The 59283-nt window shown below is 43.9% G+C and overlaps 1 protein-coding gene across 1 annotated transcript; it reads left to right on the top strand.

The window, feature by feature from the left end:
* Positions 1–18099: 18099 nt before the first annotated feature.
* Positions 18100–28704, top strand: LOC132832956 (zinc-binding protein A33-like). Its single transcript, XM_060851204.1, is given in 7 exon segments — positions 18100–18905; positions 18993–19088; positions 19182–19415; positions 19938–19960; positions 20522–20637; positions 27589–27923; positions 27925–28704. Coding segments are annotated over 7 exon segments (1425 nt in total). The 5' UTR covers positions 18100–18500; the 3' UTR covers positions 28141–28704.
* The last annotated feature ends 30579 nt before the right edge of the window (positions 28705–59283 follow it).

Here is a 59283-nt window from a genome sequence, read left to right as displayed (position 1 = left end):
TTCCAATTTTATAACAATCATTATTATAACACTGTATGCATGGATACAATTTAGATTGTATCAATATTTATGTACTTTTAATTTGCACCTTACATTCCAATGTCATCTGGATTATTTTAAAATTCTTGTTTTGAGTCAAGAGAGTAGTAGGTACTTGGGGGATGTGATGCCACATTTACTCTGGAACTTCAGTCATTGCCATCTAAGGTTGGGACATTAGGTGACAGTGGGAACATTCACCTGTTTTAGACCTTCAGGTGGTAAAGATGCATGAATAGAGTATTCAGCTGGTCCAAGTCATGTTCCTTTACACCTGCTGGCCTGCAATATTGTTTTTACAGTCAAGAATTCAAATTTAGTTAGGTATGAGAAGTTTGTAATATTGTTAAGTTGTAATATTGTAAATGTTTCAGTTTCTTTTATAAAAAAGTGTCAACATAAATCCAGCTGCAACATGACAGTGAGATTACCCTCTGGTGGGAAATTTCAACAATAAGCTTCAACATAGTTAAACAAATCTGGATAATTGCGGAAAGCCTGTGTGGGGTTTTTTAATGAGTAAGTCACACTTAACTGAAGTGTTTGAGCTTTCTAATGAAAGTTTGGATTCAAATGGAATTTGATTCTGGAAATGAGAAGGCTTTTCAGAAATTGTTACATGAAATAATTAAAAGTAAAATTTAAGCCCATGGAATGAAATGACAATGGCAACATAAAAATAAAATCGGCAGTGAGTGAGTATTTTTGAGATGAGGTGAGTTTTACTGATCTTTTCCATGTAGGTCTGTTCCAGGAACACTGAAACTCAGCAGGTCTGGCAGTATCTACGCAGAGAAAGCAGAGTCAATATCTCAGGCCCAGTGATGCTTTGTCAGTTTCTCCACCAATTTCTGTTTGTTTCAGATTTCCAAATAGCAAGGGATACTTGGTAAATTCTCTAAGTAAAACCCTGAGATCACAATACCCACGTATCAGACACAGTGCAAACATCCTAGCCAGGTGCTAATGATATTAGCATAATATAAAAGAAAAGTCTTGTCATCTTAAAGGACCAAATAAGATTAGACAAATATGTTTAATACTAAAGGTTATTGTAACTTTATTCCTATGAAGTTAGGACTATCTTGTATTGGTACTGGCTTGTGTTTATATTGATTTGATGGCTGGGCCAATGCATTCACAACATTCTGGTCAGAGTCATCTAAATTGTTTTACGGAGAGACAAGGCAACATTTGGCTTCCCTATTGAAGGGCTTCAAAAAGAACTGATTGTCAGGTCATAGAACATAGAACATAGAAGGATACAGCGCAGTACAGGCCCTTCGGCCCTCGATGTTGCGCCGACCAAGTCCTACCTAACCTATACTAGCCCAATAACTTCCAAATGCCTATCCAATGCCCGCTTAAATGAACATAAAGAAGGAGAGTTCACCACTGATACGGGCAGGGCATTCCATGAACTCACAACCCGCTGTGTGAAGAATCTACCCCTAACATCTGTCCTATACCTACCACCCCTTAATTTAAAGCTATGTCCCCTAGTAACACCTGACTCCATCATCGGTAAAAGGTTCTTAGTATCTACCCTATCTAAACCCCTAATCATCTTACACACTTCTATCAGATCTCCCCTAAACCTTCTCTTCTCCAATGAGAACAGCCCCAAGTGCCTCAGCCTTTCCTCATAAGATTTTCCTACCATTCCAGGCAACATCCTGGTAAACCTCCTCTGCACTCGTTCTAAAGCTTCCACATCCTTCCTATAGTATGGCGACCAAAACTGCACACAATACTCCAGATGAGGCCTCACCAGAGTCTTATACAACTGCAACATGACCTCAGGACTCCGGAACTCAATTCCTCTGCCAATAAAGCCCAGAAGTTGAACCCACTAGTCTGGTATCCTCAGCCTGAGGTATACTTAAGAGGGTAAGTACACCACGTGAAGGCCAGGATTCAAGTGAGCAGCTGAGGATACAGGCTCATCAGCCAAACATAAAGAATACTGAAAGGCCTGGACACAGTAGTCATTGGAAAGATATTTTGGAAGTTGTTGTTGGAAAGATGGTAGGAGAGACTAGGACCCGATGGCACAGCCCTGGAGTAAAGGAAGACCTTTCAGAATGGAGGTAAGGAGAGACTTCTCAGCCAGTGAGTGGTGAATTTATGGAATTCATTGCCACAGAAGGCTATGGAGGCCAGATCATTGAGTATATTTAAGATGGAGAGAGATAGGTTCTTGAGTGTCAAGGGGATCAAGTGTTTTGGGGAGAATGGGGTAAAGAAACTTATCTGCCATGAATGAATTGTAGGGCTGACTCATTGAGCTGAATGGCCTAATTTCTGCTCTATGTCTACAGCCAGAGCGAGCAAATCACATGCTGGGAAAGGGTAGTGGCATTATAGAGGGACTGTGAGGGAGTCAGTCTAGAACAGAACAGATTAACACCAGAGTGGGACAGATAGAGAGAGAAGGCAGAGATTTGCAAGGAGCGAGTTTGCCTTGGTCTATTTTTCTAACATCAGCTGAACATCAAAAAAGTCTCAGAATTCCCTCTTTCCCTTGCTTTAGGAGGATTTATTTTACAGTGGATGATGGAAATATGGAATTCGTTGCCACATTGAGGAGACAATGTGGAGCATACACCGAATTTCAAGTGCCGACTATTTTGAGAACTTTGGAATTGAGGGTAAGTTACTGACCTGGCTGGGAAATTTTCTGAGAGACAGGAGACAGAGAGTGTGGAGAATGTGCAGGTATCCTTTGTCTGTATGTTCATTTCCCTTCTCCTGGTGCCAATTCCTGCAAAGGCCCCTGTCTGTCTGTCTTGGAGATAGTGAGGACAACAAGTCAGAGTCGATATGGTACATGGCTGCCACCTGCTAACAGAGTCTCACTGCAGCAGAGGAAAGAATCTGCATAAAAGACAGAAGTGAGGAAAGTGAATGATGGTTAACTGTCACAATGGGCTGAAAGGTCTCCTTTCTTAGGTCAGGCAGCTTCTGTGGAGAGAGTCAGAGGAACACTTTAGATCACCATCTGTATTTTCACTTTAAATCCATTTCAAAGAAAATAATTATCAGAATAATGAAGTTGCACTGGGATTTTACAGACCTTTTTCATAAACTTTCTGGATGGTTTGGTGAATATCTGCTGGAAACTGTGTGATGACGAGAGATTGAGAAGACATGGTATATAACAGCTACAGCTTAGAGAACAGAAAAATAAACTTACTGAAACATTTGTAATTCCGAATGTGGCTTCACAGGATAGATACTGGGAGGATATTTTCTCTGGGGAGAAAGTGAGGTCTACAGATGCTGGAGATCAGAGCTGAAAATGTGTTGCTGGAAAAGTGCAGCAGGTCAGGCAGCATCCAAGGAACAGGAGATTCGAGGTTTTGGGCATAAGCCCTTCTTCAGGAATGAAGATTCCTGAAGAAGGGCTTATGCCCGAAACGTCGAATCTCCTGTTCCTTGGATGCTGCCTGACCTGCTGCACTTTTCCAGCAGGATATTTTCCCTGTCTGGAGTGTTTGTGAATAGTGAGTTAGGTCTGTCAAGCTGGAGAATTTAAGGCAGAAATTGAGAGAGGAGGAAGTGAAGCGTGAGGATCTCCAGGATCACCTGAAGCTGTTTGCTGAAATTGAGGAGATGGGACTTGTTGAGAATGAACATTTCCAGTATTTGAGCTATAAGGAGAGGCTGAACAGGCTGGGACTATTTTCCCTGGAGCATCGGAGGCTGAGGGGTGAGCTTATAGAGGTTTACAAAATTATGAGGGGCATGGAGAGGGTAAATAGGCAAAGTCTTTTCCCTGGGGTTGGGGAGTCCAGAACTAGAGGGCATAGGTTTAGGGTGAGAGGGGAAAGATATAAAAGAGACCTAAGGGGCAACTTTTTCACACAGAGGGTGGCACGTGTATGGAATGAGCTGCCAGAGGGAGTGGTGGAGGCTGGTACAATTGCAACATTTAAGAGGCATTTGGATGGGTATATGAAAAGGAAGGGTTTGGAGGGATATGGGCCGGGTGCTGGCAGGTGGGACTAGATTGGGTTGGGATATCTGGTCGGCGTGGACGGGTTGGACCGAAGGGTCTGTTTCCATGATGTATATCTCTACGACTCTATGACTCTCTGTGCCGTTTCTTACAAAGTCTGAGTTAACTTTGAGTTTCTCTCTCCACAGATGGTACCAGACCTGTTGAGATTCTCCAGCAATTTCTGATTTTGTTTCCGACAGCAGATTCAGAGTTTCCTGCTGATCAGTGAAGCTGTTGAGATTCACAAGGGCAATAAACTAAAGACGTGCTTGATCTAGTCTTCCCCCGCTCGTGGTAATTCAGGTAATCCCTTTCCTTCTGTGATTGACTCTCCCAATCCAAGGATCATTTGGAATCTTTGAAATCTTTCACAAAAAAGAAATGACTGTTTTGTAAACTGCAAACAAAAGAAGGAAAACAGAAGATTTAGAGCATTCCCTGTGCTGATTTTCTGGGATCTGGCTCAGTTTAGTTCCCTTTATCATGGGACATTAATGAGGTTTCACATTTCATTTGGTAGGAACAGGCGAGCAGTCTGCAGACCCACATCACATCCAAGTTCACTAAAATGCACTAACTAGATTCACACCGAGAAAGAGCAGCGTTTACTCAGAGATCTCAAGGAAGAAGAGGAGAGGATTGTAGAAACAATGGAGAAAAACCTTCGAGAGATTCAGGAGAATTTAAATTCTATTGAGGAGAAACTCTCAAAGTTGCAGAAACAGATGGAGCAAACAGACGAGCTGATGTTTCTGAAGGTGAGGGATTATACTGCGGATTAGTTCTGTGTACATTCACTGCTACCTTGGAGGAGGTGCAGCCCAGGTTCACAGGATAGAACAGTTTAGCTCTGAAGAGAAGCTGATAGACTTGGGTTGCATTCTTTAGAACAGACAAGGATGAGAGGGGATCTGATTGAGGAGTATCCGAATAAAAGGGGCACGGAGAGGCTGGTATGGAAGGTGCTAGTTATGAAGAGAGATTGAGTAGGTTAGGATTGCTTTCATTTGAAAAAAAGGAGATTGAGAGGGGATCTGATTAAGGTCTACAAAATCATGAAGAGTATAGACAGGTAGATAGAGATAAGCTTTTTCCCAAAGTGAAGGATTCAATAACGAGAGGTCACGCTTTCAAGGTGAGTGGTGAAAAGTTCAAGGGGGATACACGCGGCAGGTACTTTACACAGAGGGTGGCAGATGACTGGAACACGTTCCCAGCAGAGGTAGTAGAGGCAGGCACGGTAGATTCATTTAAGGTGCACCTGGACAGATGCATGAGCAGTTGGGGAGAAGAAGAATACAGATGCTTGCGAATTGGACGACAGGTTTAGACAATGGATTTGGATCAACTCAGGCTTTGAGGGCCGAAGGGCCTGTTCCTGGGCTGTAAGTTTTCTTTGTTCTTTGCTCTTCGTTAGAGGGGATTTCAGGAAGATGTTTTTCCCTCAGTGCGATGGGACTCTGAAATGCATTGCTTAGGATGGAGTTGAGGCAGGAAACGTCATGAGCTGTAAAAGATCCTTGGAAAAACTCTTCTGCTCCCAAAATATTCACAATTAAGGATCAATTGCTGAAAACTGAACGAGTGAAGATGGGTCAGTGCAGGCTCGGTGGGCCAGGGGTTTCAGATCCCACTGTGATGAGGAGCAGGGCAGTTCTCCCGGTGTCGATGCGAGAAGAACAATTTTCACACAACCAAACCTTCCAAGCGATATTAACCAACAAAGCATTTTACGTTCTGATTGTGCTATTCAAGACCGTACTTTGTATGTAAGCAAATTTTACTGCGGATGCTGGCATCTGATTTAAAAGAGAAAATGCTGGAAAATCTCAGCAGGTCTGGCAGCACCTGATTTTAAAGAGAAAAATGGTCAGTTAGACTCGAAACATCAGCTCTTTTCTCTCCTTACAGATGCTTTTGGTTTCAGATTCCAGTATCCTCAGTAATTCGCTTTTATCCCGTACTTTGTATATATTGGTTGCTCCATTTCCCTAATTCACTGAGGCTGGGATGGGTTGAGGTTTTGGACTCTCTTTGTTACACGGTGCACGGCTGCCACCTGCTGACATACTCTCAGAACTGCAGGAAGACACTGTTCACTGAAAAGAGCACGCAAAAGAGAACTGCGGATGCTGTACATCAGAAACAAGAAAAGCTCAGCAGGTCTGGCAGCATCTGTGGAGAGAAATCGGAGTTTACGTTTCGGATCTGGTGACCTTTCCTCAGACCCACAAAGAGTGAGCAATGCTTTTGATGGTTAATAGCCCGAATGGCCACGGACTCTCTGAGTGAATTGCATGGCTGTATTTTTACTGGAAAGCAGGAACAAATTAAACGATTTTGTGCTTTTTGGGGGAGGCTGTGTGTTTTGTTTTCATCGAATTCTCACACTCGCCCACTATCTGTGAAATCCCAGAAATAGCGGTATCGTTCCGGGAATAAACTGTTATGAGCTTTACACTTGGGTTCTCATTCTTTCCGTGATTCCCAAGTTAAGTTTTCTCTTAACATATTGGGTCAGAGAAGAATTTATTGTAGCACAGAGGGGAACCATTCGGTCTATCGAGTCAACATCAGCCCAGCGCAGAACATGCCTTTTTAAAAAAAAATCCTCAATCTCGACAGTTCCAACCCATTCCGGACAGGTCTCCCACATCCCACCCGCTGTCAACCTGCTGTCAAACTCACCCGTGTCCTGTACACACAGCACCAACCCCCTCCCCTCCCCGTACTCAGTGAGCTCCCTGGACTCCTGGAGAAAGAGGATCTGGGTTTTAATATTCTCCACCTTACTTTGAAATCCATGACCTCTCTGCTCTCTCTATCTTTACCAGATCAGCTCCAGTGTAAACCCTTCTGAAATATCTGCATTCCTGTAACTCTGTCCAATGGGAGCGCCCTTGATTTGAGTCGCTCGCAGGTGGCTCTGTCTTCCGGTTGCCTGGGCCCCAATCTCTGGGTTGCTCTCCTTCTCCCTCGCCCCTCGGTATCCGAACTTCACTTTCACCTTTCTCCCTTCAAACATCCCTCTTTGGCCAGGCTGTTGGTCACATGACCTTCCAGCTCCAAACGGGCCTGGCTGCCGGGTTTTGGTTTATAATACAGGGCCGTGTCCTGGGATAGTCTGAGTCAGTTAAAGGTGATCCATAAAAGTCAGTGGTTGTTGCCTACAATGTACGAGGCTTCTTCTGGAGTACTGTGAGCAATTCTGGTCGCCCTGCCTGATATTATGAAATTGGAGAGGGTTCAGAAAAGATTTACCAGGATGTTGCCAGGAAAGTAGGGTTTGAGTTACTGAAATAAGTTGGGATTTTCTTCACTGGAATGTAGGAGGCTAAGGGGTGACGTTACCGAGGTTTATAAAATCAAGAGGGCCATAGATAAGGAGAATAGCTTTTTTCCCTGGGATGGGGAGTTTAAAAGTATTTTTAAGGGCAGAGGAGAAAGATTTAGGGTAATAGGGTAGTGGTGATGGGAGATTTTAATTTTTCCAACATTGACTGGGATTCACTTAACATCAGAGGTCTGTGTGGGCTAGAATTTGTAAGAAGCGTCCAGGAGAGTTTTCTAGACCAGTATGTCAATAGTCCAACAAGGGAAGAGGCCGTATTGGACCTGGTACTGGGGAATGAGCCAGGACAGGTGGTAGAAGTTGCGGTGGGGAATTTCTTTGGAAACAGTGACCACAATTCTGTAAGTTTTAGAATATTCGTAGATGAAGATGAGAGTGGTCCTAAGTGAAGAGTACTAAACTGGGCCAAAGCCAATTATATAAAAATTAGGCAGGAGCTGGGAAATGTGGATTGGACATAGCTATTTGAAGGGAATTTCACTTTTTAGATGTGGGAGGCTTTCAAAGATAGGTTAAAGATAGTGCAGAATAGGCATGTCTCGTTGAAGGTAAAGGATAGGACGGTCAAGATTCGTGAACCATGGATGACAGGAGAAATTGTACAACTAGCCATGAAGAGAAGGGAAGCATACATTAGGTCTAGGCAGCTAAGAACAGAACGAGTCCTGGAAGAATATTGGAAGAGTAGGACAAGTCTTAAATGAGGTATCAAGTGGACTAAAAGGGGATAAAAAAGCTTTAGCAAGCAGAATTAAGGAGAATCCCAAAGCACTTTGTTCTTATATAAGAAGCAAGTGGGTAACTAAAGGTAAACGAAGAAAGGCTATGTGTCGAACCTGAGAGAATGGGTGAGATTCTGAATGATCACTTTGCATCAGTGTTCACTGAGGAAAGGAACATGATGCATGTTGAGATTAGAGATAGAAGTTTGACTAGTCTGGATCACGTTGGCATAAGTAGGGAAGATATGTTGGGTAGGCTAGAGGTTATTAAGGTGAACAAATCCCCAGGACCGAATGGGATCTATCCCAGGTTGCTGAGGGAGGTGAGAGAGGAAATAGCTGGGGCCCTGACAGATATCTTTGTGGCATCCTTAAATACAGGTGAGGTGTCAGAGGACTGGAGGGTTGTTCATGTTGTCCCCCTGTACCAGAAGGGTAGTAGAGATATTCCATGTTACTACAGACCAGTGAACCTGACGTCAATGGTGGGAAAGTTGCTGGAGTAGATACTGAGGGATAGGATCTATTTATATTTAGAAAAGAATGGGCTTATAAGTGATATGCAACATGGTTTTATGCGGGGGAGATCGTGCCTTACCAACTTAATAGAGCTCTTCGAGAAAGTGACCAAGTTGATAGATGAAGGAAGGGCTGTTGATGTCATAGATATGGACTTTAGTAAGGCATTTGATAAGGTTTCCCACGGTAGACTAACGGAGAAAGTGAAGTCATATGGTGTGCAGGGTGTTCTAGCTAGGTGGATAAAAAACTGGTTGAGCAACAGGAGACAGGAGTAGTAGTTGAAGGGAGTTTCTCGAAATGGAGAAAGGTGACCAGTGGTGTTCAACAGGGGTCAGTATTGGGGTCACTGTTAGATTAGATTAGATTACTTACAGTGTGGAAACAGGCCCTTCGGCCCAACAAGTCCACACCGACCCGCCGAAGCGCAACCCACCCATACCCCTACATTTACCCCTTACCTAACACTACGGGCAATTTAGCATGGCCAATTCACCTGACCCGCACATCTTTGGACTGTGGGAGGAAACCGGAGCACCCGGAGGAAACCCACGCAGACACGGGGAGAACGTGCAAACTCCACACAGTCAGTCGCCTGAGTCGAGAATTGAACCCGGGTCTCAGGCGCTGTGAGGCAGCAGTGCTAACCACTGTGCCACCGTGCCGCCCACCACGGTTTGTAATATACCTAAATGACCAGCAAGTTTGCAGATGACACAAAGATTGATGGAGTAGCAGAAAGCATAAAGGACTGCCAGAGAATACAGGAGGATATAGATAGATTGGAGAGTTGGGCAGAAAAGTGGCAGATGCTTTCAGTCCAGACAAATGTGAGGTGATGCATTTAGGCAAGTCTAATTCTAGAGCAAATAATACAATGAATGGAAGAGACTTGGGAAAAGTTGATGGGCAGAGAGATGTGGGAGTGCAGGTTGCTGAAGGTTGCTGCACAGGTGGATAGAGTGGTCAAGAAAGCATATAGTATGCTTGTCTTCATTGGACGGGGTATTGAGTGTAAGAGTTGGCAAGTCATGTTAAAATTGCACAAGGCCATGGTTCGGCCGCATTTAGAATACTGTGTACAGTTCTGGTTGCCACATTACCAAAAGGATGTGGACACTTTGGAGAGGGTGCAGAGAAGGTTTACGAGGATGTTGCCTGGTATAGAAGGTGCTAGCTATGAAGAGAGGTTAAGTAGGTTAGGTTTATTTTCGTTAGAAAAAAGGACATTGAGGGGGGACCTGATTGAGGTTTACAAAATCATGAAGTGTGTAGACAGGATGGATAGAAGTAAGCTTTTTCCCAGGGTGAAGGATTCAATAACGAGAGGTCATGCTTTCAAGGTGAAAGGTGGAAAGTTTAAGGGGGATACACGTGGCAAATACTTCACACAGAGGGTGGTGGGCATCTGGAACATGTTGCCAGCAGAGGTGGTAGAGGCAGGCATTACATTCATTTAAGATGCATCTGGATAAATGCATGAGTAGGTGGGGAGTAGAGGGATACAGATGCTTAGGAATCGACCAATAGGTTTAGGCAGTACATTTTGATCGGCTCAGGCTTGGAGGGCCGAAGGGCCTGTTCCTGGGCTGTACATTGTCTTTGTTCTTTGTATTTAGAAAGGACATGAGGGACGACTTTTTTTTACACAGAGAGAGGTTCATGTGTGGAATGAATTGCGAGGGAATGTGGTGGATGCAAGTACAGTAAAAACATTTAAAAGACATTTGGATACACAATTTTGGAGGGATGTGGGCCAAATGCAGGCAAGTGGAACTAGTTTAGTTTGGGAATATGATTGGCATGGACTGGTTGGACTGAAGGGGCTGTTTCCATGCTGTGTCACCCTGTGAATTTATAATCCGATGTGTGTTTGAAATTCTCATAACAACCCAATGTGCATATAATATTCTCACATAGCCCATCTGAGCATGACACTGTAAAAGCTACAGAGTTTGCACCATCCTATATTAATTAACATTTACTGCTCTGACGCCTATAATCCGCAAGGGTTGACTTTTTTTTTTGCATCCTTACCGTTCCTTTGGTCAGTTAGGAGCAGGAACACCCATTCGTATCCAGTCACAGCTCCGTGTTGTGAATGTCTGTGTGTCCCTGATACAGTGGGTGTGTGGCAGTTGTTACCAACGTGACCGGGGACTCGTGTTAAGTTTCAGTTTCTATTGGCAATCCTGAACCTTCCTTCCAAAATGTATACATTTCTACCCCCCCCCCCCCCCCCGACCCCCACCCCCTCACCCGTTCATTCCCATCTGTCCTGTCTCCGCTCATTTCACCACATCTTCCCGCGGGTCTGTTACTGTCAAGCTCACTGTTTCAGTTTGGAATGAGTTCAGGAGGAAGTTTGTGGAAAGCGAACGATACGCTCTTTACTGAAAAGCAGTTCACTGAAATTGTTGATGAGGATTTATTTCCTGGTTAATGCCGAGTCTATCGGGAATGATAATGCTGGGATAGTGAGCACTGAAATCAATTCTTAAATATTCGAGCAAAGACAAATTCATTGTATCCACTGTTCAATAATTACAGACTGAGTGACAATGATCTCAGTAGCTGATAGTGCCCTATCTGTCAGAAAGTTTAAAGGCACTAACATAGTGTGGAGAGCAATTATAGATGTTAATAACTCCAGTAAAGCTCTGATAATAATTCTGCTGATAAATCCTGTCTGAAAGGACTAAGAGGGCCCAAGGCCTCGTATTAAATACCTGTTCCTACTTTTTCAAATTTGTTTTCTGTGGGTTCTTTTGAGTAAGTAACTGAAGTTCCCAGCATTTTATTTACTCACTGAATAAAGTGAGGGACATGTGAATACGGGTTTATCCAGGTGGTCGGACACCTGAGCAAGATTAGATTACATTACTTACAGCGTGGAAACTGTCCACACCGACCCTCCGAAGAGCAACCCACCCAGACCCATTCTCCTACATTGACCCCTTCACCTAACGCTATTGGCAATTTAAGCATGGCCAATTCACCTAACCGGCACATTTTTGGAATGGGGCCATGGGGAGAATGTGCAAACTCCACACAACAGGAATTGACAGGCGGGAATTGAACCCAGGTCTCTGTGGCGCAGTGAGGCAGCTATACCTGCTGATCAGTGTGTTAGGGGGTAGACACAGAATTTGGAGAGCGTGTGTGAACAGGCAGCTAACCAGTTCAGTGGATCCAGGCTCCTCAGTAAAGAGGATTGACAGCAGAAAATGCAAGTCTCCTCTGGATAGTGGAGATTGCGTTGTGTACCGATGATGCAGACAGGCTAAATGGTGGCAAATGGAATTTAATCTCGAAAATTAAGAAGTGATGCATTGTGGGATGACCAACAAGGCCAGTGATTACATGGTGAACAGTAGGACCCAGTAAGTCCAGAGGATCAGAGGGATCTTGATGTGCTCTTTGAAAGCAGCAGGGCAATTAGGAGGTGATTAAGATGGTCGATGAGCTATTTGTTTCTATTACTCAGGGCACTGACTACAAGGACAAGAAGGTTTGGATTTGCCTGGAACGCATGCAAAACAGTACTTTTCACTGTATCTTCGTACACGTAACAATTTTAAATCAAATCAAGGCTATGATGGAGCTGTATATAACATGCAACACAAACATCTTGTTGCTTTTGTTTAGCGTGAACTCTTTCAGTATAAAACAGTTATTAGGGTTGATCTTTCTCTGCACCTCTTTTGTAGCTATAAGATTATATTCTGCATTATTTTCTAATTCCCTGTCATACTTATGTAAAGTATGATTTGCCTGGACAGCACACACAACAATATTTTCGCAGCATGTTGATAAACTTGGCAATAATGAATCAGATCAAATTGAAATTTCATACCTTAATCGGCAAGAAGTTCATCGTTAAGATGGGTATAAGCCACTAAAAATATCTGCCTTAAACTGGTAATGTGTGCAGTGCCATGTTTGCAGTGGATATTTGTTGTGGTGTGTGAATATAACTTATAAGTTGGATGCGAGCCAGGTACCAAGGTGATTATACATGATGTACTCTGCAGACTATGCAATCCATACAAAAACCAAGATATTGTATGTGTGGATGTTCTGGTTTTTGAGATGGAAGATTTTCTCAAGGTAGATCTGTTACAAAGAACAAAGAGAGGTACAGTACAGGAACAGGCCTCTGGCCCTCCAAGCCTGTGATGACCATCTTGCTTGAACAAATCTAAAAAAAACAAACCTTCTGCCCTTATTCTGTCTATATTCCTCTATTCCCTCCCTATTCATGTAACCATCCAGATGCCTCACCTACGTGCCTGCTTCCACCACCTATTCTGGCCATGTATTCCAGGATCCTACCACTATCTGCATGCAAAACAAGCCTCGCATATCTCCCTTAAATTTATTCCCTCTCATCTTGAATCTGATCCCCATTGTAATTGAAAGTTTAACCACGGGATAATGCCCATGACTGTACACCCTATCTGTGCCTCTCATAAATTTGCAGCCCTCTGTCAGTCTCCTGTCAGCTGTCATCTTTCCAGGGAAAGCAATCCTAGTCTTTTTAATCTTTCCTGATAGCCAATGCTCTTGGGACCAGGCAACATCCTAGTGAACCTTCTCTGCACTCATTCCAAAGTTTCCACATCTTTCTGGTAAAGTGGCAACCAAGACTGCATGTAATCCTCCAAATGCGGTGTAACAGGGATGTTGGCTGGAACCACTGCCTACACCATGAAGAGTTGCCAAAGGCAACCAAGGGTGGCCTGGCAGTATTAAGGAAGTTTCGAAGAACATTTGCTCATTTTGACAGACAGAGCTAATGAACTTGGCATTTCACATCAATTAATTTCCAAGGGCAAGAAAGTGCTAATATTAAAAGCATTATACCAAGATATTATGACCACATTACACCAAGAATACATGGGTACTGAACATACAGAAGGTCAGCACATGAATCTTTAACCTGGCTAGGGATGAATGGGGATATCCGATAACTCATTAGTGCATGTGTTGCATGTCAAATGATTGACCTCCCTTCCCTTCACCGATTTCTTTCCAGTCCCCCCTCCTCCTTTCCATTCTTCTGTGTGACCCTTCCCTCCCGCTACCAACTGGATTCATTCCTCCCATCAACCAACCAGGTCATACACTCTACCTGTATTCACCTGTCACTACCTCACCACTCCACCCCTCTCAACACCCAAAACCCTCCCCCATCCCTTTATCTGCTGTTCACCTTACCCCCACCTCATCCTAAAGAAGGCTTATACCTGAGACATTGACTTCTCCAAATCCTGATGCGGCCTGGCTTATTGTGGCTGTCTATAAATGATTAACTTTAGCAGTGTAATGTGTTTTCGCATCCATACAATGTTCTTTCCAGTCTTTCAGAAAAAAATGTAGTAACAGATTAATTCATAGAGCATGGGGGGCATTACATCCTCGTGACATAACATTTGCAAATTTCCCATAGTTCAGTGGATCAAGCAACAAACTGGGTGCAGCCATCACTGAAGCAATGACTTCAATTTTCAGGTTATTCACCATGCCAGAGCAATAGTATCTAACAGAAACACATTTCACTGGCAAACCATATCAAGACATATGCGAACTGGGGAGTTACTCACATCATATTATTATCGAACTATCAACAGTTTAGCACAACTTATGGTACATATATCAAATTCTTATGCTTCAAGTGTTGACCAACAACACAGGATTTTCACATAACATTGCTAAATGTTTGTTCAACACTTATTGGAAAGGACGATCATCCTCAGCACAACTTAGAATTAGAAGGACAACCACAATTAAGCACCAGACACAGAGAATGGATCAAAAATTCAGTTACAAGTATTTGGATACCAGGGCAGGTTTCTAAGATATGAAAACAACCCAGGTTGTATGAGGTCATGATTGATCACCGTGCAACATTGCAAAGCAACTGAAGGCAACTCCAGATCTATGTAGGGCATGCAGAGAGTAAGGAATAAAACTCTTAAGGTTATTAAGATACTTAAGATTGTATGATGACGCTGAGTGATAGCAGACAGCAGCAAGATGACCAAGAGGAACTGTGACTAACTCATATCTCTCCAAATGGGTATATAATTATCAGATACTGTCAAAAATATTACCTCAAAATTCAAGTTGTTAATCTTGTTAACTTTGTTCATACATATCAATAGAAGTACAGAATTAGCATTGTGTGTTTATGTACAATATTGTGTACCGATATGTTGGATATCATTTTGGAAACATTGAGACATTGTGCTACGTCTCACAGCAGAAGTGTAATATATCTTTAATGGGTATACTCATATCATCACCATATCATAGCATGTGACTTGAAGCCCTCAATCTCAATCTTATTGAACTCAGTGGTTTTGCAGCATAACATGCTGAGTGAAGTATGCTGTAGTGCATATGAATTGTTCAGCTTGATTCTGGTCATACAAATAGGTTTAATGGTGGTGTCCTTTTGTAGATACCAAGTACTGGCCTAAAGATTAATTGAATTCTTCAGTACTACACAACCCACATTTCGTGTTATGGAAACAAGGCAAGTATCATTGCATGATAGTATAGACCATCAACATTCACATGTCATCTCTCTACACAGATGCTACCAGTCCTGCTGAATTTCACCAGCAATTTCTGTTTTTATTTTATATCAGGAACATCTGCAGAACTTTTTTGTTCATATAAGTAGGAATGTTATAGTTCAATTATTCAGGGAATTGATGTCACCACGTAGAGTCACAGAAGGCAAGTGGACCAAAAAGTAACAGACGGAGTTTGTTTTAGGTAAATGTAAAGTGCTGAGGTATGACCTTATGGGCATTTATAATATCAGGAGGGGCATCAATATGGTAAATCAACAAGGTCTTTTCTCTGAGTTGGGTGAATCGAAAACTAGACAGCATAGGATTAGGGTGAGGGGGAAAGATTTAAAAGGAACCCAAGGTGCAACTTTTTTTTACACAGAGGGTGGTGCATGTATGGAATGATGAATCGGAAGGGGTCAGAGGGATATAGGCCAAGCAGTGGCAAATGGGACTAGATTTATTTAGGACATCTGGTCAGCATGGACAGGTTGGACTGAAGGGTCTGTTTCCATGTTGTATATCTCAATACGTCTGTCTTTTTGTCTAAACTAAAATGAGATCGTTCAGTTATCGGACCTTCCTGGGACCTCCAGTAACAGCATAATTAACATGTAAGAAACTCCATGGTTTGTTTGTTGCAACTGTTGGGAAAGTCTTTGTCCTCCAAAGACTGGATAGACCTGAACGGCTTAAGTGACTGCGCGTGCATATTTTTTATGTCACATGTATATTTTTGAAATTTTAAAAACCTGGAGTGGGAAACATGAGACAGATTCATAAATCTAAACCCTGCAGCCCTTTGTGTGTTTAGTGAATGTTTCGAGCTCGAGCAGTGAGTTCTGAGAAAGGATTGTTCCCAGAGAGGAGACACACAGTGAGTGCCCCTTTGGTAAGGAACCATGAGGTCACTGCTTGAAGCGGAGACCAGGTAGGCGTGACTGGAGCAGAAAAGGGTGAACTGGAAGATCATTTTCTGGTTGGAGCCCTTTCATGAGTGATTGGTAGGTTACTACGAGGAGACTACTGCGAGGAAGGAACCAACCCAACTCAATCACTCTTTCAAATGCTTATGCTCTGTCATCACCAAGCAGTGGCAGAGCTGCTCAGAGGGGTTCTGCACACTTGGAGGTTGGAATAGTTAGCCTAAGATTCAAATACTCTGAGGCCAGCCACGTAGCTGACCTTCGTTCTATACTCAACCGAAGATCTAACCTCCACTTCTAACTTTTTCTCTTGTCTTTCAGGTTTAAATTTAGACCTGACGGGGACAGGATGGATTTTTGGGTAATAGTCTGAGTAGTTAGTGCTGGTGCTTTTCACAGCTTGTATCATTGCCACTCATAGAATTTTATCAAGTACTTTCCGTCAGTAATGAGTAGTTCTTCCTGTTTTACATTTTTAGAAATGGCCTCAGAGGTTTCGTGATAGGTATAGTTGGGAGACAGTAAATGGAGAGACCGGTGAATTGGGAGACAATGTGGTAACTTTACAACCCTTTCTTCAAGAGTTAGATCTGAGCTCTCCACTTTGTGCTTGTCCATGCGGTTCGCTCAGGGTCTGTGTCAGAATCCAACCTCTGGGAGAAAAATGTGCAAAAATAAGAAGCAACACATTTAATATCTTCTTCTTAGATCAACTAATTAACTAATTTCAGTCTTAAAAAACACCCTACTTCCACTTCCCAGGCTCTCAGACTGGGGTTTGTGATGAAAACCTGTTCAGGTCTCCAGGGCTTCAGCACTGAAACCAAGGCTGGGAGTTCACTGCAGTGCTGAGGGAACGCTGCACTGTCGGAGCTGCCGTCCTTCCAACGAAATGTTAACATGTTCTCTCTTTAATGTGGACAAAGTTAAAAATCACACAACATCAGGTTATAGACCAACAGGTTTATTTGGAAGCACTAGCTTTCGAAGCGCTGCTCCTTCATCAGGTGCTTGTGGAGCAGAATCACACGACGTAGAATTTACAACAGGATTGTAGTATCATTGGAATGGAATATAATAATTAATGAGCTCATTCCTGATGAAGGGCTTATGCCGAAACGCCTATTCTCCTGCTCCTCGGATGCTGCCTGAACGGCTGTGCTTTTTCAGCACCACACTCTTCGACTCTGGTCTCCAGCATCTGCAGTCCTCACTTTCTCCACAGAAAATATCTGACCGACAAAAGCAGGCCATTCAGCCCATTGTGGGCATTAACAATCAAAACATTCACGTTTCGAGCTTTTTTTACTAGTGGCTGTTTTTTGTTTCACTGCAGCGTTGTGGTTCTGCCGACAGGTGGCAGCCCTGCAACGCGTAACAATGTCAGGAGGTCTGAGTGTTGCACTGAGGTGGACAAAATCTGCAGTCACACGACACCGGATAACAAGTTTGTTTAAGATCACAAGCTTTCTGAGTTTGTCATGTGAACGAAGGAGCAGAGTTCATAAAGTTTGTGATCTTTATCAAGCCTGTTAGACAATAAGGTGTAACAATGAGAAAGCTGCGTTCATACAACGCCTCAATACATCCCAGACAATAACTCCACCCGAAATGATCTAAGGAAATGGAGCGGAAAATGTGTACAAAGTACAATCTGAAAATGAAATGAGTAATCGGTCTATCCTTTTCAGTGCGAGGACTGTTGGATGACCAGACTGTTGGATGCTCAGTGGTTCGCACCGCTGCCTCACAGCGCCTGAGATCCAGCCTCGGGCGACTCTCTGTGTGGAGTTTGTAGCTGTGCTATGAGTTATGGCCTATTGTTGCGAAAGGCGCTACATAAATGCAAGAATCTCGGAGTCCCATTTCTGCGTCTGTTATCGCAAAACCATCTGATCATTTTATAGTTCTTTGTGTTTGAGATTGAGTGCCAGCCATCATGCACACAATTCAGGTTACGGATCCGGGTCTGACCCTGGCTATCACCAGAGGGTCTGTGATCGGCAGTGAGTTCAGGGACTACTGGCTCCCCGCCCATCTCCACCTCTTTCTCTCACCTGCGCTCTCTCTCTCTCTCTCCCTCAGACACACACAGTCCCCTCCCCCAAAAGCAATTTTCTCGGCACCTTCCCGGGCCAGGGTCAAAGCATTCGCGGCGTTCTAACCCTGTATCTCCTTCAAAATATTGTTTTTCACTGTTTTCCCTGTCAAAGTCTTGATAAAACATAGTTACTAGTGATTCTTCGCTGACAATTCCAGTGAAATCTGTCAGTCAGTGATTGAACTGAACGTGTTTACCAGCGCAGTCACATTGTAACTGAAAGTCGTTTGAATCAGGAAGTCCTGAAGGTGGACATGGCTTCCAGACAGCGGCTCCTGAGACTGACCGAGGAGACTATTTGTCCCATTTGTCTGGATTTCTTCACCGATCCGGTTACACTGGAATGTGGACACAACTTCTGCCGCTCCTGTATCACCCAGAGTTGGAAAAACATGAGGGTAAACTCCTGCCCGCAATGTCGAGAGAGGTTTCCAGAAAGAAACCTCAGGGTAAATCGGGCCTTAGCGAATCTGACCGAGGAGACTCGAAATTTAAAACTGGATCCGAAAGAGAAGGAACCTCACTGTGAGAAACATCAGGAAGAACTGAAGCTGTTTTGTGAAACTGACAGGAAATTGATCTGTCTGATTTGTAGAGATTCGCGGGAACACAGAGAGCACCGCTTCCTGCCGATCGATGAGGCTGTTGAGTCTTACAAGGTCAAAGGGGATATTTTTTAAATTAAGGGTTTTATTATGCGTTTATGTTCTGACACTTTAATTCTGTAATTTCTCTCCCAATCCCAGGATCAGCTGAAATCTTCCTTAGATTCTCTCACAGAGAAGAAATCGGCGGTTCTCCAAACTGAACTGACCCAGAAACGGAAGATTTCCGAAGTGAGGGTGAGGTCTCCCTGTGCTGATTTTCTGGGATCTCGGTTAGTTTTGTTCCCTTTACCGCGGGACATTAATGAGGTTTCACATTTCATTTGGTAGGAACAGGCGAGCAGTCTGCAGACCCACATCACATCCGAGTTCACTAAAATGCACCGGATTCTCATTGAGAAAGAGCAGCGTTTACTCAGAGATCTCAGGGAAGAAGAGGAGAGGATTGTAGAACCAATGGAGAAAAACCTTCGAGAGATTCAGGAGAATTTAAATTCTATTGAGGAGGAACTCTCAAAGTTACAGAACCAGATGGAGCAAACAGACGAGCTGATATTTCTGAAGGTGAGGGAATATATTCCAGGTTAGGTAATGGAAATTTCACCCAGGTACAAAAAAAACTGGTGATAATTGTTACGTTGATGTAATAATTACAGAAAAAAGGAATTACATTGAATTTCTTCCTGGACGGTTCTGATGTTGTCACAGAACTAACTGCCCCCACACTGTTTGCAGAATCTCAGGAAAACCGACGCCTCCCGGGAATGTGTTGTGATCTTGGTCGTTGCTTAATTATTATGTCCGTGTTCCCCAAGTTTAATTATCTCCTGGAACTCCTATTGGAATCCAGTTCCAGTTCCATGTGGAGAGTGTGTGGGTGTGCCTGGTACAGTGGGAGTGTGAGAGTCACTGTGTCGGTGAGGGGGACTGATATTCACTTCCAATTTATTTTACCCTCTCCTCAATCTTCCTCCCAAAATGTATCACTTTCCACTTTCATGTTGTGTCGGTTCATTTAGCAGCCTGTCTGTCTCCTCCTGAAATCTGTTACTGCCATCCTCACTGTTTGTGATTCATTTCTTTCAGGAGGAAGCTTGTCGGAAGAGAAGGTAGGACATGCTCTTTACTGAAACTCTGCACAGTTTGCCCAATAACTCAGGGGCGGGTTATTATAGTTTATTGCCTGATTATTGTCGCCGCTTTAAAGGGTCATTTATCGGACGACAATAACTCTGGTTATGATTCAAAGACAAGTGTTTTTCTAAGAAGAAGCTTATTTCAGATTGAAACAGTATTAGATTTGATAAAACTGTTTGACAGTATTGTAAATAATGACAAGATGTCTGTAAATAATCCAACCTGTTTCTCAGGCTGGAAGTGATTACTGCCCTGATTTGGGCTTTTTGTGTGACTGTGACCTTCCCCCTGACCCTGGGCCCATGTTTCCAGGGAATGGCCATCCCTGTCCCTGCATGGCTCCTGGCCGACCCGAGACAGTCAGAGTTTAAAGGGCGATTCTGTTTGGATCAGTTACAAAAATAAGATGAACATTTCACTTTCTGGCCTATTCACTCAAACACAAACAATGCCTGGAAGCTTGAATGTTTAAATAATTTCATGAATGTTCAAACAAAGCAGAATTTATTACAACAACTGTTTAATGTTTACAGGGTTAGTGGTGAGCGGAATAATCTCTCAGCTACTGGTGCCTCTCTGTCTCTCAGGCAGTTCACTGGCCCTTTACAGTACATAGTCTGGAAAGAAATGGTACACACCATTCACCCAGGTAAACACATGTGTTCATTTTCATGATGATAGATCCAGTTGTGCAGAGGCTGTAAGGCCCCAGTTTACAGTCTCACATCACTAGTTGTTAATTCTGGGAGACTCTCCCTGGAAACATTGTACTTTCTGTGGGTCCATTTGGATAAGTGTCTGAAGCCATCAGCGTGTGTCAGAGCAGTGAAGGGTTCTGTCTAACCAGAGGAATAGAGCACAGATAAAGGATTTTGAGAGGAGAGTGGGCTGGCTCCATCTGGAGTGAATTTGGAGGAACAGTTTTTATCATAATATCAGGAAGACACTGATATTAAAGCGCCAGTGTTAACAATGGTATAATGGCTGCAGAAAGGCAGTTTGAGGGGGATATGAAGTATGGGCTGAAGTCAGAAATAGGAAAGGTGCAGTCACCTTGTTGGGTGTTTACTATAGGCCCCCCAGCAGAGATGTGGAGAAACAGATTGGGAAACAGATTTTGGAAAGGTGCAGAAGCCACAGGGTTGTAGTCATGGGCGATTTCAACTTCCCAAATATTGACTGGAAGCTCTTTAGATTAAGTAGATTGGACGGGGCTGTGTTTGTGCAGTGTGTCCAGGAAGCTTTTCTAACTCAGTATGTAGATTGTCCGACCAGAGGGGAGGCCATATTGGATTTGGTACTCGGTAACGAACCGGGAAAAGTGATGGGCTTGTTACTGGGTGAGCATTTTGGTGATGGTGATCACAATCCTGTGACTTTCACCTTGGTTATAGAGAGAGCTAGGTGCGTGCAACAGGGTAGGTTTTACAATTGGGGAAATGGTAAATATGATGCTGCAAGACAGGATCTGAGGAGCATAAATTGGGAGCATAGGCTGTAAGGGAAGGATGTCATTGAAATGTGGAACTTTTTCAAGGAACAGATATGACGTGTCCTTGATATGCATGAACCTATCAGGCAGGAAAGAGATGGTCGTGTGAGGGAACCTTGGTTGACGAGGGAGGTTGAATGTCTAGTAAAGAGGAAAAAGGAGGCTTACATAAGGTTGAGGAAATAAGGTTCAGACAGAACGTTGGAGGGATACAGGATAGCCCGGATGGAGCTAAAGAAAGGGATTAGGAGAGCTAAGAGAGGGCATGAAAAATCTTTGCAGGATAGGATCAAGATAACCCCAGGCCTTTTATGCATATGTGAGAAACATGAGAATGTCGAGAACGAGGGTAGATCCGATCAAGGACAGTAGTGGGAAACTGTGTATTGAGTCAGAAGAGATAGGAGAGGTTTTGAATGAGTACTTTTCTTCAGTATTTACAAATGAGAAGGACCTATCCTCCCAAGAACTGAGTGGTCTCAGATCCAACCTTGTCTTTATTATGAAGCCTGTTGATCAGGGTGGGGCTGTTGTTGTCTCGCAGACTGATCTCTACAATGCAGAAGCTGAGTGCCAGCTCTTTCATAACTCCTCATCGCTTCCTGGACTATGAAGCCAGAATGGAACATCAGGCTATTGTGCCAAGTATGGTCGCTGACCTAATTTCATCTGGTGATCACCCTCCCCACTGCCTCCCAGCTATAGTCCCCCAGTCCTCCACAGCTTGGTTCTCCCTCTTTCCCAAATTACACAAACAGGACTGCCCAGGCAGACCCATTGTTTCTTCCTGCTCCTGCCCCATAGAATGCATCACATCCTACCATGACTCAGTCTTTTCTCCCGTGGTCCAGTTCCTGTCCTTTTACATCTGTGATTCATCAGACGCTTTATGCCAGTTTCAGAATTCCCAGTTTGTGGGCTCCAGCTGCCTCCTCTTTACCATGGATGTGCAATCCCTTTACACCTTCATCTTCCATCAGGATGATCCCAAAGCTCTGCGCTTCTTCCTGGAACTAAGGCCTGAACTATTTCTCCTCACTCCCCTCCCCATCCCCAACTCACCCTACCACCACCACCACTACCATCATCAAGCAGCCTCGTGGTATCCCCTGAGCTACCATCAGTTCTGTGTAAAGATCACTCGACCCAAAACGCTAACTTTAATTTCTCTCCACAGATGTTGCCAGACCTGCTGAGCCTGACAAATAGCCATAGATTTAATATAGTCAACTGTTCAACAAGGTGGAAATATTTGTAAATTTCCATAATGAAGGATGAAAAGACAGTTTTCAGATAGTGAGGCTGATAGAATCACAAAATCCCAGCAGTGTTGAAGCAGGTAATTCAGCCCATTGAGACCATTCCCACCCAGACTCAAGCCCCCACCATTATCTCTGTAACTCTACATTTCACATGGATAATCCACCTAGCCTGCACAATCCTCAACAAAAACTGCACATTTTAGGACTGTGGGAAAAAAAACCCACGCAGACACAGACATTTGCCTGAGGCTGGAATCAAAACAAGCTCCCTGGTGCTGTGAGGCAACAGCACTAACCATTGAGCTACTGAGACAATACTTTGAATAATATCTTGATCAAGCAGTGAACCTATTGGCAGTTGAAAGCATTTGATCAGAGGCCCAATCCAGTTTGAGGGCTGTGATTCAGTGCAATGCTCCTGGTCAGTTTTCCAAGGGTTTGGAATGTGAGAAGGGTTAAGTTCATCATGCAGGAGAGGTCAGGTGACGTGAACAATGCCATTATTTCCAGGTGAGGGAACAGAGCGATTGAGGATGTTGGGAACATGGAAGGAAATGGACAATAAAGAAACAATGAGTAGCCATGTGAATAATTAACTCACCTCCTAGTCGCAAAGAAATCATTACAGAGGAGAATATGATAAATCAAATTGTATTTAAATATTGCCCATGTGCCCACATCGTAGCCCAAAGAGCTTCTGAACCATTGAAGTGTTTTTGTGGAATATTCACTGTTGTAATGTAGGAAATGAGAGAATCAATCTGGGAACAGTGAGATCACAGACACAGCATTGTGACAATGAGGAAGTCTTCAGTTTGATGATATTTTTTATAGTAGAAAAGTTCACTGACACCAAGCGAGCTTAAACATAGTATTATTTCTAACTGATGCAAGAGACTAAAAAATAGGTCCTCCAGGGTAATTATATCTGTGCTGGTGACAATAGAAATAGGAGGGTAAAGCAGAATGTATGGCTGAGGAGCCTGTGTAAGGAATAAGGATTCATATTTTTGGACTAATGGGATCTCTTCTGGGGTAGAAGTGACATGTATAAGATGGACTGGCTGCAACTGGATTGGAAAGGGACCAATATCCTGGCGGGGGGATTTGCTAGCCCTACACAGGAGGCTGAAAGGTGGATCTGATGAAGGCTTAGAAAAACATGATGATCATAGATTGGGTAAATTTCAGGGTATTTTTCCCCTTAATGGAATGGTCAATAACTGGGGGCATAGGTTGAAGGGAAGGCACAGGTGTTTTGGAGAGGAATTACTCACCCAGACGACTGTGAGCATCAAGAACTCACTGCCTAAAAGAAGACAGAAACCATTGCAATATTTAGGAAGTTATTTAGCGGGAGTGACAGATGTCACATAGCACGGAAACAGACTCTTCCATCCAAATCATCCGCACTGACCAGAAACCCCAAACTGACCCAGACCCATTTGGCAGCATTTGGCCCATAGCCCTCTAAACCCTTCCAATCATTCACTCATCCAGATGCTTTTTGACTGTTGCAATTGTAGCAGCCTCCAAGACTTCTTCTGGCAGCTCATTCCATACAAGCACTACCCGCTGCATGAAAAAAAAACCCTTTGGTCCGTATTAAATCCTACTCCTCTCAACTTAAACTTATACCCTCTACTTTAGGACTGCCCTACAGGGGAAAAAAAGATCCTAACTATTCACTCTCTCCATGTCTCTGATAATTTAAAAAAATTCTAGAAGATCACTCCTCAGCTTCCCATCTGGTCACCTCCCCTCAATCTCATTCTCCTCTTGGTTTGTACCTGCCATTAACTGTCCCTTAGCCCAACAGGAGAAAGTGAGGACTGCAGATGCTGGACACCAGAGCTGAAAATGTGTTGCTGGAAAAGTGCAGCAGCAGGAAGGGCTTTCCTCATTTCCTCACTTTACTCATTCCTGAAGAAGGGCTCATGCCCGAAACGTCGATTCTCCTGTTCCTTGGATGCTGCCTGACCTGCTGCGCCTTTCCAGCAACACATTTTCAGCCCTTAGCCCACTGCATTATCCACCATCCACCCAACTCAGCTCCATATTCCCCACATCCATTCATTCCTCTCAATTGTTCACCATTCAGTCCTCCCCCATCCTCCCTTCATTGTCCAACCTTGACAATTCCCTCCCCCCTCCACCTCACTCTCCAATCCTCACTCTCCTTGTCACTCCACCACCCCTGACACTCTGATTGCCTACACTCTCCAATTGCCCCTTCCCATCAATGCTCCCTCAATCCCACCTGCTGTGCCCTTCCCCCTTAATCTCACAGCCTCCTCCTGATCACTCCTTCCACTCTGTCAGCTCACTCTTCCCTCACCCTCACTATCCTCTTGAGCACAGCTTCCCAATCCAGAAGGAGATTGGGAAGGCCACTCTCCCCTCAACCTTGTTCTGCTCCCACCCTCTGCCTCACACTGCCCCTCAATCCTATCTCACATTTGTCTTCCCCCTCCACTGCATTCCTCTATAATTACTCTGCCATGATTTTCCCATTCCTGATTCTCCCATCCCTTTTAATCTTGCCTCCTCACACTCTCCTTCCCCATCACTCTTGTCTCCACTTCGCTCAATCTCCACATCATCCTTGGATCCAGTCGCATCCCACATGTTCCACAGACTTCCTCAATTCTCAAGAACCAACTCTCTCCTCTCATCCTTACACTCCCCTCATCTTTACTTTCCTCTCCTCCTCACACAAACCTCACTTCATCCTCCAATTCAGTCACCTCCACAATCTGTACAAGACCGTATTTTGTTACTTTCTCACTTCCGCAAATCACTTTGTTCCCCTTATTCTTAACCCACCCCTCCCCCTTATATACCCTTCACTCACCCCACTCACTCATCTCTCCCATGCCCAAAACTAACTTGTCTTTCTCGCCTCCAACTCTGCCATTCCTTCCTCATCACTCTTAGTGGTCAGCACTGCTGCCTCACAGCACCATGGTCCCAGGTTTGATTCTAACCTCGGGCAACTGTCTGTGTGGAGCTTGCATATTCTCCCCATGTCTGTGTGGGTTTCCTCCGGATGCTCCGGATTCCTCCCACAGTCCAAAGATGTGCAAGTCAGGTGAATTGACCATGCTAAATTGTCCAAAGTGTTAGGTGCATTAGTCAGAGGGGAAATGGGTTGGGGTGGGTTACTTTTCGGAGGATCAGTGTGGACTCGTTGGGTCAAAGGGCCTGTTTCCACACTGTAGGGAATCTAGTCTAATCATCCCTCTTTCACTCATCCCCTCAGTCACCACATTTCATCACTCAACTCTCCACTCACTCTCCCAATCTCCAAACCTCAACTGTCCACTTATTTTTGTTGTCCTTATGTCCTCACCCTCCCATTCTATGCTGTCAGTCACTCTCCCTTACCCTATTCCAAACAGTCCCCTCCCCTCACAAAACCCCCACACCCTCTCCCACATCCCTATTCAGCTTCTACTCATTCTCTCTTCCATCACCTCCCCCAAGACTTGACTCTGCCATTCCCTGCCTCTTATTTCTTCCCATTGTTCATCATGCTCCCATCCTCCTTCCTTAAATCCTTCCTTACAAATGTAACCCCGCTGTACTCCCTCGCTCAGTCTCTACACTCACTTGCTGCCCATCACTCCTGCTTCCCCTTGCTATCTCCATTCCCATCCACTCACATCATCTCACTCTCCCCTTCCCCTTGAATTCACCCACCCTTCACTTCTTCTCCCCTCCCCCACTCTCCCTACCCCTCACCCTTGCTTCATCTTGTTATTGCGGTCTGTGGTCTCTCTCCCCCATTATTCTCCCCTCCTCTTATGATACGTTTCATTTTCCTCTCATGTCCACCTTCCATTACCCTCACGCTCCCACCCACTCTTCCCTCCCAATACATGTCATCCCCCTGGACTCAGCCATCTCCCCTTCCTGTCCACGCCCCCTCTCTGTCAGTCTGTCCTCTCCCTCACTATGCCCTCTCATCTTGTTCACAGTTTTCCCTCTTACAAACCCTTTCATTCCCCCCCACCTCTCCCCACGCCCCTCACTCTGCCCATTAGACCCCACTCCTGACCGCCACCATCTGACATTCCCCTATGCTGTCCCATACACCCTTGCTCTCTCCTCACTTTCACTCCATCCACATCTGCCACACTCTCTGCCCCTCGGTCTCTCCTTATATTCTGCTTCAGTTTAACCAATCCAGCACATTCCCCTTACCAATACACTCACACATCCTATCCCGTCAACTACCCCTTCTTATCCTCAATCCTCCCAGCTTGCCAAATGATGCTATATTCCCCAGCCTGCTTTCTACCCCCTCCTAAGTTTGTCCTTTCTCATTGCCCTCACCCAAGCACTCACCCTCGCATTGCTCAACCCCTTCTGAGCTTCCCCTCATTCTCCAAAACTGTCTCTCATACTGCCCCTTTGCACTCCCCTCCTCTCTCTCACCTAACCCTCCTCACTCTCAATTCTCATTCCTTACTCCCCAACCCTCCTCTCTATCCCACATCTCCGCACTCTCTCCCACCTCTAACTGCTCTTCATGTGCATTCCAATTCCCCACCCACACCCTACAACTGATCTCTCTCACTTTCCCTCCCTCAATTCTCCCTACCCAGCCCTCTGCCTTCTTCCTCATGATCATACTCTTTTCACTCACTGTACTTTTCCTCAATCACCTCTCTTTCCCTGTCCCTCCCCACTTTCAAACTTCCCTTTTATGCACTTGTCCTATCTCTTCTCGACACCCATTTTCCCTCTATCGCTCAACCCTTCACTGTCGTTCAAACCCTCACTCTCCCTGGCCTTTCTCACCCTATTGCCCTCTGATGGTGTTATTTGATCTCTCCCCTAGCTCCAGCCTCTCTGACTCTGGATCCAATCACAGCAAATCCTTGGCTCATCCTGTCTGAGGACCGGACCAGTGTGACAGTCGGAGACAAACGGCAGTCGCTCCATGACGCCCCAGAGAGATTTGATTCCTGGCATTGTGTCCTGGCATCAGAGGGATTCACATCAGGGAGACATTACTGGGAGGTGGAGGTGGGGGAGAAGAGCTCATGGATTCTGGGAATGGCGCGAGAGTCTGTGAAGAGGAAAGGGTGGATCAAACTGAACACAGAGACTGGATTCTGGATTGTGAGGCTATATCCTGGAAGAGGTTATTTTGCTGCCACCTCCCCCTCACTGACCCCCCCTCTCCCTGAATGTGAATCCCCAGAAGATTGGGGTTTTCCTGGACTATGAGGGTGGACAGGTGTCATTTTACAATGCGGACACCATGTCCCATTTCCACACTTTCACCCACACTTTCACTGAGAGGCTGTTTCCTTTCTTCCATCCAGGACGGGATGATGACGGGAAAAACTCCGCCCCGCTGACAATCTGCGCGATTAAAGAGCACTGACAGATCCATCCCATAATTTCATCCCGTCCCCCTGCCTCCTGCCAGCTGTAAACTGATGGGGGTCGGTCTCAGTCACAGGTGGAGAGAGAAGCCAGGTTAACATTCCAGGAATAAACCCTGTATCGAACCTGGAACTGAAAGGTCAGTAAGGAGCTGTGTAGGACTGGGTGAAAGAAGGAGGAGGAGAGCAGAAACAAATAGAAGCTCAATTGTAGAGAGGGACTGACTGGGTAGAATGAGCTGTGAGCTGCAGGAACCGGGGACCTTCCTGCCTGTAATGTTGTTCCACAGGCGGGAGGTGGCGCTACATGACGGTGATGGAGATGAATCAGTCAGTGGGTCTCAGACTGGGCTCAGGGGAATCTTTCCAGAGAGACACCAAATCATTTCACTACATGGTCAATGGAGTCTTCCCAGGGGGACTGGGCTCAATTAAAATTAAAATATCAGACTGGATGTCTTTGGACTCTCACCATGTGTCAGTAATATAAATCCCACACATGATGTAATAACTTTGAGAAACTGGTCTTGTTTTGCTCAGGTTTGTAACTATTGCCCAGAATGTTGCTGCTCTTTCATAAAATTGTAAAATTTGAAAACCTCAGATTTGAAACTGATGGGTGAATTGATCATTTATGTCATGATCGTATAATATTTAACTAGGAGAAAGTGAGGACTGCAGATGCTGGGGATCAGAGCTTAAAAATGTGTTGCTGGAAAAGCGCAGCAGGTCAGGCAGCATCAAAGGAGAAGCAGAATCGACGTTTCAGGCATAAGCCCTTCTTCAGGAATGAGGAAGGTGTGCCAAGCAGGCTAAGGTAAAAGATAGGGAGGAGGGACTTGGGGAAGGGGTGTTGGGAATGCGATAGGTGGAAGGAGGTTAAGGTGAAGGTGATAGGCCGGAGAGAGGGTGGGGGCGGAGAGGTTGGGAAGAAGATTGCAGGTCAAGAAGGTGGTGCTTAGTCTGAGGTTGGGACTGAGAAAAGGTGGGGGGAGGGGATATGAGGAAGCTGAAGAAATCTGTATTCATCCCTTGTGGTTGGAGAGCAACTCATCTTCTGCCTAGGAACTCTCCATTCTGCTGCGCTTTTCCAGCAACATTTTTAAGCTCATATAATATTTAACTATGTTTGAAACCATTCGTTTGGTGCAAACTGCAATGTAGGTGGAGTTGTGGTTCTCACTTATCCCTGAGTTATTGCTCTCTCATCATTATCTGCAGCGAAATAATCCTTAAATCACCCTAACGAAAATGTCTGTTTGATAGGAATGATTATTCTAGCACTCTGTGCACAGAACCTATTCAGATTTTGTCAACGTTATGGTTGCGTAATTATAATTTAGAACTTAGAACATAGAAAAGAACAGCACAGAACAGACACTTTGGCCCACGATGTTGAGCCGAGGTTTAATCCTAATGTAAAATATAATAACTTAACCTACACACCCCTCAATTCACTGCTTTCTATGTGCATGTCCAGCAGTCGCTTAAATGACACCAATGATTCTGCTTCCACCACCACCGCTAGCAATGCATTCCATGCATTCACAACTCTCTGCGTGAAGAACCTCTGGGTCCTCTGTATCTTTCTCCTAATATCTTAAAACTATGATCCCTCGTATCAGTCAATCCTGCCCTGGGTAAAAGTCTCTGATTATTGACTCTATCTATTCCTATCAGTATCTTGTATATCTCGATCAGGTCTCATCTCTTCCTCCTCCTCTCCAGAGAGAAAAGTTCAAGCTGATTCAGCCTTTCTTCATAAGGCAAGCCCTCCAGTCCAGGCAGCATTTCGGTAAACCTTCTTTGAACCCTCTCTAGAGCCTCTGTATCTTTCCTGCAGTAGGGCGACCAGAGCTGGACACAATATTCCAAGTGTTGTCTCACCAGGGACTTGTAGAGCTGTAGCAAAACCTTGTGGCTCTTAAACTTGATACCCCTGTTAATGAGGGCCAAAACACCATATGCTTTCTTAACAACGCTATCCACTTGGGTGGCAACTTTGAGGGATCTATGTATCTGCACACTCAGATCCCTCTGTTTCTCCATACTGCCAAGAATCCTGTCTTTAATCCTATATTCAGCATTTGAGTTCGACCTTCCAAAATGCATCACTTCAAATTCATCCAGATTGAACTCCATCTGCCATTTCTTAGCCCAGCTCTGCATCCTGTCTATGTTGCGCTGCAGATAGCCAAATATCCCTGTATCCCATATTCCTGACTTTATAAATGAGCCCAGTTAGATTGTAGTGCAGTATCAAATTTGAAATTAGTTTCTTCAATCAAATCAACATCTGCGATTCATTTGAGTGAAAGCAAGGTTCCTAAAAAAACATAAAGTTACGATATCTCATACCATTGGTGAGAACTGCTGCCAGAGAATCACTATAGAGGACCCCCCACCACTGAATATAAACCTCCCCCAAATCAAATCATTCAAGGGTATAAAACAGACATGGCCACTTGACCCAATCTAATGCCTTTTCTGCAACCAAAGAGATAACTAGTCCCTGAACCGAAGGCTGCTGACACACTTGAATCAAATTCAGTAACATTCTGATATTATTGGTGGATTGTGGGCTTTTAAAAATGTTCTCTAACAATGGAGAGCAGCACAGTTTCCAATCTTAATGCAAGATCCTTGGACAAAGTTTAAAATCAGCATTTAAATGTGAGATGGGCCTAAAGGAGGCACATTCCTCTGAGGTCTTCCCTTTCTTAAGGATAAGAAAAATATTAGCCTCTCTTCAGGATGGCAGGAGGCAATCTTGGCTGTACAAGTAATTATATATGTCTAACATCTATTTATAAATTCTTTGTAAAACTTGCTAGGAAGGCCATCAGGGCCAGGCGCCTTCCCACGTTGCATCTGCTTCACAGCCTCCTATAACTCTTGCTCTGTTAAAGGGGCATTAAGGAAAGACGCCTGTTCAGAGGTAACACCTGGAAGATCCAGGTTCTTAAATAAGGACTCCATCTGAGCCCTCACAATGTTCAGATTGGTACAGTTTAAAATAAAATTTCCAAAATGCAGCATTGATCTTTTTAGAATCACAAGTAACCATCCAGGTCCCGTCCCTAATTGAGGCAATCGATTGGGGGGCATTATGTTTCCTGGCAAGATATGCTAGATACCTGCCTGGCTTTGACATCGTGCTCAGACAGTCTTTGTTTCACAAAACAAAGTTTCTTCCTTGCTGTTTGCGTGAGCGTGGAGTTCAAGGTGGACCAAAGAGCTGTAACCCACTGCAGCTTAGCCACTGATGGTCTGTTAAAAATATGCCTTCTCTGCTGTCTTTAGCCATGCCTCAAGCAGGCATTGCTGCTCCCCCTTCTGTCATTTCTGGCACTAACATTACCCTTATCCTCAGTCTCTAAGTATTCTGTAGCATAATCAGAAATAGTAATGTTTCCAATTGTATAAGATGTTACCAAATCCAAGCATTACACAAAAATTATGAAAGATCAATCCTAATATGACGCTTGTGCAGAGTAGAAAAGAAAAACATAATGTCCCTACCTGTGGAGTGGAGATGCCTCCAGACATCTACCAATCCCAATTATGCACAAAAGTCTGCTAGCTGCTCAGATTGTAAAGAAAGTGTTGAGGGACCTCCAGGCATTCTATCCAACATGGGCTCCATTAGACACTTAAAGTCTTCCCCTCCAATAATCTGCTGTGGTGCAAGAGCCATCAGTTTGAGAATACATCAATCAAAAGTTCAAAGGGATGCGGCGGTGGACAATAACCATTCAAAATACCATACTCTTCTCCATGTATTGAGGCTTTAAGAATGCTGAACTGTTCATACTCATTTCAATCTAATCTAGAAACTTAAATGGAAGATTATTCTGAATAAGTATGGCCTTTCCCATAACTCCTAGTATTAAAGGAGGAGAAATATGCCCAATCAAACCCACTCTGCTGCAATTCAAGATATCCCTTATCACCAAGGCGAGTCTCCTGCAAAAGGACAATGCCCACCCTCTACTTTCTAAGACTAGAAAGCATCATTTTTCTCTTAACTGGCAATTACCTCCCTCTTATATTCCACGTACACCATTTAAGGACATAATTAGCCATGACTCTCTATAACAGCATTTGAATTCCAAAACGGAAGAATTTGACTTACCAATTGCTGAGCATAATCAAAAAACGACACATGAAGCCTAAATGCATAAACTAAAACTATTACAACTAACATACTAGTAACTGCATGTACAAAAGAAACAACAACCCAAACCTAATATAAGGCAGTAAGTGAGAAGCTGTACCCCCTGCCCACAGTGGGCACTTACGTATACCAAAAACACCTTCATAACTCCTTCCAGCTTGAGACAAATCCCAGTTTAAAGCCAAGAAAGGAAAGAAAGAAAAATAATATTAACAACAAACTTAAAAGTAGGTACTCTACCCACCCCCCAAATATATACTAACATCCATTGATATCAGAAAAGAATTCAACAGCAATTTATTTTAGAAAAGGAGACAGAAAAGAAAAAAAAGAGATGCTATTGTCCACATCCAGTCATCCAGTCTATTTTAAAACATCCAAAAAGCTTTTCACTTTGTCTGGAGTCAAATGAGCACACAGACCCATCATAAGTGAAACAAATGACACCTCAAGGAATACTGTGTACCAACGTCTCTCAGTCTTCTCTTGGCGAATCATAGCCGCAGAAAAGTCCTGGAAGAATGTTGCTCTGGAACCTTTGTGAGTTAAGGCCTGTGGATCCTTCTCCTTCATTCTGGAAGCCTCCATCACTTTAACTTCATCCCTGTAACTGTGGGGTCACACTCGGACCACATGATGGTTGTGGTCCAAACTGGAACGATGCTCTGTGACCTGATGGACCCTCTCAGCTTTCAACCAGCCTGACCTTTCCTCCAAGCCAAGAAATTGCAGAAACCAGCTCTCAAAGGAGCTCACTGGCTAATCGCCTTCCTTTTGGCAGCCCCACGATGCGGAGGTTGTTCCGCCTACCTCTATCCTTGAGGGCGTCGACTTCTTCAAATAAGATCAGGACCAGCTTCTTTTGAGATTTTGAATTTGTTCCTTTGAAAAGTTGATTGTGGTCTCTGAAGCTGCGGTTCTTCATTCAACCTCCTCCGTTCAGTGTCCAAGGCCTGTCAACTGCTTGTGGAACATGGCCAAGATCAGGTCCAGCCTACTGCAGAGCTTCTCTGCAATTGACACCTCGATCTTTTCCCACAGTTTTGCAAACTCCGCAGCCAGGACCTGATGGGTGAGCGACTCCATCAGACTAATGGATGGGGCTGCAGATGTAACTGCAGCTGCTGGTGTGTTTGACATCTCCTGTGAGTACCCTATGTGACATATTCCAACCGTGACCTTTTGTCATATTTCTTTAATAGAACAGACTTTGTAAAAATTGGTATCAGTTCTGTAGCTCTTTAAATGCTGATTTTCACAAAAATAACTTATGTGGGGATGGTGAATGTGTAACTTTGCCTGAGTTGAGATGCAGAGTTGAGCAAAGCAGACCTTTCTGATTGTCGTCATTTAGATCATCCTCAGTCCCTTTTCACTCTTACTCCTCTCACCTTAAAGCTATGCCCTCTAATTTTGGATGCCTCTACCCTGGAAAAAAGACCTTGACAATACTCTCTATCTGTGCTCTGCATGATTTTAAAGCTTCTATAAAGTCACTCTCAGACTCCAGCGCTCCCCGGAAAATAGCCACAGCCTATTCAGCCTTTCCCTACCATTCAAAGTTTCCAAGCCTGGCAAAATCCTTGTGTAATTTTTCTGAACATTTTCATATTTCACAACATCTTTCTATAGCTGTGAATCCAGAATTGAATGTGATTCCCTTTTTTTTTTAAAAAAAGAAGTAACGAATAGGATTGATGAAGGCCAAACGATGGATGTGATCTGTATGGACTTTAGTAAGATGTTTGACAAGTTTCCTCATGGTAGACTGGGTAGCATGGTTAGATCACATAGAATGCCAGGATCACTCGCCATTTGGATACAGAACTGGCTTGAAGGTAGAAGACAGAGGGCAGTGGTGGAGAATGATTTGAGTGTGAACATCGGTGATAAAATTAGTAAGTTTGCAGATGACACCAAAATTGGAGGTATAGTGGACAGTGAAGAAGGTTACCTCAGAGTACAATGGGATCTTGATCAGATGAGCCAATGGGCTGAGGAGTGGCTGATGGAGTTTAATTTAGATAAATGTGATGTGCTGCATTTTGGAAAGGCAAATCAGGGCAGGACCATACACTTAATGGTAAGGTGCTGGGCAGTGTTGATGAACAAAGAGAACTTAGAGTGCAGGTCTGTAGTTCCTGAAAGTGGTGACACAGATAGAAAGGATAGTGAAGCAGGTGTTTTGTATATTTTCCTTTATTGGTCAGAGCATTAAGTAGAGGAGTTGGGAGGTCATGTTGCAGCTGCACAGGACATTGGTTAGACCGCTTTTGGAATACTGTTTGCCTCCAATTGGAAGGTTGATGAGAAACATGAAAACATTCAGAAAAGATTGAAAAGGATGTTGCCAGGTTTGGCATTTTTGAGCAATCGGGAGAGGCTGAATAGAGTGGGGCTGGTTTTCCTGCAGTGTTAGAGTTTGGGCGATGACCTTATCCAGGTTTATAAGATCATAAGGGGCATGGATAGGGCAAATAGACAAGGTCTTTTACCAGGGGTGGGGAAGTCAAGAACGAAATGTGAATGATCTCATTTTGAGGGAGGTTAGGGAGGAAGGGATGAGTGAAGGGACAGCAGATGAAGGGGTGAGAGAGAGAGAGAGAGAGAGATGGAGGAGGGTGATGGAGTTTTGTCGGAGTGAGGAGACTGAGGGTGTGTGGAGTGTTACGGGTAGAGGAAAGGGAGGGATAGACGTGATGTGGACATAGGGGAGTGATGTGGAAGGAGTGGGAGTAGGGGAGCAAAATGAGGGGAGTGGGGAGAGAAGATTGGGAGGAGAGGATGGGAGACAGGAGAAGGTGGGAATGGGAAAGTGGATGGTCATGGGATGGGTAAATTATTGTCAGGGCAAGAAATCGGTGTTGGGGAGAAGAGTGCCAGGGAGAGGAGGAAAGGCCAGAGGAGAATGGCAGAGGGAGAGCAGGAGGTGGAAAATTTCCCAGTGTTGTGTTGGCCCCAACAACTCAGAAGATAGGGGACAAACAGTCCCCTTACCTTGAAATCCACCACAAACTCTGTAGCAATAGGAACAGAGAGAGAATAAAATCTGTCAGTCTTCACAAAGGTTTGTTTCAGTCATGCTAATAGAAACAGAAAGGGAGGGCAACAGAGAGAGTCTGACAGAGAGAAACAAAGGGACAGAGAGGGACATACAGATGATAGAGAAGTCAGAAAGCGATTGATATTTCTCTCAGTACAAACCTGTGACAGTGGAGTACTCTCAGAGTACAAGCTCTCCTCTCTATGCAGAACTCCCTCAGTAGAGATTCTGACACTGCACTCTCCCACTCTGATATTGTGGCATTCCCTCAGTTCTAAATTCTGACAATATGGGACTCCCTCAATGCTGACCTGTTGACTCTCCTTAGTACAGAGCATCCGACAGTATGTACACTGTCTGTAATCACCCTTCAGAAGTGTAGTACTATCTGATAGTTGAGCATTCAATGGCTAGCCCAGGTTGCTTACTCAAATCTCTGGTCCAGGAATTGCCTGGATGTGTGGTGCTCCAATAACACTTCCAGAAGCTTGACATTATCCAGGAGAAAGCAGCCTAATGGCTAATCACACCTTCCACCATATTTAACATTCACTGCATCCACTGCACCTAAGTCTGAATGTATATCTTCTACAATATGCAGTGCAGTAATTTACCAACGCAACTTTGCAACCTCCTTCCAAACCTTGAACCTAAGTAACCGCAGCAGGGCAAGAGCAACAGACTTGTGGGCACACCATTACTTGCAAGTTCCCCTCCAAACTCCAGAATTGGAAATATACCATTGTTCGTTCAGTCTTGTTAGATCAAAATCCTGAAACTCCTTCCATAATATTGCTACAGTTTCCTACATCTGGGCAGAAGACAGCTCAGTACCACCTTTTTTGGGTAATTAAGGATAGCCAAGAAAACACACATTCATCAATGAATAAAAAATGCCTTGCTCCTCTCAGTCAGTGTTTGATGAACAACCAATTCCACAAGAGTAATGGCAAAATTGAAACAAGTAATTTTTTGTGGAATTTCTTTGTCCAATCTTGGAAGATCCAAACAGGAAAGTGAAGCTGGAGTAACATTCCAGAATTTCATAAAACCAATGTCAGCATATTCAGAAAATGATGGGTTGCAATTGCCTGAAATGCTATCAATAGTTTACTTCACAAACCAAGTTCAAGGGAAATAATTGAAGCAAGCATTCTGACCTCAGTAATTGAATATTCATGAATGTGCTTCCAGATACATTGACTAAAATATAGATTTCCCTGAACTTACATTGTCGAATTTCCAAAAAAAAGTTAGATTCCTTGTTCTGTTTCTGCAACATTTTACAAATGTATACATATCACAGCAACACATTTCAATGAGGAAGAAAAATACCAAAAGATGGTTCAACGACGTGTGGTTAACTCAAAATGTTAAAGGTGGTATCCAACATAAAGAAAAAGCAAGTAATTATGTCAAGACAGATGATAGGTGAGAAGACTGGTCAAAATATTTTTTTAAAATCAAAAAATGATGAAAAGATGAATGAGAATGGGAAAATTATTCTATGGGAGAATGCTAACCAGAAATATAAAAAAGCAGAGATTTTGTAAATATTTAGAACAGAAAAGTTCAAGTGAGTGTTGGTTCTAAAGAAAATGAGGATGAAGAAGTAATAATGGAAAATAAGGAAATGACAAAAAAACCAGATATTTTCCATTTGGCTTCACAATCTGAAATATTAGTAACATTCCAGAAGCAGCGAAAAATCAGAGAATGGAGGAGAAGGAGGAACTCAGGACAGTCACAATCACTCAAGGGGGAAGAATGATGGGGAGGGGGGGGAGGGGGTGGAGATGAGACTGAGGAGAAGAGTGAGGATGGGACAGAGAGATAGGAAGAGTGGGCCACTTATTAGGGAAGGGTCACAGCCATCTTTACCTGATCTGACCTACACATGACTCAGAGCCACAGCAAAGTGGTTGAATTTTAACTGTCCTCTAAAACACCACCACAAGTCACTCGGTTCAAGGGCAATTAGGGATGGGCAACAAATGCTGGCTTTGTCAATGATGCCAACAACCCATGAAAGAATAAGTAAATGTAAGAAAGAACTATTAAGCACCATCAATGATCGTTCCAATGTTGGGCCAAGGAAAAGGTGAACTGATGTAGTGAGAAGCATAGTCCTGACATACTGAACTGTGAGACACAAGGTTAGTATTTTATCCATGTGGTTAAAATGTGAAGCACTCAGAATCAAGGAGCGAACAGGATTCATGAAGATAGGAGAATAAATGTTTACACAGCCTTCACAAAGAAGTAAACATTTGGGCCAAGGCAAACAAGGGAATAAATACTGTTCTTGTTGCATTCCACTAATCAATGGATTCCCCAGAAGTTCAGACTTTGGAGCACTTGCCAGTCACAACCCAGTCAAATGAAGGAAACATGGGATATTTTTGTGACCTTTTACATTACTCCTGTGAAGATGCATTCCGTGCACACCATTGTTGTTATATCAGAGCACAATATTTCAGTGAGAGCAGGCCTGTAAATGAACATGTACTTGGAGAATCCCCTCCCCCACTTCCTGTAATGTAGACATAGGTCTCAGTGAACGCTCAAGATCTGACATTACAGAACCACCAACACAAAAGACAATGCAAGGAGAAAGTGAGGACTGCAGATTCCCAGATCAAAGACAAAAAGTGTGGTGCTGGAAAAGCGCAGCTGGTGAGCAAGCATCCGAGGATCAGGATAGTCGACATTTTGAACATAAGCTGAAATGTGAGAGTGGAAGGCAGCTGAAGAATAAATAGGACAGAGCTGGGGGCTGGGGGAAGGCAGCTAGGAATATTCAGATGAAATTGGAGGAGATGATGATCGGTCAAAGTGGAGGGTGGTTAGGAGGGAAGGGAGATGGACAGGTAGGACAGTTTAAGAGGGCAGTGCCAAATTGAAGAGTTGTGTCTGGGATAAGGTCAGGGGGAGAGAAGATGAGGAAACCGGTAAAACCGACATTGATCCTGTGTGGTTGGAGGGTCCCAAGGCAGAAGATGATGTTTTCTTCCTCCAGGGGTTGGGTGGCTAGAATTTTGCCAAGGAAGAGGTCCAGGACTTGCCTGTCCTTGACAGAGTGGGAGGGGCAGTTGAAGTGTTCAGCTACAGGATGATAGGGTTGCTCTCAATGTGGTCTCCTCTACACTGGGCAGACAGCATGCCAACTTGCGGAATGTTTCAGAGTACATCTCTGGGACACACATACCAATCTACCCCATCACCACATGTACTCCACCAACCCACCCTCCTCACCCTGCACTTTCTCTTGCCACTGCAACAAGTACGAAACCTGCACTCACACCTTCCCTCTCACCTCAGTCCAAGGCTGCAAAGGATCCTTCCACATCTGACAGAGATTGTACTGACCTGTACATCCACATATGTTATCTACTGTGTCCGTTGCTCTTGGTGTGGTCTCCTCTACATTGGGGTTTCAGGACGTTGACTTGCTTAATATTTCAGAAAACATCTCTGGGAAACACACATGAAAGAACCCCACTGCGCTGTGGCTGAACACTTTAACTCCTCCTCCCACTCTGCCAAGGGCATGCAAGTCCTGGTGCTCCTCCATCGCCAAACTCTAACTGCCTGATGCCTGGAGGAGGAAAGCCTCACCTTCTGCCTTGGGAACCTTCAACCACATGGGATTAATGTAAATTTCACCAATATTTTTCACTTCCCCTCCCATCACCTTTTCCCAGATCCAGCCTTCCAACCATGCAACGCCCTTTTGAACTGTTCTAACTGTCCATCTTCTTTCCTACCTGTCTGCACCCCCTTCCATTACAAACTATCACCACCAACCCCCAACCTCCATCTACCTATCTAGCTTCCCCCCAGCCTCACCCATATCCCAGATATGTCTCAGCTGCATGCCCTCATTTCCTGATGAAGACTTATTATCTAAACCAATGCTGCCTTACTGGCTGTGCTTTTCTAGCACCACACTTTTTGACTCTGAACTCCATCATCTGCAACCTCACTTTCTGCTATAAACCATCTTTGCCTAAACTCTCCACCATTATGTCTCTCCCAGACACCATTTCCCCCTTGTTAGCCCTCCATACCTTTTGAGCACTTGTCTCATCATTTGTCACACCTTCACTGTTGTCTCTCTACTCCACAACTGCTATTCCTCTTAATGCTGTCAACTTGCATCCTCCTGTCCTCTTCCACCTCTTCTATCCACCAGTATCTCTTTTGTCTGAGCTCTGATTGTACTATTCATCACACTCTCCAGTTCCCCAAATATTGTGGGTTGTCTCCCTCATAGCCTCTCAGACCAGCATCTCTTCATATCGCTTGTTAACTTTATTACCACTTATATGCTCCACAATCTTGCCATAACAATTGTATCTCCACAACCCCACAAGATGGCTTTCCCTCCTTCCCACACTGTTTTTGTTAATCCCAAGATTGCAGGCAATAAAACCCTGATTCATTGTCATGATCGGTCAAGATAACTCCTCTGCACTGTTTCAGCCCTGTTGTGGTAGCAAATTTCACATATCACACAAAACATAATGAGGCATTTTCAAAAATAATTATTTAAATAAATGATACCATGAATATAAATAACTATGTCACTTAAATTACTACAGCTCCAGCTAATCTGACTCTGGATCCAAGTACAGCGAATTCTTGGCTCATCATTTCCAGACCAGTGTAAGACTTGTAAATAAACCACAATAGCTAACTAACATCCCGGAGAAATTTGTCAACTGGCCCTTTGTCCTGGGATCAGACAGATTGATATCAGAGAGACATTACAAGCAGGTGGAGGGAGCAAGCAAGACTGAATGGATTCTGGAAGTGGTCTGAAGGTCTGTGGAGAGGAAAAAGGAAATTAGTCTCAATGCTGACACTGGCTATTGAATTATGTGGCTTTTCTCTGGAAAAGGTTATTTGGCCAACACCAATGTCTTCGTGATTCTTCATATCCCAAACGCTAAACCCTGGAATATTGGCATTTCCCTGGACTATGAGAATTGAAAAGTGTCATTTTACAATGCAGACAACATGGTCCAATTTCCACTCTTTCACCCACACTTTCAATGAGAGGATCTTTCTCTTCTTCATTCCGAGATCTAAGGAAGATGGAAATAACTCAGCGCCACTGACAATCTGCGAGATGTAAGATCACTCACAGATCCTGCATCTATTTCACACCATCTTCATTTCTCCTGCCAGCTATAAACTAATGGAGATTTTCCTTCATCAGCATGATGTGAATACTTTATCTGTTCTGTAAGAAAGAAACATTGATTGACAACACACTGATCAATGCTGTTGGGAGAGTAAAGCACAAAATGCGATAGAATAAAAACCAAAAGAACTGTGGATGCTGCAAATCAAACCCAAAAATTGAAGTTGAATCAAAATTAACATTTGGGAAAGATGCTGCCAGACGTGCTGAGCTTTTCCAGCAATGTCAGTGATTATGAAACAGATGAGTTGTTTGCAAAGCCAGCTTTCAGAGGCACCTGAAAAAGTTGCAAGTAATGGGAGTATAGGCACTTGTGTGTAATTGGTCTAATGCTTGGGCTGCTTGTTGTTATGCCGAAGCTTAAGCACCTATCCATGTACATATCCAATTGCCGCTTAAAGGTCACCTCATATATACACCTCATGATTTTATAAATCACTAGTTCTCCAGCTCCAGGATGAAGAAACAAATCACTGATTCAAGGATTCATGGGCATTTATGAATAATCCTCCCTGCCGACCTCTCTGGGTTACCTTTCTCACTCGAGATCAGGGGCTTCACTGGATTTCTCGAGAGAGAGAGAAAGTTCTTGCTTCTAGACAGCATGGTTTTGTGCAGAGGAGGTCTTGCCTTATCAACTTGATCACATTTTTTTGAGGAGGTGACAAAGATGATTTCTGCTGTTTGTGGCCTACATAAATGATTTGGGGAAATGGTGGACAGTATAATTAGTAAGTCTGCAGACATAACAAAGATAGTGTAGATGCAGGTAGTGTGGAGGATTGTCAGAAGTTATAGCAGAATATAAATGAGATAGAGACATGGGGAGAAAAATGGCAGATGTAATTTAATTTGGACAAAAGTGAGGTGATGCATTTTGGAAGGTCATATACAGGTTGAAACTATTGTGACAGAACCTTAGGAGGATTGATATTCAGAGGGATTTGGGTATGCAGGTCCACAGATCACTGAAGGTGGCAGCACACGTAGATAAGGTAGTATAAAAAGCCTGCTTGCCTTCACTGGAAGAGGCATCGAGTGCTGCAGCTTTATAGAACTTATGCTGCAGCTTTATAGAACTTTAGTTAGGCCACACTTGTAATATTGCAATTCCTATCAGTAGACTACGTGAAGAATTTGTCAGGGTGCAGAAAAAGATGTTTACCAGGATGTTGTCTGCTATGAGAGATTTTATCGAAGAATAAAGGTTTTAGTGAAATGCACAGATTGAAGGGCGAGCTGAACGAAGATTATAAAATTGTGAATGCCATGGATAGAGCTTTATTTCCCGCAGGGTCAATTACTAGAGGACACAGGTTTAAGGTGTAGGGTGGGGAGGGATGGAGGATGTAAATGGAATGTGTGAGGCATGTTTTTTCACACAAAGAGTGGTGAGTGCCTGCAACGCGCTGCCAGAGGAGGTGCTGGAAGCAGACACAATAACAGCATTCACCAAACAACTGGACGAATACATGAATTGGAACATCCTGGGGGATGCGAATCCTGCAAATAAAGACAGTTTTATTACGGAAGGGCCAAACATATTGGCGCAGGCCTAGATGACAGAAGGGCCTGTTCCTGTGCTGTATTGCTCTTTGTTCTATTGCATAAAACGGCTGCGAACCCCACTTCGGCTTCATGAACCATCCTCCCACCCCCCACCCGCCTACCCCCACTTTCTCTTCCTCACGATCATGACTGTCCCCTGATGGAAGACTTCCTGACAGGGAAGTTGAAAAAAAACCCATCTGCGGACCCGGGAGCTTTCAATTCTGCAGGCTTTGTGACCTTCACACAGAGTTTCCAAAAACACCCACTCCGGGCATTGCTTACCTCTGCAAATACAACAGAGGCAGGTCTCGTGCGTGGAAACCTCCGCGTAAGCGCACTGTATCTTAAAGCGCAAGAAATAGAAGGGGTCCAGGACCCTGTTGTATCATGGGTAACCAGCACACCATTGGAATCCATAATCTAGCAGTGGTTAGACATTTGTTGTGACATCATATAGATTGGTATGTCAGAATTAATGGAGAAGTGGAGTGCCACACATAGCAACAACAATAGTACAATCTCACACGTAATGGCGATTATCGCCGGAACAATTCGTTCAATAAGATGTTTGCTCAGTGATGCCCAGAAGGTGGGCTGCTTGAGGCAATCTTTTCTGTAAATAACTGCCATGATCGCATTCTCATAAGTGTTCCAGGGCATGCATTTTACTTATGCTGGCACATGAGGAAAGAGCAGGGAATCCTTAGGACACGGGACACAGACTCTTTATTAAGTTCTAAAGGGTGTGGTTGCTGCCAGCATGGTCTTTTGTTATTGCCATTTCTAAATGCTCTATTGCCATTTCTAAATACTCTGAGAAGATTCTGCTGAACTCATTTTAGGTCTATTTGCTGTATTACATTTGGATTGTAGCGTTTCAAATGATTTGAACACCACCACAGGCAGTTAAGACTCAACCACTTTGCTGTGTTTGTGGAGAAATCTGGAGCTCAGATTAGATTGGCAGGTTTCCCTTCTGAAAGGAAGAACATTTTTATTTTATTTACTTTTCAACTTGGAGCAAAATTGGAAAACATTACTTTGGATTAAGAGAACTTTTGAAAGAACACTCTTTACAAAGAAATGATTCCTGCTGAATTTGCCTGTAGTTTGCAAAGCAAGAACATTGAATGGGTGCGGAATAAATGATGGCGGAAGTGGGTACTGCAGATGCTGGAGATTAGAGTCAAGATTAGAATGGCGCTGGAAAAGTACAGCAGGTCAGGCAGCATCCAAGGAGCAGCTGATTTTCCTGCTCCTCTGATGGTGCCTGACCTACTGTGCTTTTCCTACACCACTCTAATCTTGATGCAGAATAAATGAGGTGAATGTGTGGAATATCAAAGCCAGACAATTTATCTCGACTTGTTCATTTTTGGTAAAATTCTACGCAGTGACAATGCTTAGCTTTTCTATTGATGAGGAGTAGTGGTTTGGAGATAGACCATATGAGAAACTGTTTTTAGATTATGGGGGCCAGTTTTTTCATATAAGCAAGAACTGGCCACTTAACGCCTGCAGAGAAACTATCCAGAGACCAAACTGCCACTCTCACCTACATCTGAAATGTATCAGTAAATCCAGCTTCTTTTTCTGTTTAATTCGTTTGTGGGATGGAGGCATTGCTTCTGGTCAGCTTTTTGCCATTGAAGGGATTTTTTAGCGACTGATACATATGAATGACTTGCTTGGTCATTTCAGAGGGGAATTGAAAGGTAACCACATTGGAATTAGATGAAGTCCAGACCAGTCTCCTTGCCTGAAGGATGATATTGAATCAGAAGGGATTTCATGAAATTGTTTTAATGGTAGTCAGTCAACACTGCATTTCTGCTTGTTTCTGCTTTTTTAAAAAATTCACATTCCCTCCAGTTTGAACCCTGTTCCACAGAACATCAGCTGAATTTCGCCATTAATAGTGTAGTGATTATATTCCTATGCCATTGCTCTCCATTCCCTATGTTAGCCATTTTCATCTGCCCATTTCCATAAAATTGCTTTATGCATGTCCCGAATGAAGGTACAAAAAGAAAGCTTTCCAGAGTAGGGTAAAAATCAATCCTAAATGTCAGAAAGCTAAAAGCTTTCCTAAAAGCTGATCCTTGGCTCAAGGATACTCTGTCCTTGATTTCTTTTTCAAAGGGATAATAAACTGGGCTGGGATCTCTGATTTGGTACAGAGATGAAAATGATTTTGAGAGGTCTTTTGTTTGTATGCAAACAGATGAGACGTCAGGCCAAAGTGGTCATGTCTTAGAAGTGACCTGTATAATGAAAGGGGAGTGATCCGCCCTCTAGCTTCTAATTTTGGCCTTCTCCACCTGAGGAAAAGAGATTGGTTAATTACCCTATATATAGAACATAGAACGTAGAACATAGAACATTGAACAATACAGCACAGAACAGGCCCTTCAGCCCACGATGTTGTGCCGAACATTTCTCCTAGCTTAAGAACCTATCCATGTACCTATCCAAATGCCGCTTAGAGGTCACCTCATATATACATCTCATGATTTTATAAATCTCTAGTTCTCCAGCTCCTGGATGGAGAAACAAATCACTGATTCAAGGATTCATGGGCATTTATGAATAATCCTCCATTCAGACCTCTCTGGGTTACTTTTCTCACTCGAGATCAGGGGCTTCACTGGATTTCTCGAGAGAGAAAGTTCTTGCTTCTAGACAACATGGTTTTGTGCAGGGGAGGTCTTGCCTTATCAACTTGATCACTTTTTTTGAGGAGATGACAAAGATGATTTCTGCTGTTTGTGGCCTATATAAATGATTTGGGGAAATGGGGGACAGTCCTCCCTTACTTCTCTCCAAGGCCCCAAGGGATCCTTCCATATCAGCCACAAATTCACCTGCAGCTCCACACACATCACCTATTGCATCCGCTGCACCCGTTGTGGCCTCCTCTATATTTGGGAGATGGGCCGCCTACTTGCAGAACGCTTCAGGGAACACCTCTGGGACGCCCGGACCAACCAACCCAACCACCCCGTGGCTCAACACTTTAACTCTCCCTCCCACTCCACCGAAGACATGCAGGTCCTTGGACTCCTCCATCGCCAGAACATAACAACACGACGGTTGGAGGAAGAGCGCCTCATCTTCCGCCTGGGAACCCTCCAACCACAAGGGATGAACTCAGATTTCTCCAGTTTCCTCATTTCCCCTCCCCTCACCTTGTCTCAGTCGATTCCCTTGAAGTCAGCACCGCCCTCCTAACCTGCAATCCTCTTCCTGACCTCTCCGCCCCACCCCACTCCGGCCTATCACCCTCACCTTGACCTCCTTCCACCTATCACATCTCCATCGCCCCTCCACCAAGTCCCTCCTCCCTACCTTTTATCTTAGCCTGCCTGGCACCCTCTCCTCATTCCTGATGAAGGGCTCTGGCCCGAAACGTCGAATTTCCTGTTCCTTGGATGCTGCCTAACCTGCCCCCCTTTCTCTTCCTCACGATCATGACTGTTCCCTGATGGAAGACTTCCTGACAGGGAAGGTAAAAAAAAACATCTGCGGACCTGGGAGCTATTAATTCTGCAGGCATTGTGACCTTCACACAGAGTTTCCAAAAACACCCACTCCGGGCAGCGCTGACCTCTGCAAATACAACAGAGGCAGGTCTCGTGCGTGGGAACCTCCGCGTAAGCGCACTGTATCTAAGAGCGCGGGAAATGGAAGGGATCCAGAACCCTGTTGTATCATGGGTAACCAGCACACCATTGGAATCCGTAACGTGGCTGCGGTTAGACATTTGTTGTGACATCATATAGTTTGGTATGTCAGAATTAATGGAGAAGTGGAGTGCCACACATAGCAACAACAATAGTAGAATCTCACACGTAATGGCGATTATCGCCGGAACAATTCGTTCAATAAGATGTTTGCTCAGTGATGCCCAGAAGGTTGCCATTTCTAAATGTTCTATTGGTATTTCTAGATGCTCTGAGAAGATTCTGCTGAACTCATTTTAGGTCTATTTGCTGTATTACATTTGGATTGTAGCGTTTCAAATGATTTGAACACTACCACAGGCAGTTAAGACTCAACCACTTTGCTGTGTTTGTGGAGAAATCTGGAGCTTTCCAGAGTAGGTAAAAATCAATCCTGTGGATGACAAACTCCATCAACAGACACATCGACCTGGACCCAATATACCAACCACTACAGCGGACAGCTGAAACTGACACCCGGAAGCGGCAAGGACAGACCACTATAAATACCGGAAGAAACATCAAAGAAGCGCTTCACAGGAGGCTCCACAGCACTGATGATGTCTCCTAGCCAGGGGAAACGTTTGCAACAAAAACTTCCAGCTCGGCGAACAGAACCACAACAAAGCACAACAGTTCAGGCAGCATCCGAGGAGCAGTACAATTGACGTTTCGGGCAAAAGTCATTTATCATCTGTATTCCTGATGAAACGCTTTTGCCCGAAACGTCGATTTTCCTGCTCCTCGGAAGCTGCCTGAACTGCTTTGCTTTTCCAGCACCACTAATCCAGAATCTGGTTTCCAGCATCTGCAGTCATTGTTTTTACCTGAAGCAGCACGGTCCACCTCTTTAAGCATTTTGTAAATGTTATCTTCTACACCCCTCATTCTCCAAAACTCTGAAGAATACAGGCTCCGTTTGCCCAGTTTGTCGCCATTGGACACCGTCCCGCCATCCCGGGAATAAGTCTGGTGACCCTTCGCTGCTGTCCCTGGACGGCAATGCCATTGTTCCTCCGACATGGAGACCAAATGTACACACAGTCCTGCAGATGCAGGCGAACTGAGCTCCAACTGAGGCAGGTCTTCCCTGCTCCTGTACTCAGATCCCCGAGCAATGAAGGCTCACTCACATTACGTTAGCCTTCCTCACACCTTGCTGCACCTGCTGATTACCTTTCAGTGATTTAGTGACAAGGACATTGAGGTCCCACTGTCCACCTGCACTCTTCAACCTCATCCTTCAGGAAATATCCTGCAAATCTTTTCTCCACATGGGTTCACATTTCTCCACATTATGATCAATCCAGGATATTCTTAACCATTCATGAAGCCTGACAATTCCTCCAGAAGCTGTTTTACATCTTCCTCAAGACACACCCTTCCCCCGTAGAATTGTCCTCCCCACAAATGATTTTAAAAAACGTAGAGGGCCCAGCACCGATCCTTGTGGCACTCCTCTAGTCACAGGCCTCCAGTCTGAAAAACAACCCTCCACCATCACTCTCTGTCTTCTACTTTTGAGCTAGTTCTGTATCCAAGTGGCTAGTTCTCCCTGTATTCCATGAGATCTAACCTTGCTAATCAGCCTCCCATGGGGAACCTTGTCGAACGCCTTACTGAAGTCCATATAGATCACATCTACTACTCTGCTGTCATCAATCTTCTTTGTCACTTCTTCTAAAAACTCAATCAAGTTTGTGAGACATGATTTCCCATGCACAAAGCCATGTTGACTATCCCGAATCAGTCCGTTCATTTGGAAGAACCACCAGCAGCATTCCAAAACACAGTACTTCCAAATAAACATTTGGATGAACTTGGTGTTGTGTGATTTCTTACTCTGCTCTTACAAAACAAGAATAAAAGCAACTTTCAGTGTGTTAACCAAAAATGAAGACACTAAGACTCTGGGGAAAGGCAAAAACAAATTTTCACACCAAAATTGGCTCTCCCGTGACAATGGTCCTGACAACCAGTTTTAGGCAGTGGCCACAATCAAAACAAACTCAAGCAAATTTAAGAAAACAAACGATAAATGAACAACTTTGATGAAGAGTCAACAAGACTCAAAGTCTGAGCTTGCTCTCCTCATGGATGCTGTCTGACTTGTTGTGATCTCCAGGATTTGTTCTTTTCAATGAAATAAATGAATCCTCTCTGCTCTGAAACACTTGAACACTCCATGAAAAGGAACAATGATGCATAAAATTGAGGGGAAATACAGCTGCACATTTTAACTAAAAATAACTTACAGCTCACACTGATCCCCATCAAGAACGTCTGGGACAGCGACAATGCAGGACTACAATGAAAGTCCCCTTGGGTCAAAAGTTGTCAGCTGGTTGGCATTGAGGTCCTGCAACAACACAGATTCAGAACAGTGTTCAGGTGATGACCTGGCCCTGCTCGACACTGGTTCAGAGGGGGAAATGGGCAGGTGTTGACCCTGTTTGTCATTATAATGACTTACACTTTATTGTGGATTAGGCCAAAGATCGTGACAAACATCATGTTGCAACTAAATTGGAGAAGAACACTCCACAAGTGCTTCCCAGTTGATTGCGTCAAAGGCCTTTGTGAGGTCCAAGAGTGTTTAAGACAGCAGTGAAAACCGTGTCCATTGTAACTTTCTGTGGTCAAAAGTCACACTGAGACTCTGGAAGGAGTTCCTCAACCGCAGGGAGGAGCCACTTGACCTGGCAGCATGGAGGCATGGGCGACACGGTGACACAATGGTTAACAGTGCTGCCTCACAGTGCCAGAGACCTGGGTTCAATTCCCACCTCAGGCGACTGACTGTGTGGAGTTTGCGCATTCTCCCCGTGTGTTCTGGTTTCCTCCCACAACCAAAAAATGTGCAGGTTAGGTGAATTGACCATGCTAAATTGCCCGTAGTGTTCGGGACGGGGTAAAAGTAGGGGTATGGGTCTGGATGGGTGGTGCTTCGAAAGGCCTGTTTCCTCACTGTAAGTGATCTAAAAAAAAAACAAATCTGTAAAGATTAGATTTGACCCTCAGCGTCCAACCACTGATCTATTATGGGGCCCAAATACTAATCCTTGTGGCTCCTGTCAGTCATAGCTTGTCAGAGCGGGAATATCCCAGTCACTCCTCCTCTCTCTGTCTGTATGTTTACTCATCATTTATCCATACCCTTACCTGATTGTAAACTTTGTTCTGTCGACATACTTGTAAGGAGGGGGCAAATGTTGTAATTTTGAACGAGAAAGGATTAAAATGTGGAAGGTGAATTGACTTCGGTTGGGGAGGGTGACTGTACATTTGATACTGCCAATTGGGATGGGGTGGGAGATACAGACAGAGAGAGAGGTGACAGCTGGGAACCACTGTGTTCCACCCTGCTGCAAACTGACCTCATGGCCAGTGAAAACCCCTCTGGTGAAATCTGCTGTAAGACCCAGATCCATTACCAATAATGTGTGGCTGCAGTGTGGGTCAGCATCATGGCTCAGTGGTTAGCACTGTTATGGAACACTGTAATGGCACTACTCAGCGCCAGGAGTCCGGGTTTGACTCCAGTCTCAGGTGATCGTCTGTGTGAAGTTTGCAAATTCACCCCAGTTCGTTGTGGGTGTGTTCTGGTTTCCTCCCACAATCTGAAATTGCTGCACTTTGTTTTAAGGTCTGACCCTCACATTGTTATCAAACCGGCTGACAAGGGTGATGCTATTGTAAAAAGGGGTAAAAACAATGACTGCAGATGCTGGAAACCAGATTCTGGATCAGTGGTGCTGGAAGAGCACAGCAGTTCAGGCAGCATCCAACGAGCAGCGATATCGACGTTTTGGGCAAAAGCGCTTCATCAGAAATAAAGACAGTGAGCCTGAAGCGTGGAGTGATAAGCTAGGGGAGGGTGGGGGTATGGAGTGAGTAGCATAGAGTACAATGGGTGAGCGTGTGAGGGGATGAAGGTGATAGGTCAGGGAGGAGAGGGTGGAGTGGATAGGTGGAAAAGGAGCTAGGCAGGTCAGACAAGTCCGGACAAGTCACGGGGACAGTGCTGAGCTGGAAGTTTGGAACTCGTGTGAGGTGGGGGAAGGGGAAATGAGGAAGCTGTTGAAGTCCACATTGATGCCCTGGGGTTGAAGTGTTCCGAGGCGGAAGATGAGGAGTTGCAGTGGGAGAGGGACTCCCTGAGATTCTTGTAGAGAGAGGAGGAAAACTTCTTCCATGGCTAATGGCGTTTCTGAGGCCAGGAGAATCTTCTGGAATGTTTGAGGAGCACTGGTTATGGAGGTGGGTGGAAGAAGTTTTCCTCCTCTCGCTACAAGAATCTCAGGGAGTCCCTCTCCCACTGCAACTCCCAGGTCATTTCCTCTGTCCTGAAGCTCTTCAACCATGTAGTGAAACAAACCCGGTACCACAGCCACATTTGCTTCCTCAGTGCCTGCCTCCGTAACCAACTCATCCCACATGGACTCCAACCACCTTTAAACCAGCAGAGTTCGGACCCGAACAGGACAAGCAGTCCAGACTACAGATTCAAAAACACCAGCAACAGCTCTCTTTCAGAATCCTCTGCTCCACGCTTGCAGCAATGCACCGGCACCTAACCTCTCTACAGTCAGCCATAATTGTGATGTGTAAAATTAGGAGGGACATGGACACAGTAAACATGAGGAAACTTTTCCCCCTTGTTGGAATGATCAATGATTTAAGGTAAAGGAAGGAGATTTAGATGGATTATGAGGAAAATCTTTTTCACGTGGAGGATGGTGGGATTCTGGAACTCACTGCCTGGGAAGGGTGGTAGAGGCAGAAATATTCAGAACAATTAAGAAATATTTCGATGTGAACTGGGAATGACAAGGCATACAATGCCAAGTGATGGAAAATAGAATTAGAATAGTTCAGTGATTGTTTCGGACTGGCACAAATGATATATCAGGATAAATATCATAAGAAGGGATGAGTTGGTGGGACTGGCATTTCTGTAGGTGGGTAAATCACCAGGACCGGATGAATTGTATCCAATGACATTAAAGTAAATCATGGGTGAAGATAATGGTCTCTCAGAAGATAATTTTCCAGTTGTCACTAGATACAGGCAATGTTCCAGAGGATTGGAGGTCTGCAAGTGTTGTACCGTATATGCCAAATAAATACAGGTGGTCAGGCTGACCTTGGAGGTGGACAAATTACTGGAATCAATATTGAAAAGAAGGATTAACTATTTATTAGCAAGGCATAGGTTAGTCAGAAATAGTCAACCTGGTTTTACTATGGTAAGTTCATGTCTCACGACTTGAAATGATTTCTTTCAGGAAGTAACAAGGCTGACTGATGAGGATAGTGCTTTGGATGTCAACTACATGCATTTCCATAAGGCATTTGATCTCACTTGGCAGACTGGTTAGAAAAATTAAAGCCACAGGGTTTAAGGAAATTTGGTGAGTTGGATCCCAAATTGGCTCAACCACTGGAATTGAATTATAATGGTCAATGGGTGTTTTGTGAATGAGAAGCAATTTTCAATGGTGTTCTGCAGACTTAGTGTTGGGTGTCTCGCTGATGGTGGAACAAAGCAATAATTTAGTCTTAAATATTGGCGGCACGGTTGGGAAATCTGTCATGTAACTTTCTATCCCATAACTTTTCTCTGGTTTGCTGGGGGCACGGCACAGAAAACAGTGAGATTTAACATCCTGAAATATCTCCAGATAGTTTACATCAGTACCAGAGATGGGGAGAGTGGAGGAGGGAGAATCCAGTTCAGTAGAACAGGGATTACAGCTGTGAAACTGGGAACAGTGTGTGCTCATGTTTCTGGCATTAACTCACTGTCGTGCAACTCATGGTATTAGTTACCAAGTTGCATAGAGGCAGAGTCCTTTGTGAAATAGACAGTTCAAGTGGTCAGTGGTAATGTCCCTACTTTGGTACCAGAAGGCATAGGCTCAAGTCCCACCTGCCCTGGCAGTGTTTTATAATATGTTGCACAGATTGATTAAAAATCTCTACCGTGATCATGTCCAACAAGAATCATTTCTCCATTTAACCCCCCATCCAGCCCTATTCACTTTTCCTTCTGTCTTTCTCTCCCTTGTGCATGTTATGTAGTTTCCACCAAAAAAAAATCACATCAATCAGTCATTCTCTCTGTGTAAGGATGTTTCTGCTGAATTTCCAAATGGAATTAACTGAGACTGTCTAATAGGCAAACAGCCCCCTTACTCACCTACACTAGCGATAACATCTCTACAATGCCAATCCTATCAAAATAAAAGAACTGCAGATGCTGAAATCCGAAACAAAACCGGAAATTGCTGGAAAGGCTCAGCAGGTCTAGCAGCAATTGGGGAGAGAAATCTGACCTTTCTTCATTTCGGAACCTGCTGAGATTTTCCAGCAATTTCTGTTTATTTTCCCCAACCATCCCAAGCTCCTTAATAACATTGACATTCTCTAGTGGAATGGTTTATCGCGCCTTACATCCACATCCCAAAGCAAACAAAGTACTTTTGAAGTGTGATCAATGTTGGAATGTGGGAATCAAGGGAGGCAATCTGTGCACAGCATGATCCCGTAAACACCAATGTGATCAAGCCCTGGTCAGCAAATTGTTCTGCTGATGATTGGGTGATAACTATTGACCAGACACTGAGAACTACTCAGCTACTCATCATTGAAATAGTGGCCAATGGATCCTTTAGATCCACCTTCCCACCACCATAACCTCTACCTCAGCAAGAGATCAAGTAGTCCCAATATTGCAGCACACCCTCAGTAGTGTACTGGGCTGTTCAGTCTGGGTGGTCAAATCCTGGAGTGGGACCTGTACCTACATCCTCCTGATTTACAGGAGGGGGCAAAAACATATGATTCATTGTTGACACTAGGCCAGTTACCAATCTCCCCGAACCTGTTTAATATCCCGAGAACCTGCTCATTTTACAACCTGAAGGGAGATGGGCAGGAGGAGGGGGAGGGGGTCTTCCGCATTAATTTAATTTTTTTTAACATCTGCTCACTGTTGTAAATTAGGCACACTAATTCAGTGAAACCTAGGACCATTCCAGTCAGAGAGGGAATCTGTTTGGAGCTGGGAATACACGTATTCCCCTTTCCTACACTGGAACAAATGGGTTAATATTTACCAACCCTGCCGCTGTGATGGGCTCTCCCCTTCGCCCAGGCTCTGTGAACCTTCATCTTCTCACAGCCTGACCCTCCCAGTCTCTGGGCCAGGCCTCTGTTTGGTTCTGGAACTGAGCCCAACGTTCCTCAGGATTTGAGTGTGAGATCTAAGAGCTCCCCACCAAGAGGGGAGCCAAGAAATTGACAGGTGCTGAAAACTCACCCAGAAAGGAAAATCCAAAATTCTTTATTTCTGACATTGTCACTTCTTTACTGACCAGCCCTGCGAGCTGCAGGCATTTGCAGACGCGCACATTGAGCTTTGATTGCTCTGTTCTGAAGGGTCACTGAACCTGAAACTTGGACTCTGCAGATGCTGCCAGACTTGCTAAGTTTCTCCAGCAATCTCTGTTTTTACCCTCCTTCTCCTCTTTAATTTTCAACATTCTGCTCTTTGTCATGTGTTGCCTGCTTTTCTCACCCTCCCTAAATCCATCAGGAATCCCATTTGTCACTATTCTGTTGGACTTCAGAGAGGCAATTTATCCTGAGCTGCCTTTCAAGGTACTTAATGAGCTGTGTATAAAGTGATTTTACACTCAGTCCATTTTTCCCACAGAATTCCGGCATGTGAAAACCAGCATTCCACTGAGATTTCTGCAGTGAAAAATCTTGCCACTCAACCAGCACAACTTTTCTCTGGATGTTGTGAACGTTTGAAATTTAGCGTTCTGACATTTGTCATGAGGGAGTGGGAGATAATAAGATTCAGAAACAGGTCTTTTTTTTAGGATAGCCCTGCAGTGTTGAATACAGCTGGTTGTTGTTTATGGTCCATTGATCTTGGCAGAAGCATAATTTGTTCTGAGAAAACAGGTTCATGCTTGAAAGAAGCTCAACACTGGTCAATGGAAATTGGTTCTTTACATGAATCAGCCTTGCCTCTATTAAATAAAATGTGGATAATATAGCAGATGTAATCTAAGGGAAGTTAATCACTTGTAAATCTTTTCTGAACCCTTCAAGTTCCACAACATTCTTCCATTGGGAAGGAGAAATTGTGTGCAATTCTGGTCTCCTTCCTATTATAAGGATGTTGTGAAACTTGAAAGGGTTCAGAAAAGATTTACAAGAATGTTGCCAGGATTGGAGGATTTGAGCTATAGGGAGAGGTTAAATTGTTTGGGGCTGTTTTCCCTGGAGCATTGGAGGCTGAGGGGTGAACTTCTCGAGGTTTATAAAATCATGTGCGGTATCGATGGGGTAAATAGACTAGGTCTTTTCCCTGGTGTAAGGAGTCCTGAACTCGAGGGCAGAGATTTAGGGTGAGAGGGGAAAGATATAAAAGAGACCTAAGGGACAACATTTTCATGCTGAGGGTTGTATGTGTATGGAATGAGCTGCCAGTGGAAGTGCTGGAGGCTGGTACAATTGCAACATTAAATAAGCATCTGGAAGGTATATGAATAGGAAGGGTTTGTGAGGATATGGTTGGGTGCTGGCAGGGGTGACGAGATTGGGTTGAGATTCTGGTCAGCAAGGATGCGTTGGACTGAAGGGTCTGTTTCTGTGCTGTACATCTCTCTATGACTCTCTGTCTGAGCATGTACAAGTCAGTGCTGTTACTCGTTGTGGTTCTGTTCACCGAGCTGGGAATTTGTGTTGCAGACGTTTCATCCCCTGTCTAGGTGACATCCTCAGTGCTTGGGAGCCTCCTGTGAAGAACTTCTGTGATGTTTCCTCCGACATTTATTTGTTACTCGTTACAATAGAGTTAGAATTTCATAGTCACTTGTGGTAAGAGCTGTGTTGCTGTGCAAGTGAGATCTCAGGGACAATGAGGACTGCATATGCTGGAGATCAGAGTCAAAGAGTGTGGTGCTGGAAAAACACAGCTGATCGGGCAGCATCCGAGGAGCAGGAGAGTCGACATTTCAAGCATAAGTCCTTCACCAGTGAGATAAGAGCCGATGAATCAGAATTCTGGAGAACATCATTCAATTCCTGATGGACAGGTTGGGATTTACAACAAGTATTATCACTTTCATTGATTCCTCATGTTTACATCTAATCTGAGATTCTCAATTTCCATTTGCTATTCAAGCTCACATACTCTGTGTTGTGGCTCTGTATTATTATTCTGTATTATGAGGTCAGGCCTCTGGATTATGAAAACAACCTTTGTTATGGACCAGGCCAGACCACCCCACAAAACATTCCAACAAATTAGACCAGACCCTAGCTTTGCTAGTTGTTTTAAGCAGGTGTGGAGTGGCTATTCCAGGGGTGATGCAGTTGGCCCAGCAGCTCAGTTTTAAACAAAACAGAATTTATTTTCAATACTATATTTCAATATTTCATTATAGGAAAGATGATGGAGCTTTTGAAAGGGTGCAGAGGAAATTTACCAGGATATTGCCTGGACAGGAGGGCATTTCTTATGACGAAAGGTTGAGGGAGCTAGGGATTTTCTCATCAGAGTGAAGAAGGATGAGTGATGACTTGATAGAGTTGTACAATATATTGAGAGGCATCGATAGAATGGATAGACAGAGACCTTTTCCCATAGTGGAAATGTTTATCATGATGGTACTTAATGTTAAGGTGATTGTAAGAAGGTTTTGGGGAGATGTCAGAGGTAGGTTATTTACTCAGAAAGTGGTTGGTGCGTGGAATGCACTTCCAGCAGTGGTAGTACAGTTTGATATATTAGGGGCATTTAAGCAACTCTTGGATAAACACATGGAAGTTAGTACCATAGTTAGTAGTTTAGTCTGATTTTAGAATAAGATAAAACGTCAGCACAAACTGAGGGTGGAAGAGCCTGTACTGTGTTGTACTGTTCTGTGTTCTATATTCTATAACAACAAACAGAATAAAGAAGAACTTGACCGAACCAAAAACCCAACAGACTATCCCAACTTAATGATGCTGTTCCAACTACCTGCAACAATCCCTACAAACACTCTTTGGCGCAAGAAGTAAAATCAAACAGGGTCTTACAGGAGAGAGAGTGATGGCAGAGATATTCAGCATGGAACACCTTCTTCCATGCAGCTGTTTCTTGGACCAGCAGTCTCACTGACCTGCTGCCTGCCTTCAGTGAACAGTCAGTCTACTAAAAAAGACAAAGCAAACCAATCCAAAAGCTTGGCTGGGCGGACTGGCCACTCCCCTTTCATTGCACAATATTTTTTCCAAAACTTGAAAGCCTATTTACTGAGGTAGTATATTTCTGGCTATAATCAAATTGGCCCAAAAACCCTTCAATCTTAGACTTTTTAGGATCACTGCTTTTACAACCTCTCTGAAGAAAAAGCCAAGGACAGAATAACCTTGTTAAAGGACCAGCATTTTCACACTCTATTTTAGAGTGAAGAGTTAAATATAGAGACATGGATAGGCCATTCATCCACTCAAATCTGTTTCAAATTTTAATGAGATCATGGCTGATTTGTGGCCTAACTTCATGGACCTGTCTTTTGCTCATACTCCGTAATACACTTACCTAACTTTAAATCTTATGTAACGAAGCTTTTGTTGAAGAGCATTCGAAATATCTGCCACCCTTTGCGCACAGATGTGCTGCTGAACATCTCTGCTGAATGGTCTGGCTGTAAGTCTCAGACTATGTCGCTACTCCTCAAAATAGTTTATTTTTACTTCCTCTGTCTTTTCCTGTTAACATCCTGAGACGGGAAGGTTTAAACTGGGAGGGTGGAGAGGGAAGAATTAGAGTGAGCAGTATGCTCATTCTGTTTGTCTGTCCATCTCTGTTTGACTCTCCATCTCGCTGCCTCTCAGTGAAGGAACAGTCAGAGCTTGGAGAAAGTAATTTGAATTTTATGTACATTCACCCTCAAACTGTAACTACTGCTTTTGCTTCTGACATTTTGGTGAATGACAAGATAGAACATACATAGAAACAAAAGACATAAGAGCAGAAGTAGATCATTGTGTTCTATTGTGCTGTCTGACATTCAGTGAGATCTCAGCTCCACTTTCCTGGCTGTACACCTTAACCTTTCACTTCCCTGTCTGTGAAAAATCCAATGAACTCAAATTTAAAGACCCAGCCTCCTGTACATTGTTGGGAAGAGTTTTCTATACATCATTGACCCTCTGAGAGAAACGTCATTTGTCTGTCTCTCATTAAAGGCAGACTTCTCCACCACATGAGGAAACAACCTTTGAGTTTCCACCCTTTCCATTCCTTCAAGGTCCAATATCATCCTCATTTAGACAAGACAGTCCTGTCCTGTACATCACAAATCTCTTCAATCTCTATCTGCATGTAGGATCACTGTGTGTTGTATTTTGTAATCTACTCTGTCATTCCACTATCATCCTGAAACAAGGGAACACCACCACCTGCAAGTTCCCCTCCAAGTCACACACTGTCCTCATTTCAAACTGTAATGCTGCTACTTTTTTAGGGTGATATCAGGGAACTCCCTCCCTGATAGCATTGCGTGTACCAATGAAAACAGAAGCACCTCAAGATCATCTCTAATAGTAAAACAGCTATCCAACCAACTGAGCTGACCACTATCCTCCCTGACCACCATAAAGACATGGGCATTGGTGAATCTGCTTGGATGCATTCCTGGAGGTTTCATCACATATACTCTGACCTTTAATTGCCCAGTCTGCTCTTTCCCAACTTCCCTCTCCCATTACTGGTCACCTAGAACATCTATCCTCATGGTAACCACCTATACCCAGCCAACCAGAGAGTGAGCAGATCATTCCATTTCTGACTCGATGTCAAACATCTCCCAAAGTTTCATAGCTAATGAATGACAGTGTTAAAAGAAACCCATTATTTTCAAGTCCCCAATGATTTTTGTCCCACCCCACAACTGGCACCTTACAGGATCTCCAGATCTCCAGTCCAGGGTCTGTGTTATACCTCTGCCTGGATTTTGTCCAGTAACTGGATCAGGGCTCTGCCTTGGCCTGGCCCTGTATCTGGTGCAGAGCTCTGACTGACCTGGGGGCAAGCAGAATGCCTTGTACTCACTAACTCATCAGCCTTGGGACCACAGAATTACTGTCAACTGAAAGACAGGTTGTTCTTGGTTTAGAATCAGAATCTAGTAATCCCAATTAAAATGAGAAAAACCAACATAAAATATCCACCTCCACGATGTTGTTACAAGTCAACTCAATGGACAACAAAAAGACTGAATTAGGAAACTCCCCAAAGTTCTGAAGCTACTCTGAGAAAAACAGAAACAACACTTTATGAAGGACACTTTAAGAATTCAGAAGCTTGGAGAGTTGTTGCAGTGCATTTTAAAGACATGCTGATGCTACTGAGCACCAGGGATGGATGGAGGTCCACCAGTACAGACTCAATAGCTTCAACCACTCTTCATTTGACAATTCCTTCATCCCGGGATTATTATCGTAATCCTCCTCTGGACAGACTCTCAGGTCAGCATATCTTTCCTTAGATATGGTGGAGGTGGTGGGCCCAAAACTGGTCACAAAATCATTGAAATGTAAAATGGTTAACAGAGAAAAAGGCCATTTGGGCCATTGAGTCTGCATGGTTCCATTCAAGGAGCAATTCACCCATACTGATTACCCTGACTTTTGCCTGGCAGATCATTTTGATTTTTGCTGATCTGACCATGTCTATTACTCTCCTCTCATTGACTCTGTCCCCCATGGGCTCTGGGCACTGGGTGTCTACATTGTATTTTACAGGCTGCTGTAACTGAGCTCGACTGTTCCTGCTCTGAGACCGATGCTTTTCTGTCTTCACCTTCTCATAGATCAATGACTATCTGCCTCTCAGTAAAACCTGTAAACTATTTAATAACACTCTGGTATGTATAATATTGATTATAGCTCTTTCATAATATCTTTCCAGTGGCCTATTTGTTGATTTTCGATAGCATGTCTCTGACTAATGTCATATTAACATCATCATCATTCTATTTCACTGTGACTTTCTTGTTAGATTGATGGCCCTGATTGGATTACCCTCCACCTGATTGTTAGGCAGTGGATTCCACTTCCTCATGTCTTACTACTAATTTAAACCTCTATCCCACTGTTACTTTCAATTAATTTTCCGAGCACGAGAAATCCATCTGCTCTTGTAAGGGACACTCTGTCAAAACAAACAAATTTTCATGCTTTCACTGGTTTGTCAGACACTTGTTAATTTTTATTAAATCTTGTAAACCTGCTCAGAATTTTCTCTTCCCTTGGGACAATAACCCACCTCTCAAATCTAACCTGCAAACTAAAGTCTTCCATTCCCAAAAGTATGGTCAACATATTATTCACATCCTTCACAAAGGGGCGAGTCCAGAATTGGATAAA

The sequence above is a fragment of the Hemiscyllium ocellatum genome, chromosome 35 (genome assembly GCF_020745735.1).
Source record: "Hemiscyllium ocellatum isolate sHemOce1 chromosome 35, sHemOce1.pat.X.cur, whole genome shotgun sequence".
Taxonomy (NCBI): domain Eukaryota; kingdom Metazoa; phylum Chordata; class Chondrichthyes; order Orectolobiformes; family Hemiscylliidae; genus Hemiscyllium; species Hemiscyllium ocellatum.
Note: the sequence above shows the minus strand (reverse complement) of the source record. Positions and strands in the feature narration are given on the sequence as shown.